At 46.8% G+C, this 69,932-nt stretch overlaps 4 protein-coding genes and 1 pseudogene across 6 annotated transcripts; 2 read left to right on the top strand and 3 right to left on the bottom strand.

The window, feature by feature from the left end:
* Nucleotides 1-226: 226 nt before the first annotated feature.
* Nucleotides 227-603, bottom strand: LOC130603148 (feather keratin 3-like; annotated as a pseudogene).
* Nucleotides 604-3,880: 3,277 nt separating this feature from the next.
* LOC130603146 (feather beta keratin-like) lies at nucleotides 3,881-4,318 on the top strand. Its single transcript, XM_057416657.1, has one exon. The coding sequence runs from the start codon at nucleotides 3,898-3,900 to the stop codon at nucleotides 4,216-4,218; it is 321 nt and encodes a 106-aa protein (XP_057272640.1). The 5' UTR covers nucleotides 3,881-3,897; the 3' UTR covers nucleotides 4,219-4,318.
* A 3,153-nt stretch (nucleotides 4,319-7,471) lies between these two features.
* Nucleotides 7,472-15,062, top strand: GTSF1 (gametocyte specific factor 1). 2 transcript variants are annotated; one of them, XM_057416650.1, is made up of 7 exons: nucleotides 7,472-7,526; nucleotides 9,636-9,733; nucleotides 11,671-11,797; nucleotides 12,046-12,132; nucleotides 12,587-12,647; nucleotides 13,093-13,175; nucleotides 14,667-15,062. In XM_057416650.1, coding segments are annotated over exons 1-7 (480 nt in total). In that variant the 5' UTR covers nucleotides 7,472-7,504; the 3' UTR covers nucleotides 14,669-15,062. The 2 variants fall into 2 exon arrangements, with proteins under 2 accessions (XP_057272633.1, XP_057272632.1); XM_057416649.1 differs by having other exon boundaries at nucleotides 13,087-13,175.
* A 5,240-nt stretch (nucleotides 15,063-20,302) lies between these two features.
* GOSR2 (golgi SNAP receptor complex member 2) lies at nucleotides 20,303-30,532 on the bottom strand. Of its 2 annotated transcripts, XM_057416644.1 has the most exons (6): nucleotides 30,484-30,532; nucleotides 29,460-29,524; nucleotides 26,971-27,079; nucleotides 25,799-25,931; nucleotides 22,889-23,029; nucleotides 20,303-20,973 (listed from the first exon to the last, which is right to left on the bottom strand). In XM_057416644.1, exons 1-6 carry the CDS (start codon nucleotides 30,510-30,512, stop codon nucleotides 20,812-20,814), a joined length of 639 nt encoding a protein of 212 aa, XP_057272627.1. In that variant the 5' UTR covers nucleotides 30,513-30,532; the 3' UTR covers nucleotides 20,303-20,811. The 2 variants fall into 2 exon arrangements, with proteins under 2 accessions (XP_057272627.1, XP_057272628.1); XM_057416645.1 differs by lacking the exon at nucleotides 22,889-23,029.
* A 23,058-nt stretch (nucleotides 30,533-53,590) lies between these two features.
* WNT9B (Wnt family member 9B) lies at nucleotides 53,591-68,578 on the bottom strand. Its single transcript, XM_057416614.1, has 4 exons — nucleotides 68,502-68,578; nucleotides 60,914-61,170; nucleotides 55,345-55,610; nucleotides 53,591-54,802 (listed from the first exon to the last, which is right to left on the bottom strand). Exons 1-4 carry the CDS (start codon nucleotides 68,576-68,578, stop codon nucleotides 54,326-54,328), a joined length of 1,077 nt encoding a protein of 358 aa, XP_057272597.1. The 3' UTR covers nucleotides 53,591-54,325.
* Between the last annotated feature and the right edge of the window lie 1,354 nt (nucleotides 68,579-69,932).

Below are 69,932 nucleotides of genomic sequence, written 5' to 3'. Positions count from 1 at the left end.
GTTGCAGTTTGGTTACCCCATCACGTGGGGCAAAACAAAAGAAGTGATCGAGAAAGGCCAAAGAATAATTCTGATTCTTCTGCAAGGTGTATTTGCCATGAAATCAAGCAAGGTCAAAATTGCACAGGAAATGCGTTTCTTGGGATCTTGGCATCTGCATAAAAAAGGATGACACAAAGTCACAGGCTGGGATGCAGCAGAACTTTAATGAGTCAAAACAGGGAAACAAGGACACTGTGAGTGGATCTCCTGGTGCAGGGAGCACCGAAGGCAGAGAGGAGTCGGCATCCCCAGTGCGGTGCCATCTTCTGGGTCCCTGGGCCCTTCCCCAGGGCCATTGCCAGCAGCTTTAGCAGGGGAGGCACCTCCTGCCGCAGTAGCGGCCACCCAAGCCGGAGAGGCCCAAGCTGGAGAGGCCAAAGCCCCCGGAGTTGATGGGCACTCCCTCGGAGCTGAGGATGCTGCCAACGGCAGCAGAGGTGGAGGAGCCCACGACGGTGTTCTGCGGGAAGGAGGTGAGGATGGGGCCGGGCAGGGTCACCACCACAGGGGAGGGCTGGATGGCAACAATGGAGTCCTGGCACTGCCTGACACAGGGCTCATTGCAGCTGTTGGCCAGCGGGGTCGGGCCGCAGGGCTGGCAGGGCACACACGAGCTGTAGCAGGACATGTCTGGATGCGAGAGCTTCACCTGGAGACAGGGCAATGACACGGGTTAGAAGCAGTCTCTCACACCACTGTGAGGGATCCCAGGCATGATGCTGGTTTGGAGCATTAATGGTGTTCATAGGAGGAAAGAAAGGAAGATAAAGAGCTTCAGACTCACCTGATCCTTTGGATAGAGAGGTGAGAGAAGTGGATGTCCAACTGGGTATTTGCACTGGCTTTTATAGGGCTCCAGCTTTGCCCCAGGCATGTAGTCATGCTCTATACAGGCAGTAATTTTCCAGCAGTCTCTAATTGAAGACATTCAAGTCAAGGATCATCCAAGCCCAGGACCTTTTGCTGTCCAGAGTTCAGTTCTTTCATACTGTGATTTATTCCATGGCCATTTGCCTTTGAGAGTTCTTTCAAGTTCTGAGATGAGAAACCCAAAGATTTTCAGGTCAGGAATGCATCATTATGGGCTGAAGACCTGACCCATTTTCTGGATATAGACACAGTGGAGTTGTTCATCACCCTGTTCAAAATAAGGGGTCTGGCATTTCTCAATGATCACTGGTGAGTGGGCTCCACTGCTCGTTTTGAACCTCCTCCTCCTGATGATCTTGCTTTGATGACAAATCTGCCATCTGTTTTGCCGTTTCCACTCTCTGTCCAATTTCTTGGTGTCCCCAATCAATGCCTTCAGCATATTAGGGTTATTTCTCTGTGCAGTCTATGTACAAACAACATCTGTGTAACTTCACTTATACGTATGCACGCTTGTATGTCTTCTCATTTTTCTGTATTCATTTTTGTATCAAAAGAATTGGCTTTCCCTAAAACCTGTGTATATATGCATTTTTAAGTGTGCACAAGCACAGAGGTGTGCATGAGCACATGCCTGTGTCTCCCTGTGTATGTGTCTTCTTCATGAGGAGATGTCCTGGTCATGCCGGGGGCACTCTTTGTTCTTCTGTACATGCACACCACAGAGCAATAGGTTCCACAGGCCAAAAGGAGGCAAGTGGCAGCTGAAGAGCAATGGCATGGACCTGGTGGAGATCTGGCCTGGGTGCTAGTACTGAAACCCTGTCTCCTGAGCATTCCTTTTCATACCCTCACTCTGCTACTGCAGATCTCAGAGCCTCACAAGGACAGTTTCACACCAACTTGGAAACACAATTTAAATAAGTGTACCAACATTCAAAGTGTCTTAGCATGACTGTCAGTCACCACTCCCTGCTTCTCCAGGTCAGGATACATCTTCTCCTCTCAGTGTTAAGGAGTTCAAAGCAACAGGGTTAGCTTTCTGTACAGGGAAAAAAGCCAGAAAATCCTCCACACTTCATGAAAGCCACTCCTGAGTGAACCTGTTTCTTTTGCAGTATTAACAGTGTTTGAGAAGGGACACAGGCTCCTCATGTTCAAGTCAAAGCCATGGCCACCGCTGCAGCTAATTGACCTGACACTGCGTTGGGCAGAGACATTGAGTCACTACCAAACATAAGGACAGATGACCTGGTGTCCCTATGCTTTAGAGGAAGGACAGTTGGTCCAGGCTGCAAAGGGAGAGGCAAACAGCTGACAACTCATTTGGTCTTCAATCACACAGAGCTTCTGTGTCCCACACTGAAGTCCTATTCTGCCAGGAACTGCCTGGAAGGGAAGGATTGTCTGATTCATCACCACACTCTCCAAACACTGCTGCTACCCCTATGAGGAGTGTCAGGATGAGAACTCCCTCAGAGACTGTTGTCAGTGAAAGAAAAGGCACTGCAGAAGAGGGGAAATGTTCTCTCTATTGAAAACTGCTTTTGCAAGAAACTTTGCATTTCACTTTGGGCTGTTCCTCTCTTACCTTGCTTCCTCTCTTGCAGCCAGGCTTTTCGACCTCTCTAATCACTGTACAGTGGTTCTTCCTAATAGCAATGGAGTGTGCAAAAGCAGAGACAAATTCTCTGCCTGCAACTGCATCCTCTCTTATCCTATCCCATCCTCCATGGCCCCTCAATACCACTAGCGACATTTCTGCACACACCTTGACACAGCTAAGAAGCACTGGCTCTGGGATGCGGAGAGGATCAAAGAGGCAGGTTCTCACTCTGCTGATTCTATTTCCAAGACATTTTAGCCAGTACCCGAGTTACGGAAGTGGGAATTCTGTGACTTCTGGGTGCTACAGCCACCTAGATGCGCAGGCTGGCTTGCACACCTAGAGGAGAGAAGGCCAAGAAAGGGGAAAAATTTCTCCTCAAACTAAGCAACATAAGGAGAAAGAGGGCTGAAACCAGAAGCATGGCCCACCAGCCTGAGGAGTGAGCTGTCAGTCTGAACTGACTGTCAGAGTGAGCTGGGGTAGAGGGATAGAGAACGACAGAGCAAGTCCTTCTGCACGGGAACCTATGTGTAGACAACTGGGGACTGCAACACTTGGAGTACCTGTCACCCTTCCTGAAAAAAGAGTTACAAGAGAGCCCACCAAGGAACCCCAAGCTGGGGTCCCCTGGCTGCATGGGACATCTTCAGCACTTGAGTGCTGTCCCCAGCACTGCTGCATTCCTGCCCTGGAAGTGCTTGACCCTCTCATTCCAGCATTTGGTAGGAGCGTCTCTGGCACAAAGGGCATGCCAGAAATGAGGAAATAAAGAGGAGTCAAAGAAGGAAACCAAATTACAAGCTGTGTGATTAGGAAGAATACTTTCCATTAAAGATGAGTCTGTTGGAAAATTACTGCCTGCGCAGAGGCAGCCTCAGGGCCAGGGCGGTGCAAGAGCAGTATAAAAGTAACCCCAAAGCCTTGTTCTCTCATCCACTTCTCTTGCTCTCCTCTCCTTGGGACCCAGGTGAGTCTACAGCCCTTTCTGCTTCTCCTCCTTCCACAGGCTGAGGCCTCAGACCAACATACACATCAGCAAATGCCTGCTCCATCATGCCACAGCAGGACTTGGAGGTCATTGCCATAGAAGAAAGACAGAGGAAGAAGGTCTAGCACAGAGAAGTCTGGGTCTTGGCTGATGTGCATTCTGAGCTATGGGCTAGGTGGGACCCCTCTGGGCTTGGCCACTCTTGATGGGGCACTTTTGGGCTGAGGGGAAGTTGAAGTCCATGGGTGTACCTACAAAACCTCCAGCTCTTCCCTCAAAATCGACTTGCCTTGAATTCCTCGTGGTGGTGTGAGAGACTGCTCCTGACCCATGTCCCTGCTCTGTTTCCCCCTGCTCTATTTCCCAGGTGGAGCTCTTGCATCCAGACATGTCCTGCTACAGCCCGTGCGTGCCCTGCCAGCCCTGCGGCCCGACCCCGCTGGCCAACAGCTGCAATGAGCCCTGTGTCAGGCAGTGCCAGGACTCCATTGTTGCCATCCAGCCCTCCCCCGTGGTGGTGACCCTGCCTGGCCCCATCCTCACCTCCTTCCCACAGAACACCGTTGTGGGCTCCTCCACCTCCGCTGCCGTTGGCAGCATCCTCAGCTCCGAGGGAGTGCCCATCAACTCCGGGGGCTTTGGCCTCTCCGGCTTGGGCCTCTCCGGCTTGGGTGGCCGCTACTGCGGCAGGAGGTGCCTCCCCTGCTAAAGCTGCTGGCAATGGCCCTGGGGAAGGGCCCAGGGACCCAGAAGATGGGACCTCACTGGGGACAGGGCCTTGGGTTGTTGCTTCCAGAGCAGCTGAGCAACCCCAGCACCACTTGCACAAGGACGGGGCCAGCCTTGTGCTCTCACACAGCATGGCCCATGCTGCTTTTTCCCTCTGCCACTCTTTCTCCCCACAGCCATGGGGGGCAGACTCCTCTCTGCCCCTGATGCTCCCTGCACCAGGATCTCCACTCACAGTGTCCTTGTTTCCCATTTTTGCCTCATTAAAGATCTGCTGCATCCCAACCCAGGCCTCTCTGTCATCCTTTGCCCTACAGACCATCTCCCAAGATGCCCAGTGAGATAGATGTTCTCAGGGCTGGCTCTGGGAGGGAGTTTTTGGGGATGGTTGTGCTATAGTTGTTAACAGAATGACTGTTACCTGCCACTGCATGGTCCTTCCCTCTGTTGACACTCCAGACACCCACAGTAGGAAGTGTGAGTGTTTCTTCAAGGTTATTAGTTGGTGTGGGGGGAGCACATGGAGAGCCTTCACCCTCCCCAAAGGAAGGGAGGGTTGGACACTCTGCAGTGGGCCCTCTTCAGGCACTGTCACTTGCAGGTGAGAGAAGCATCCATGACTCCTCCAGAGTCCCTGGCCATCTGGCCTAGCTTTGTTGAGCCTTTGCCCAAAAATGGCCTCTTGGGCTTGGCGCAAATGCTGCAGAAGGGGTGTGTGGCAACTCCAAAGCTTGGTTGAGGAGCCTGGGCTGTGGAAGGCCTTGGGAGGGCAACAACCCAACAGGGACTTGAGAAGTGGATGTTGCTTTACTGGGTGGGGAGCAAAGGCTCAGGTAGAAAATGCTCCCAGAGAATAGCAGGAGTAAGAATGAGGTGATTCAGCTCACAATGCACGTCAGCATCCTACTGCCATCTCTGCTGTGGATTTCCTGAGGAAAGTCTCTGGAGAGAGGCAGGCAGTTGTGGGCAATCGTTCTTTAAGAGGAGTTCTCTAAAGCAGTGCTGTCACTATTAGGAAAGACTGCACAGAAGGTTGCAGCTGAGGAAGGGGGCTGCTGAACTGCTTCAGGACATTCCTGAGCATGATGCAAGAACCTCCCAGAGCCCTAATCAGCAGCAGAGACACTGGCAGCTTTCTCTACACACATCTGCGAGCCCTTTGCTAGCAAAAGCTCAAATGCAAGTCAGGAAAATTAGTTCTGCTGGAGAACAACAATATAAACGTGTTCTCCACTGGGGAGATCATCCCATTGGAAGATGAGCTTGCTGTTGGGCAGGTGCTAATCAGTCTAAAGAGGGAACAGACACACATGGCTCAGCTTCCTTGCCAAAGAAGATGGCCATGGTCATGATGCCTTTTGAATTCACAACATGTAGCCCTGAATTTGGCACAGTCTTTACCACCATGGTTGGAGAGCAGTACACAGTATTCAGCACTTCAAACACTGCTGACAGACTGTCAGCAAGTGAGGAGCTGCTTTCCTTCTGCTTGATTTTGCTTCAAGAAAAACGAGGTGAAGATCATATGTGGAAACAAGAAAGCAGAAGGCAAGGCAAGATGCACTGCTGCTCAGGGTGAGCTCTGCAGAAGCCATGTGTCATGTGCCCCATGCCCTGTCACCATTGCCCACCCTTGTATCAGCAATGTCCACTTTACATCCTGCAGCCCAACAGACAGCTCAGGACGGGCATCTAAGACACATGTCAATCACTCCCTGGCTGGGGAACACTCTGGAAATGGGGATGAAAAGGGTCATTCCTGTGTATAAACCCTTGGGTTTACATAATGATCAGAGCTGGGTTATGATCTGCATTAGTGCACATGAGAAATACTCCACTACAAGATCATGCATGCAGGGAGACATCTCAGTCCTTTGACAGATTTAGCCCATCTCAGGCTCCTGGAAACAATTCAAGGTTCTACATAGTTTTGCATATAGAAGGACATGCAGAGGCAAGCCTCTGTCTGTGGCTGAGAATGTCTGTCACTAATATCTCCACTCAAGCCTTTACTGCTCCCCTGGTGTCCTGTTACGACTCTATAAACATACTACCACTTGTATCTGAAGATGATTCTCCTGCTGTTACTACCAGAGAACATAGGTAATGTCTTCAGTTACCTCCTGAAATGAAACCAGGCAGGGCAGGATCTCCTGCCAGCAAACCATGCACTTGCCAGCCTGTAGTGGAGACCTCAGAGCAGCTTCCAGTGTCTGAAGGGGGATACCAGGATGCTGGAAAGGGACTCTTCATCAGGGCTTGTAGTGATAGGACAAGGGCTGATGGGTTCAAACTGAAACAGGGGAAGTTCAGTTAGATACAAGGAAGAAGTTCTGTACCCTGAGGGTGCTGAGGCGCTGGCACAGGGTGCCCAGAGAAGCTGTGGCTGCCCCATCCCTGGCAGTGTTCAAGGCCAGGTTGGACACAGGGGCTTGGAGCAAGCTGCTCCAGTGGAAGGGGTCCCTGCCCGTGGCAGGGGTTGGAACTGGATGAGCTTTAAGGTCATTTTCAACCCAAACCATTCCATGCTCTGACTCCAAACTGAAGGGACGTGCACCGTGGTTTGCAGATCCAGATCCCTACATCACCAACCTTCTGCTTCAAAACAAAACCATTTCTGCATTCACTGAACATGTATTTTTTGGCTGCAAAATGAGGCAATCGTGAGGCAGAAGCTTTTAAAGCCGGCAATGTGGGGAGAGGAAGCAGCAGGGATCTCTGCTTTCAATTGACAGAAAAACCTCTGGTTTTTATCACCTGCACCGCCTGTGCCTGTGAGTAGGGTATAAAAACGCGGCCTTCATTTAAAGCTGTCTCTTTGCTTAGAGCCTTTGAGGCACGAGACCTCTGCGAGCAGAAACCATTGCTCCAAAGCAATGGCGCTCAGCGGGCTTGCAGGAGGCACGGCTCCACCCTGCCCTCGGCCACCTTCCAGCTCACCCTCAGCGACACGGACACATTGCCCCTACCCTGGGACGCAGTTTCGAGGTTTCGGGCCCTATTTGGGGCGCCGGTGGCGAGGTTGGGTCGGGAGGAGCCGCCCGTCCCCTCACGGCCCGGCCCGCCGCGGCCCGGGTAAGATGGCGCCGGACACAGACGCAACCCACGGCGTTGCCATGGCAACCGCTGTACGGCGGGAGGGGCCCCGCGCCGTTGCTAGGAAACATGCGCGCAGGCGCGAAGGCGGCGCAAGGCGCGAGGCCGCGGTGCCTGAGGCGCGGCGCCGGCCGGTGTCGTGTGCTCCGCGCTCTCTGCATCGCTTCCCCATGGAGCTGGAGGATGACTTCGGTGAGGCTCGGGATGGGATCTTGCAGGGGGAAAGGGAAGGAGAAGGAAGAGGAAAGAAGGGGAAGGTGGCGGCCGTTCACTGTGTGCAGGCCCCAGCCCAGCCCGGCCCGGCCCGGCCCGGCCCTGTGCGAGTAGCTCAGGGTTTGTCGCTGGGCTTTGTGTGGAGCCAAGTGGGTTGTTGATTATTTTAACTAGGGCAATCTTATATGTGGTTACCACTCTGGTAACCATATAATATTGGTGCTCCGTGCTTCAGGTGTGGACTTCAGGAAGTATCTGGACAAAGTGACTTAATTTCGTTAAAGCGTTGCTCCCGCCTGTACTGTGGTCTCTGCTGACTCCAGACACGTTTTTAGGATTGCTGTGGATTTGGGTGTGCAGGCAGTAGGGTTAGGGACAGGTATCTCCTTCGAGCATGGCGTTGCTGTGGTGCTGGAGAGGCTCTGCTCCTTACAGCAGAGATACAATGTTAATTGTATCTCTTTACCTGATCAGGCCAGCTCCTGTGCTTGTTTTTGTGTCTGTTGTTTTACGTAATATGGTGAGAGCTTTCCTTTTCCTCTTGTCTCTATCTCCTTCCCTTTCCTGGTAGTGCACTTGGTCTGATTTGTGTTGAGCTGCTTCAAGACAGAAACCACTTCTGATTGCTCTTCCAGGGACAGTGGAATCAGTACAAAGCTTGTCAGTCCTTCTGAGTGAAGACTTTAGCTTTCAGCTGTTCTCAATGATCTAAAGTGACTAATAGAGGTGAGAGGTGCTCACAGGTAGCAGAGCTGGCTGCAGCAGCACTGCACAGCTGAGATGGAAAGAAGGATTGGGTCTGTCCCTTCCTTTGTACTGGCTCAGGCTCACAACTTTATCTTGTGGCTCATAACAGAAAGTCTGCTTATTATGACTGGTGAAACTGCATCTTCCTTGTCCATGGGAGAACGTTGGAACTAGATGACTTTTAAGGTCTCTTCCAACACAAACCATTCTGTGATCTTAACCAGTTGTCAGCCTGTAGGCTGATACAGCTCCCTGACCTGGCTGTTGAGACAACTGAGCACCAATGCATGTGTAAGAGAAGGGAATGTGATGGCAGGGAAGAGGCTAAACAGCAGCAGGCCATACCTGGGTCTATTTAAGACACCAGGTGCGCAAATCCTAAGCGTGCTAAAAGCACTGCAAAAAGAGTGTCAGAGTGGCAGGTCTGTTTCCCTGGTGTGTGACCCTCAAGCAGACCCACAGGCAGCACAAGACACCTGCGTTTCCTTCTGGTTGCCCCTCTTCCTCACTAAGAACATGGAAATGTGTTCTTTCCATAGATATATTCATACTTATATTTTAATATAAGTATTCAAGGCCAGGTTGGACAGGGCTTGGAGCAACCTGGTCTAGTGGAAGGTGCCCCTGTGCATGACAGGGGGTTGGAACTCAATGAACTTTAAGGTCTCAAATCATTCTAGGCTTCTGTGAATACATTCTATCTAAAGATAGATAAAAATCTGTATCATGTATGCCTGCACTCAGGCTGCTTCACTGTTCAGTGTCTGTGTTCTTAGGTATTTTAGCTGCTTTAGTAGCATTTCAGCTCCTAAATAATTGCCTGACTTCTGAAAAAGTTCCTTTACAAAGCCCGTGCTCCACATGAGGCACACTGCTTCCTTGGAAATGAAACAAAATTTCCGGGTGTTCTTCATCCAGCAAAACTAGCTGTTGATCCAGAAAGAGTTGTTTCAGGCTGACGGTGCTCCTGGAGGGCATGTCGTCATTCTACTGATTTTCCTCTAAGATAGCTGGAAGAGTAGTGCTGTTTTCATTCACTTTGAGTAAGTGTGGTTACCTGCCTAATATGGTAACTTAGAGGGTTGTTATGCTCAGTGCTCAGTGACAGACTGTTCTCTGTCTGTTTTGACTAACATCCCAGTCACAGAAACTTCAAAATGAATTTGGTTATGCAAAACAGGTGCCTGCCTTAATGAATGATTTCAAACTGAGAACAACCGGTTTAACTCCTTAAGATCACAGCCCTGAGGTGATGGTATGTTTTTTTCCCCACTTCGCTGTGTTAGTGACCCCAAATCTTTTCTTCCTAACCATTTTTTTTTCCCTCTTCCATTCTACTAGATGTTTTGGATCCAGAGAGATTAATACAATGTCCATATAATAAACATCATCGAATCAGAGCCTGTCGGTTTCCCTATCACCTGGTAAAGTGTAGGAAGGTAAGCTGGACTGCCAGACCTATAATTCTGTGCCTGTGAATATGACGTGCATCTTCTTTATTCTTATTGCATTTTCTTGCTGGCTGCTGTAAGTTTCTGACAAATAGCCTTGTTTAGCCTTTATTTCATAACTTTATTATTTGATTAGTAATAGCTTCAAGCACGTGTTAATTTACCCATGACCAGTGTGGCTTTTGTTGAAAGGAGGTAGAGATTCTTCATGGTCGGGTCAAGGAGGAAACTCTACTCTCTTCCAGCAGCTCACATGGAGGTCAGATACGTTTTTCCTCTTTAAGTTGAAGGGAGAACTCAGTCTGAGTTATGTGACCTGCTTCTGGCTCATCAGAGTGGAAGTGTTGTGATGTTGAAATTCACTCTTGAAGTGCTGGAAATGCAGCTGCAAACAGGGTTAGGATTTTTTTTTTTGGTCTTGCTAGTAACTATTTAAGTGCATCTGTCAGAAACTGTACTTCCTGACCTTAGCACATATGGGAGAGGGCTTTTCCCCTCCCCATCTTTTAGCCAGAATTTAAATACAAATCATTTAATAGGAAGCATTCCTTCCTCTCTTCTCCTTTGTTGTCCTCATGGTTTATTTACTTTAAACCTGCAAGTGCTGGCATCTGACTGAGCATGAGGTTTTGCTGATACTTTTAAAACCCAATTGTTCCTCTTTAGGTTTAGCAGTGTAACCTTGACAATGTATTTTTAAAATAGTATAACAGTGCTGTGTCTTGCAGTTAAGGTATAGTTGTTGGGGACGTGTCCTGGTATCGATACTTATAAACAATTCATTTTTGTGAAACTAGAGCCTTAAAAAATGTTAACTAACTAGTGAAAGCAGGGGACAGAACTAAGTGGCAAGTACCTCCATCATTCCAACTTTAAAGAGGGCTGAAATTTTCCTTGTTGACCCCTGAAGATTTTGGCAGAAATGTGCATGTGAGTTAGGTGAACGGTGTTGGCAAGGGAACTTTGAACCACGTTGGGTTTGTCCTTGTGTTGCATAACTGCTGAGCAGACAGTTTTGGCAAGCTTACCTAGTTAGGAGGACAAGGTGAGATAGTGGTCACCAGTCAGACACAGTTGGTGTCTAAGTAATTAGCAGAAGAAGGGCTCAGGGATTATTATCTCATCCATCTGAAGATGCTACTGTTTTCTTTGTAGTGGCAAGCGTCTGGGTGGAGATTGCCTTCTTACTTGGTAGTTGGTTGAATTTCCTTTGCATGCTCCATGCATAAAATCTAATTAGATGTTCCCAACTGCCTCAGCTTTCCATTGCTTGTGCAGAATGTAGCCATCCCACACAAATGGGGACACTCCAAGCAGAGCAGGTTGAATCCTTTCAGCTTGAACTGCATTAGCATTGAAAAGCTTCTGCTGCGTGGCAAGAATAGCTTGCTGAAGCTAATTGAAGCAAATGATGGGCACATGAAGACACGGCAACCCTGGCTGTATAGGCTGGGTAATGACAGACACCTTGGATGTGCCTGCAGCTTGTGCTGCAGTCATGTATCGGTGGTAGTGAGGAGACACTGCCTGGAGCAGCATCAGTACAAGGCACTTCTGCCTCTTCATCTACCTTGGGTGAAAGCCTGTTCCCTGACCAGCAGAGCATCTCTCCCCTACTGTTATTAAAATAGTTTCATCTGTGCTTTAAACTGTGCAGACATATTGCCAGCATTGCAGCAAACTGTAGGAAGTTTAGCTGAGGGTATGTTTCATTTCAGTCAACGCAATGGTGGCTCAGTTTCTCAGTGAATTGTTTTAAAGAACAGTCATGTTAGTTCCCCCTTCCTTGTTTAGTCTTTATTTTTTTATAGCTTTTTAAAGCAACATCACAAATATCCTTGAGGGTGGGTTTTTTTTCTGTGGATTAGCAAGAGATAAATGAACTTGAGAGATATGGCACATGATTTTGGTTTTCCCTTGTTTAGAGCTACCCTAAAGTTGCAAAGGAATTGGCCACGTGCCCCTTCAACGCTCGCCATCTAGTTCCTCGAGCTGACCTCAGCGGTCATATAACGAAGTGCAGTGACAGAGGGTTCATTGAGCAAGATGTAGGTAAGAGAACCGCTCGAGCTTAGAGAAGTTTGGTCATCCTGGGGACATAAAAGTCTCCTGCTTGTAAGGACAGCGCATAGGATGACCAAAAAGTGGAAGTCAAATTATTGTCTATAGTTTTGTGTGGCATAGCAGCTTTGGGAAAACTTAGTCTAAAGCCAGGAGATGTTTTACAACTTGATCCAAAGCATTTAATGCCTCTAAAGCAGGACTGACTGCTAGTCACTGAGTTTTCTCCCTTCCTGAAGTGAATCAGTCCTCTGACTTCAAGAGAGGACAGATGAATGCTGTGAGCACGTGGCAGGCACCTCCATGTGATGAAGACTGGGAAGCAGGTGAGGAACTTCCCCATCTGCCGCACCTCTGCCTTCTCCTTGGTCCTGTCCTTCAGCTCTACTTGTGGCAGTGTGAAACTAGAGATGCTGTTCACTTGGGTCTCGCTTTTAGGACACCTTGCTTATGCTCATTCCTAAAAGCATGCACCTCTTCACCCAGCAGGCTTTTCTTGGTGTAGAGAACTATTCAACATACCTGCCATAACTGGCATGGAGGTATATTTCCAAACCTCTGCTCCTTCTCACGTAAGGTTTGGTATCTTATGTGCAGTGATGATAATGGAAACTTGAGAACTTTTATGTTCCTCAGTTAAATGACAGTGAAGCAGACACATTCATCATTAGATCAACCTTTACTCCCTCTTGAACATGTAGAAATATGACAGATATTCCTGATCTGATGGTGGTTGCTGGAGTTTTAGTTCTGAGCCATGACATCTGTTCCCTTTTGCAGAATTGCTGGAGCAGTCAGAGTCTCCTTTTATTTGGGGCATGTGCAACTCTGGCATAAACAGGTAGGGAATATGAGTTTGATTCCTTACAATAATGTTTTCTATAGAGAGATATTGCAACCTGCCCCCAATCCAGCTTTGATGATATGACTTGGGCTGACTTTGCTAGTATTTGTCTAAGCCACTGTGCAGCAACAGTAATGCACTTGGCAGCTCTGCAGGTCTGTTTGAGCTCAGCCATGATCTGTCTCTCCTTTCATAAAGGGTGACAACAGTTCTACCTGATTTCACTTGTTGCCCTTCTTGGAAAACTTCCTAGTGTTCACAGCATGTGTGTGTGTGTGTGTGTATATATATATATATATATAAAAAATATATTCTTCTAAGCACCACCACCTCCAAGTGACAAAGTACCATCCCCTTATGTCCCTGCTCTTCTCAGTGCTGTTGTAAAATGCATAAATTTGATCACCTGTCAGGAGAAGTAACTGTAGTGTTTCAGTTCCAGGACCACCTTTGAGCAAAAGAATTGCTTGCCTTCAAGAGTACGTGCCCCTGAGTCCTTCCCATATACTGTATCATGGAAAGGCTGTAAGTATTATCCATGTTTTGGCACTGTTAATTCTGTAGATGGTGACAGTTGCTGTAATCTCTGGCTGCAGTAGTGCTCTATGGCCACTGCTGCATGGGCAGGAGGGGTAGTATATAACACTTGCCTTCTTGAGAGCAAATTCTGAGAGAATCTGGTGTGTCGTGGTTTGAGCCCAGCCAGTAACTCAGAGCAGGGTAAAACAAAGACTGCTTAAACCAGGGCTACTTGAGGGGAGGGTGGAAGTGGGAAGGAGCTTCCCCTGTTTTAGTGTCTGATACTGAAGTCACAGATGGTTATTTGCTATTAACTACAAAGCAGAAGCTTAAAGATGCTTTGGGGAATGGCTGTCTTGTTTCCTACTTGGAGCAGCTAACTAAACCTGGTACCTGGGGGGCTTTGCAGGCATGGCTTCTGCACAAGTCAGTGACTCCAGTTGCCATAGTGTCAGGCTGAATCTGCCAAACCAAACTGGAATGTCACTTGTGGATAACTGTCCTTGGTTACCAGATCTTCCTCCAAGCATTTGTTTTGTAAGTTACCCTCATCTTCATTTGGTGACTGTTACTGAGTAGATGGACGATAAATTTACCCATCACCAGTTCAGAGCCCTTCCCTCCTCTGACTGCAGTGAGTAGTTAACAGTAGTTAACTGTGAAGTTGTTCCAGTGATTTGGAAAAGGCAGAACTCTTGTGAAGTGGTGATGGATTTCAGGGGGTAGGAGTTTAAGTAGAGGAGGTAGGGTCTGATTAAGTTCCTAATCAAAGAAGTGACAGTGGGAAACAGAACAGTACAGGGGGATTGCACATACCCCTAAAATCTTGCCCCTTAGCTTAATGCTTTAAAACAAGTGTGTGTTTGAAAAGAGGCTCTTTCAGAGTTGTGTTTTGTGCTAATTGTAAAAGAGAGGCTGGAATTATGCTGGGCCAAAGGGGAGAGAGGAAATGCCCTGCAAAAGTGGCAGATATGTGTGAATTCAGGCCTTGGCACAGCAGGAACTATTGGAGTCCTATGTTAGTGGAAGTCATGAACCACACAACAGAGTGATTTGCAGGAATTTCTACCCTGCACCATAAGCATGTCTTGCATCTGCAAAGCAACGCTCCCTGCTGCTGTTCTCAGGAGAGTATGGTGCTGAGCGTGGTTTCTGTGGGACTTCTACTGGACATATCTGAGAACATTTGGTTGTTTGATGGGGAGGTGCAGAAAGCTTTCTCTGCAGGAGGCTTTCTAATGTCATAACAACTGTAGTCATTTGAGGGCCTGTTGCAACCTGGAGAGCATATAGTTCTGAGAGTTTCTTCAGCCTGCAAGGAGGCTGAGACTTCTTACTGTGTAATGTTAAATTAAAATGATCTGCATCGGCCAAAGCTGGAAGAGTTTTTTCCCTGGGCATGCACTTTTTGCTTGTTATTTTGTTGGCGTTTGAGTTTGTCCACATAGGGTGTGGGAAGTGCGTAGTTTGGGTTTTAAACTACGTTGTCATTTACAGAGACTTCTGCCTTCGTTGAAAACATCCTGATCACGCCTTTGAAGCTTCAAGCCTTGACGTTGTCACATGAGTGAGCCCGTGGTGCTTCAGGTCATATGTTAATGGGGAATCCTCTGTGACTTCTTTACAATATGAGTAATACCAAGCAGGGGAAGTTTAAAGAGTACACCTAAGTGCTCATCTAGTTTCCATTAGAGTTTTTAAGTTTTCTAACACATAAAACATGTTTGAGGTTCTAACATAACCGGTCTCTGTTGGGGAGGGTGGAGGCAGGAATAGTTTAAGTCACTCAGAATACATATTTGGGTCTGTGTAAATGTTTGGCTTAAGCAGTGTATTTCTAAAAGCAGATGCAAAGTTAAAAACAGGATCTAAATATACAAAGAATTAAGAAACCACATCTGGTATTTGTCAAGAAAGAAATGCTTTTCACATTTTGAAAAGTATGTTCCTCAAAGTACTAGATTTTTCCCATTTGTATTCCTATCAGTGTAACACAATACATGTGGAATAGAATGTACAAAATCAGGCTTATTTTAAAGTTCAGTTCTGTTAAGGTTCTCGTTGGTAATTTAGAATAAAAAGGTTATGAATACTCTTGGACTCATTCTAAAATTCACCTGCAGTGATTTGTTAGACTCCTGTTGAATAAGGAAATGCCTCCACAGTAAACCCTCCACTCAGCCTTTATTTGATTTTCCTTTTGCCACTTCAAATGAAAGTGGTGGCAGATGTCAGCTTCTGGATTGGCTGCAGTAGCTTATTTGCAGGATTTGTGGGCCGGAGTGTTGTAATTTTAGATAGATGCCATAATTGGGCCCCATTATCCTAATCTCATTTAATTGCCAGTTGGTGAAAGGCTTAGTGCAGTAACTGCCTGCTTTTGGTTGGGACTGCCCTGCAGAGGAGGTGCAGAGAAGGGCTTGGAAGGTCATGCTTGTGACTGCACAACATCCCCTGGCCATAGTAACTGGGGGGTAGGGACCACAAGAAGTGGGTCTGTCTTGTAAGGTGGGTGCGACCAACACGTGATAGAGCTCTGAGATCTGAAATCCCATATCCTCAGTCTCCTCAAGCATGTCCTGCATGGGCTGCTGCCTTTGAAGAGCAGGAAACCTATCATTTTACTGTTCCCTGCAGTTATCTGGGAGGGTTGGGGAAAGTGATTAACAGGCTGCAAGGGTGTAAAACACAGAGATGACCCTCCTCCAGTATTATGACTAGGTAAAACCCCAATATTATGTGTCATTGGGCTGTCAGCTCCTTCTGATTGTTTTGTATTCACCACAGAACAAGGAATATTTTCAGCAGTATGCCAAACAGCAGCTACTCCAAGGTAGCAGAGTGAGGACTTTCATGTGACTACCACTATGGTCACAGCCACAATATTCCTGTGTTAAACTCCCAGTCTCTAGTGATGGGTAGGCTGGTCGGTGCTGGAACCTTTACCCCCTAGAGGCTAGATGTGGCCCTTGCCAGGAGAAGTTGATGGGATATAGGCAAATACTAGCCCCTTCTGGTCTGCCAGGGAGGGGTTTGGAGCGTGTACTTACTTCAACCTCAGTTTCTTGGAAGCTCAGCAGTGCCTGTGCTTGCTGTGAGCACTCCGATGGGTGCATCCTGCCTGCTGGGCCATTTCTGCCTTGTCTGGGCTACCAGCGTTGTGGCAACAGGACTGGTCCGACCAGAAATGCCTATGGATACCTGGGATAGAAATGGTTGTCAGCAGTTGTCACTTGTGACTCAGAGGAGAGGCACTTTTTCCCTTTAGGCACAGATTCCTGGACACACCGGAATTCCTTGTTGTTGCTCCTGGTGCCCTCTTAGGTTTGTTCAGACTACTGGGTAACCAAATCCTAAATGTGCTAAAAGCCTGTGCAGAAAAAAGGGGCAGAGCAGAAAGGATGGAAGAAGCCAGGTCTTTCTCCATGATGTGTACTCCACAGGCAGCACAGGGCACCCATGTCTTCCTCTGGCTGCCACTCTGAGAATATGGAAATGTGGGCTTTCCATAGAAATATTTTAATATAAATTATATATACATTATATATTATGTATAATATATATAGAATACATTCAAATATATTATAAATAACATTTTAATGTGTTGAAAGTCAGGTTGGACAGGGCTTTGGAGGAACCTGCTCTAGTAGAAAGTGTCCCTGCCTGTGGCAGAGGGTTGGAACTGGATGAGCTTTGACATTCCTTCCAACACAAACCATTCAGTGATTCCATTCTAAAATTCTTATACTTACACAGTATTACTGTGAAGACATGACACCATCACTTTTGCATTATGTCACAGCTCAAAAAGAGGTATTTTTCTTCTACTGTTGAGACATTTGATATTGTTACTACAGTCACGGGTAGTGTTATTACTGGTTTTGCCTCATGCTACAGGAGATGTTGCTTTTTGCATTCTTTGCTGGATGTTTTGTCATTTAATAAGTGGTTTGTAGCTGTGGGGAACTTGAATGACTGCAACGCAAAACATAAATTGCAAGGGAAAGATGATCTTTCACACCTTCCATACTAAAAGATGCAAACTGGGCTACTCCACATGAACCCTCTCCCTGCTGGTGCCTTCTCCTCTGCAGAGGCCCCTCTTCTCTCTGTCCATTCTCAGTGAACTGGGAAGAAAATCCACCCTGCATTTCCCATCTCCATTCTCCTCATTGCACACTTTCTCCCTCCATATGCAGGACATTCCTGGTTTATGCCTCCCTGCATGTTTCCATTTGGCTCCATGCTCCCCCTCCTCATGGTAGCAGAAACAGCCACCTCTCCCTTTGGTGGAGACTTCAGTTCCTTCAGGTGGAGCATCTTCCACTACTCACCTTCCTGGGCAGGCAAATAGTGGGAGAGATCACAGGAGGAAAGACTTGGGTCACTCAGCTGCCTCCTCTCGTGTCCCCACTGGCTGGAGGCTTTCATTCCTTTTGCTGCCAATGCGTTTATACAAGCCCTTCTTATCCCTCACTAGTTTCAATGCTGGCTGAGCTTTGTCCTTCATTATCCATTCCTCCAAGGGGAACTGAGCCCATTCCCACTTCCTGTAAAATTTCCTCTTCACATCTGAGCTCAGGCAGGGGTTCCTCATTTGGCCAAGCCAGCTTGTGCCTACCTGTCTCAATACTGAGAATACCGGAATGTGTCCAGCTTGGTGAGGAACCTGAGCACATTCCATGTTAGCCAAGGTAAAAACCTCCATTTGGTTGAAAAAGATCATCTTTATTCCCATCACATGAATCACATCATGTCCCACCCTTGCCCCTTCATGTATAAAATACTGGTAAAAAGGCTTTTTTTTCCAGAGGCAAGTTAATTTCCAATATCCTCTCATGAGAACAGTTCATCCAACAGCTGGGATACTTGGCCATGCCACACGAGTTCAGAAACAAAACAACTCTGTTGAGGGAAATGTGGTCTTTAGGGCGAAAGAAAACTACAGAGAGCCACAGCAGCAACATCTGTAAAGATACGAGGGTTTCAGCTCTGTCTCATTTCATGTTAGGAGGAATCCTGAGCCTGCCTGTGCTCCTGCTGTACTGACAGAAGCACAGATGCCCTTGTACATCGTTTTGGACTTGACATGTAGTACAGATCTGTTGAAGTCATCAAATCCAGTTACCCAGCCAGTTCCTTCAAGCCCCACACTGCACCTCTAGACAGTGAATAGCAATGACACTGCTTACAAAGGAGAAATCAGCCTACACGAGTACATGGAGACCCTAAAAGGGCAAAATAAACAGAACCATAGTAAAATGCCAACATAGTTTCAAAACCAGGAAACAAAAAAATCCAGTTCCAATTACTTTATGGCTCCTACTACAAGCCAAGTATAGGAAACAAATTGGCTGAAGTCCCACCTTGGTAGAAGACAAATGCTCCTATGCCAGGTCACAACTACAAGAACTTGACACACCATCAGAGGACCATGAAGTTGTAAACTCAAGGTGGAATTGGACCAGTTTATGGGAACAAAAAGTATTTGTCAGGGATCCCTTAGAAGGTGCCCAACTGATCTCAGAGAAGAGGATCTCTCAAGTGCACAGTATCTGAGTCTGTGAGATTTCAGATTTAAAATAAATGTAAGGTTGATTTAGATACAGGATTTAGATTAAAGATACAGCAAGACAGGTGATTTATCACTGCAGATTTCCTCTCCTTTTAATTCTCTCGTCCCTCAAACAACTGTACTTGATCTGCTAACGTGTCTCCCTGGGAAGGCCTGGTGGACTGAGGAGCACAGAGCACAGAACACTTCAGGAGCACCAAGTACACTGAGAAGCAGAAAATGGACAACCAGAAGGCATGCTGCAGACTGGATATGTAACAAGCATCAAGGCTTTCTTCTGCTGAACCATTTGAGAGGATTATCTAGGCACTGACAGCAGCCTGGCCTTCACTTCTGTATCTGCTTGAGCCAGCCAGTGCTCTGAGCCCTGGCTCTTCTCCTGCCCTGTGTTCCAAGTATGAAGCTGACTGGCGTATAACAGCAGATCAAACTGGGTTCTCTCATCTGGGCATAAAGCTGTACCACAGCACATAGGCCAGGCAAGCTATAAAAAAGCTGCATAAACAGCTAAACCCTACTTCACTTGCCCATATTAACCCAAATTCACTTTGTACAGTTATTAATACCATTTCTCCAGACTGCATAATAAAAGCAAAGCTCATTGCATCAGAGACAGAATGCAGAACTTGTATCTGTTACCAAGTAAGAGACTCACAACCATTCCAGGCAGAAAAAAAAACCAAGGAATTGCCATCATTATGCCACATCATCTGAATATGACCTTTCTGTGTTGGACATCTGGAAATGCACCAGATTTGTACACACATCAGAATGGGAATATATCTGAAGGCTGATTGAAATGGATGATGCCCAAAATCTCAGGAAAGCCATTCCAATGGAGCCCCCCCCCAGTCCACAGGGAAAGTGCCATATTTAAACAATGAGGCGTTTCAAAGCTGGCTGTCCTCACCTCTGTGAGATGATGTGTATGGCAGTCTTTCACAGTAATTCTGCAGGTACAAAGGGTAACACAGAGAACACCCTTCACCAAGTGTGAGGGATGTTTTTAGCATCCCAAGGCACGTAACTTCAGGAAATTCTTTTGACACAGCTCATTTTAAGTGAATGGTCTGTTGCCCTGATCCCACTGTTACTCTGAACAGCACAGAGAGCCCATTCCAGCTCTATGAACATAAAAATCAGAAACCTCAATTTGAGCACAGTGAGGACTTGCCTGCTTCACAGACTCAAAAAATACCATCCACAGAGCACAAAACCCCAACCAACAGAAAGTGAATACAACTCACCAAAACATGACGTGCACTAGCATTAAAAATGTCTTAGAGGTTATATTTGGTACTAGGCACAGTGGGATGACACAGGCTTGATGTGCATCTAGCTGAAAGCAGGCAGTACAGCATTCAGCTTCCACTGGGAAGCTGCAGGGCATAAAAAGGTACCAAAACATACCTCAGAGGAGAAGCATTTCAGCCTAAAACAGCAATACTTGTGCTGGTTAATACTGTATGTATAAACAAAAAAATTAGCTGAGGTTATAACCGTGCTTTAAAACCCTTCCCCACAAATCCATCTCCCTGCAAGCAAAATGGTGAGTCTGCAGATGGGAATCCTTTACTTCCCATCTTTCCGCACACTGGCTCCCCAGGAGTGTGCTACAATTGGTGCAAGTTCTCCTCAGGGGCATTCTTTCATGGCAAAATACAGTGATCAGGGTCCCTTCTAGCTAGTACAGGAAAGGCTCATTACATCTTATGCTCTGCCTTTGAATCCTCTTATCCCTACCTATCCCTATCCAAAGGACACTCCTACCTTGCAATACAGCTGGGTAAAGTTTTCACTGCTGCTTCCTACTTAACAGACTCTTAAACTTGCAGACAATGAGGTGAGAGCAGGAGGGGATGGGGTAATTTTTTATAGGACCATTCTCAACTACAGTGTTCCCAGAGAAATTTGTTTCCCTGTGTGCTTCCCGCATGAGTGTGATTTGTGAACACTGGAGTTCACAGGAGGGGCTTATCCAAAGCAGCACTCAAAGGAAAGTACACTTTGGAGGACAGTCCATCTTGCTCCAAAAGACCATTGCCTCTGATAATACAGTTCAGTAGCTCATGTCAGATACTGCACGACGAGAAACATAATGACACAAGTCAGAATCATTCCCCCAATCATGAAGTATTTATCTTGGAAGGCTCGCTTCTCAATCAGCCGCATCACTGTGTTGGATAAGCCCAACATGTTGGCCACATCCAGGATCTTCTTATGAGTACCCTAAGAATAAAAAGACAGCAAAGAGAAACAATTAACCTCATGGTCCAACACTTCTTATTCCACACAGCCCAAGAGTATTTCATCATGCGTGGCAAGTGATGAATTCTGATCAGTGGAACTTGCTCTTAGCCAGCAGTTCCTACAATCTAAGACCAGGACCCTGGAAATAGCTGAATGGTGAGACAGATTAATTCACACACACAAGTAGGAACGTGGTTAAAGATACACAACAATCTGTCCAGATGGAGACATCATGAAGAGTGTCTCAGAGAACATGCACTCCCTACAGAGGCATTAAGAATTTTCCTGGTCCTTTTCCAGACACAGTCCAATAACAGCTTGAAGTTTCTTCATCAGACAACCTTTCTTGTACAACTTCCCTCCTGCTGAAGCACAGTTCATACCAACAGGAGGTTGAAAAGTGGGTCTAGAAACTCGTAAGGCTAATGGTAGAGTGCAATGAAAAGGCATATAAAAGTGTAGTTAATGTGATTTCAAGAAATCTTTCCAGAGAAAAGCACTGAACAAAGGGTGCAGACAGGCCCACACCTCAGTTCTGTTTCACTGCTGAAGCAGTTGGTATTATTCAGAATGGGATGCCACCAGTTTCCACATCGTGAGCAGTAAGCACATGACAGGCAAACAGGACAGGAGGCAGCAAACACCCTTGTCATACCATGGTAATGATAATGGACCTAGTGTCTCAGAATGCCTTCTGGGACCAAGTCTTTAACAGCACACCCTGCTTCAGAAAGCCTTAAGATTAGTTGTGTCTTCTCTGAGCAGGGACAATAGCACAGATTCCCATCACAGCACTCTACTACCTTTAAATAAACCTCTGCCTTCTGTTCTCCCAGTCCACTGAATCTGTGCTTGCAGGAGACTAAAAAGGTGAAATTTGGCAATGGCTTTCAGTATAAACCTGCCTTAAGATCAGAAAAGCTCTTTGTGGACAGAATCCAACTATATTGGACATACATGCACAAACAGTTTCTCAATCCATAAAATACACAAACTTGCAGTACCAAGTGAGATAACCAGTTTCTTCTGTGGAAGGTCCTTTGCTGAAATCAGGTTATGTCTTTGTTAGTTAGACATAATCACTTTTTTCACCTCATTTCATACCCCTCACATCAAACCCTGGATACTCTGCTTTCAAGTTCAGCACTTCTGTCTCTGCAGCAATGTTTCCATGCTAGTTCACAACGAAAGAAAAACTTGCTTGGAGAACAGAAACCAAATAGGAAGCTTTAAAACCAAAGCAAACATAGGAAAGTGAAGACTTTTCAAGTCTTGGAGTCAGTGGAACTGTACAGCCAGAACAGTTAAAGTCTTGCAATAAGTTAGGAATACTTGGTTCATGCACACTTATATCCAATACCCAAGAAGTTACATGGAATAACAAGCTTCCAAATTAACCCATTGATCTTTGTGAGCTGTCTCCAGGCTGACTGCTTCTGCCAGATTTGTAAATGAGCAACAAAGTCTTTGGTACGTAAAAACAGCTAAGCTAAGGGGAAAAGGAATAAGAACAGCTATTTCCTCATCTGTGAGTGAGAAGATAAATACCTCTGAAAACATAAGGACCTGATGCTTCTGAAAGAACAGAATTCACAGCATCCCATTCTTTAACACAAAAAGCAAAAGGGAACAGAACATAACGTTAATCACTCCAGATAGTAAGTACCATGCAGGTGAAGATTGTTAGGCCATCCAGCCCCCAAAAGAGCTTAAAGATGTTCCTGCTAGGATTATAAAATGTAAAGATTTCAGGTTTAGTTTAAATGGAGTTTTAGCCTTCAAGCATTCTCAGCTTGAAGCAGTGTAATGGAAGAAAGTCATGTATTTGTTTTACTTAAGTCATCACAAACACAGGAAAATGTGGGGTCTTTTTGGTAAAACAGGATGCCCCCACCTTTAATGTCACTCTCTGGTCCCTCAGGCCCTGAAGGATGTTGGTCCCACTGCCAATAAGATCATCCATGCCACGATGGGCATTCTGGAGGGATTCATTAAACTGTAATGTTTCGTCGATCGGTATGGTGGTGTCAGAGTCCTGTGGGGGAAATGCAGGGTCTTGGTTACCTTGCCTGCTCACACACACAGTCCACACATAGTTAGATCCACAAAAAGAACATGCAGAGACAACTGTGGCAAGAAAACCTTGACAGGACTTGAAGGATTATGTTTTAAACAGGTTTTCATACAGATACTAAATACATTTATATTTGAGTAGAAAAAGGTAAGAGGAGCCTATGGGAGGCAAGCCAAAAGGCAAAGTTGATCAGATGTGTTCAACTGCAATTAGTTTTCAAAGGCTAAAAAGTCAGATTAAAAGTGGAGAATTTCTTATAGACTGATCTGGGGTAGGAAAGGGTATTACAAGAGAGAACATCAGAAGTAGCAGAAGGTGTTTAACGTGGAGTCATGTGATCCCTGCAAGTGAGAGATTTTGATTTAGTATCACATTTCTAAGTGACAAAAGGCCTGCAGAACACTCTAAGTTTACATCATGGTGCATACTTCTGAGGAGGGCAAAAAGACATTGACCTTGCTCCCTGAAGGTCTGATTTGCTCAGCAGCCAAGGCCTAGGCTTAAAAAAAACCCAGAAACCATTAAAAAGTAACATTTTTTCCAGAAAAGATGCATTAGCTCAAATACGCATCTGGAAATGGAAATAACTGGATAAAACTGTAATCTGGATTGCACAAGAGAATGGAGGATGTGATCGCTTTTGTCTTTCAAAGGCCTCCAGTTTAATCTTCTCTGGACACCTTTCCATCCAGAGAATCAAGATGACAGCTCATCACTCCCACCCTGCTTTATGAACAGGAATCATGATATTGGTAAGAGGTAAGCATGGAACCACTGGCATACCTGCTCCCATGTACTCAGTACAAGAGCTACCAACATGCAGAATTCATATTTAGGCAAAAGATGGTTTATACCCTACATCTGACTGCTGGCTGGAGGTTACAAACACATAACATCATCAAACTTGCTCTGAGGAGACTCTGGTGATTATTATAGATGTTAATCCACTGTCAGATGTTGTACAGCCTCAAGGGGTGTGCTGCTGACTGTAAAAGAGTGAATAAAGGACAAGAGTTGTTAGCAGCCACAGGGTCAAAGTCAGTGGATGAAGGACCTGTGTCAGCACACACGTCTCTGATCAAATGTCAATGAAGCACTGAGGTTGAAACAAGTGTCTTGTCTTACATGAGCCTGCAGAGCAGGAGCACTTGGATTTGCAGCTGAGCAGCTGTTATTTCAGGTATGTATAAGACTTCAGATGAGCAAAGATTCGATTTCCTAAATGAGGAGCTTGTAGGGTTTCATCATACACCCCAAGGCAGCAAGAAAACTACCAAAGATTTGACCCTCCTCACAGGGAGACTCGATGGCATCACCTCTTTCATTTGCTGTTAGAGGTTTTCTCCAGAATGGTATGAGGGAAGACCTTTACATAAAGACTGTATTTCTCTTTGAATTAAGCAAATTGTTCAGAACACTGCTACAGCTTTCCAGAGATGTTCTGCATGTTACAGTGACTTACTCAGGATGCTTACACGCTCAGCTGTCATTTCTATTTAATAGGGTAGTGTATAAATAGAATATGTGTGAACTTGTAACCACAACAGATAGGCCAATAGCTGACAAATCAATCATCAGTTTCCTATTAAAGGGTCATTCTACTTTAAAAGTCACAATTCTATTACGAGTTGAAAGAAATACAAAATAATAATGGTTTGGGGTTTTTTCCTTTCATCTTGAGACACCTTTCAACATCTAAAGGAGAAAAAAAAAAAAAAACAATTTGCCATTTATTTTGTATTTGCAGAGCTACTGCTCTTCAAAACTGTTCCACTTACATGTGTTTTATTTCTGGACAATTTTTTCCTGTAGGAAAATGTCTCCATATTTGCAGAGAAACAACACAGGGTTTTAAAACCAGATCAGGTTTCAGTGTTCCTTTCAAATCTTGTTTATAACTTCAAAATAGCCAACCTAAAGCTCAGGCTCATCTTTATGTCAGGCTTTGAGAAGTGCACTGAACCTCCCAAATCTCAAGAACATAAGACTGCTCTCCCTGATTCTTCCTTGCCCTAACAACACAGATAAGGAATGATAACATAATGACAACACAGATAAGGAATGATGGGTTATATGCAATTAACAAGAAAGAAAAAAGAAAGAAAAGAAAAGAAACCCACAAAAAACAAACCAAAGACTAGCTTTTGAGTCACAGCGAAATGAAAGCTGAAAGCAAACCTACACTATTTAAGCAAAGGAATTTGCACTGGGGAACTTCCCAATGGAGGAACTAAGAATTAACAAGAACAGGTGGAAACACATCCCTGTTATTAGAAACTTTTAAATCATTTACAGATAAAAAGCAAGGGTTTGTTTTTTTTCCAGCTGTGTGATTTGGACAAATTAAAGCTTGCTGACATCTACTGACAGCAGTGTGTATAACAGACAGTTTACAGATGTCAGGATTTGACAAAGGCATTGGCCACAAATCCAAATCAAAAGTGTAAGTACATTTGGTACCTAACTCATTTTCCCCTTTGCAACTACCAGATAAAGTCAGGCACTGGATAAAACAGGAGCAGCAGCTTCTGGAGTCTTTACTACTGCCTCTGAATGGCTCAGGTGTCCCTCATGAGAGCTGTACTTTTTCAGCACATATTGTTATTCTTTTCTATCTTTATTCCACTTACATCTCACAGCAGCATAAGAGTCACCCCTATGTCTTGCCCAAAACTCCTCTGAAAGCCTAGAGCTTCTAGAACCCAGAGAGCTAAAGCAAAGACTATTTACATTCGTAGTGAATGTACGTGCAAGCAACTCCTCTCGCTGTCGCTCCTGCTGCTCCCGGATGTAACGGCGATGCTGGAAGTTCCTCAGAGCTGTCTGCAGGTGCTGAACATCATACTTGAGCTGGTCAACTCGGCTAGAAAAGATCAACAGCAGCGAGACATGCCCAGCGATAAAAATACCATTTTTTTCCAGTGTTCTTAATAGGAATAACGGAGCATTATAAATTAACAGTGACAAATAATAAAGAATAATGGGTTCTACTTATCTAATAGGTAAAAGTCATTCAAGCTTAGGCCTGTATTCCAGGCTTAGATCTTCTGTGCCTCATTTTTCTACTGAACAGGTGATTATTTAACTGGGGGCTAAATGACACACTTGGACATCCTATCTCTTCAGGAGTTATATATATATATATATTCCTCATTTAACACAGATCTGGAAAGACAGCAGGATTTGTAGGGTTTCTATTTCATGACCCCCTTTCCATAAAAGATGAAGCTTTCAGGTTTCATTAATTAGCTTCAAAGTCAGCAGGCAATACAGGAGACCTCTCCATTAGGCTAAAACAAATGACATCCAGAACTCTGTGGTCTCTACTTAAATTTTTGATTATATAAAGAAAGCCTAGATGACTATTTCAGATACTGACCTCTATAATACAGCTGACGTGAAATCCTCCCCTAGTATCAACAAAGACGTATTAGGACCAAACATTAATAGCAGAGTCACAGAATAAAGTAGAACTGAAGGTCCTGAGCTCTTTGGTTCAACCTCCTGCTCAAACCAGTGCTCACTTCAGAAACCTCCTTATTTTAGTCACCAATGGGTAGGAAAGTGGTCCAGAGAAAACTATACCAACTGAAGTAATTCTACTCCTTACCTCCACAAATGCCATTAAAAGCAAATGCCATATAAAGAAGAAATTTAAGCATCCAAGTGATACGTTCTGATCATCTCAGAACAGAGCCATGAATCCAGCTCCATCACCAGTTTATGGTTAAACACAGGAAAGCGATTTTGCCCTCTGTACCTCAACTTTGCTAGCATAGAGCACAGAAATAAGCTACACAAAGTACAAAGTTTTCACTCGAATGAAAAGGCAAAGGGCTTCAATGAATGTAATTAAAATAATACCAAAGACTACACTATCATAGCAAAGGTGGTGAACTTACAGTTTAGCATTCTGTCGCTTATTGGGAGGTTCTTTGCTGGACAGGATTTCCAGACGTTCCAAGTTGCTGAAGATATTGTCTATTCTGGCCTGAATTTCATTTTCTACCACTGCAAGGGAATAAAAAAGCACTCAAACCAGGGTTTAAAACCTGACAGATGCAAATCCTTACTGGATAGGAAAAAATCATCAGTAACCAAGAACTCCAGATACCATGAGAAGCCACTTCTTTACCATGATAATTTGAGACTCTTGCCTTTTCCTCCACCTTCTCCAAGGAAGGAGCTAGGAAACCCCCTGCTCTTTCAAGGTATCCGAGCCTCTTTCCCTGTCAGCTCCATGTATTAGGATTTAAAGATCCCACATTCTGCCCTTCATCCTCTCCCTGTTCCCTTGGATTGAATCGCTCACAGGAGCCAATAGCCAAAATGATTCTCACAACAATGGCAGTTTAATGGCAAACGGCTAACAGAGTGTTAATACACATCATCCATACCTACAGCAGGGGAGATTGACAGAGCATGGGAAGGATTTAGGAACTGGTAGACTAGATAAAGAGCTCAGAAAGACCTGGCCAAAGCCCTTTCAAGGGAGAAAACAAGGCCACCATAATTGCCTCTGTAATCATCTATATTGCAATTGCTTCTGTTAACCTGTGTAGAAATAGCAAAGGGGCAATAGTACACAGTGCAAACTCACGTACTTTAATGAGGTGGGAAATGGATACAAGTGGGGCAAGAGTCATATGCTTTCAGTTACACTGCACAGCAAAACTCAGTACAAGCCACAACCCCCTTCTTACTTGACAACTGCATTTAACCATGTCCCAATCCAGCATTTCACAACCCAAGAGAATTGCACAGAAGGGCAAAAGACAGGAGCGCTATTAATCACCTGCCAGGTGGGTCTGAAGGTGAGTTGTAGGGCTGCAGGTACACACCCTCCAGAGCACGTCCAGGCTATCACGAGGACATAGGCACTGTCATGCCTGTGCAGCCACAGGGAGAGTCCTGCAGGCTCAGACCTGCTGTAAATCACCACCAAATCCTACAGGCACCATTTGTTCTTATTGCATTTAGACTCGAGGTACTCAGAAAAGCATTATTAATTAACTGCCAGCTACTCCACAGTACCACAGGACTCCCCAGAGAATCCCATTCAGCAGAACCCAGAAAAGCAAAGAGCACCTACAATCCCTTTTCTTTGCCCTTTGATCTCACACCAACAGTAACTAGCTTACATATATAGACACAAATCAATCGAAGTGTCCCAATTCATCTCTCCATCATTCAGTACAGCTAAAGTTAACAGAAAAGCAATCAGGAGAGCAGAGAGACTATGATAGCTTTCGTTAGTCCAAACACTTGTATTGTTATCTTGGTCATCTCATGCATTTCTGAGCAAGAAGGGGTTGTTCACCCACAGCTGGAAAAGGAAAGCTGTAACAGAAAGTCTGATTTCCTGGCTTCTATTCCTGCTCTCCAGCCAAAAGATAATCCCTTCTCCTATAAATTCTGAAATGCTAATATCTAGAGCACATATCCATCCTTAAATATATATCTAGAGAAACAGTATGTTCATTTATTGTCTGTATAAAATGGTACACAATCCTAGCAGTGTCCTTCCCCTGCAGAACTTCCTGATGAGGCCCATTAGCAATTACTCATACAGAAACTGGAGTTTCAAACACAGGTCCAAAATACACTTGCCAAAGTCCTGCCAGAAAATATCACAGTGTTTTATTACAGTCATTTTATTAGCACAGGCTTATAGTCCAAATTCACTGAAGCAATTTCAAACCTACTTGTTCTATGTATTTCTCATCAGCAGATGGAATTACAGGTTCTGATTCTGATGGAAAAACAATCATCCTGCTTAAATTCCTGCACTCCAAATCATGGCATCTTCCCCAGAAACTGGACCAAGCATCTTTTGGGAAAGACTGCCAATTAGTGGATGCTTGAGGAATAGTAAAATGACAAAACAGATACACAATCACATTTCTCAGCATTCTGAGCTTCTACCAAACTGAATGTGCAGTTATGTCCACATCCATGTGTTCATTAAACCTCCATAACTGCATCACTGCAGGGTTTTATAACCTGTTTATGTTGAAGGCCTCCACAGCAGACCCTGACAATGAGTTTCAACATCTAACAGCACCAAAAAGTCCCTGGCATTCCCATCTCAAGGCACTGCAGAAGCAGCCATAGTAAGCACTACCTGCCAATGAAGGACTTGGAACAGGAAGATGATCTGAAGTAAAGTCTTGCTCTGTCTTTTCTGCTCTGCCCTTCACATAAAACATCACCTTATTGAAGTGAAACAGCAAAGTCATTCTAATGCATTTCCAGCTGCTGATGTGTCTCACCTGCTGACCGCAACGACTGGAAAGCCCAATTTGTACATCCCATGATAAAGTGCACAGGTTAATGATGCAAGCTAAATCAAACCACTACTGGAATGGAACTTGTCTCACCAACTACTTACAGTGCACTGATTCTTTGTCTGAAGTCTCCAGGCGCCCCATGTAAGACTGGACCTCATGGACTTGCCTTTCAAAAGACAAGGAGTAAATGAACAGAAGTCAGTTGAGAGCTATGAAATCAAATCGTTTGTCAAAGCCTCAATATTCAGCTTCTTTTACTTGAAAGTACTTTTTTCAAACAGAAAAGGAATGAGCTACATTCAGTGCATCACTGAGCATAAAAACCCCAACCCCATTCTTCAGGATGGAGAAAGCTGTGTTCTCAATGTGCACCTACAAAATAAGCTTAAAACCAAAAACAGAGGTGAAAAGGCTTCACGTTCCCACCCCATTTGTAGCTCCCTTTCTGTATTTATAACCTGAACTGGGCCTCCCACACCTGGCACGCTAAAAGCCATCAATTCAACCCAATCCGCAACAACCGCAAAGTCAAGAGTTGAGGCTCGCAGCAGGACCGGTGAGTGCTGAGCCCAGCAGAGGGAAGATCTGACCCCGCTCCTCCCTCCCCAGATCACCTTTATCTGTGACACGGCGTGGATTTTACCGGCACGGGGTCACACGTTTCCCAGAGTGGTTTAATTTGTGTCCATCAGACATCTCCAACCCCTGCTGCCATAAGAATCCTACTAAATCAGCATGCCGTAACGTATGGATAGCTGATAACACTTGTTTCTAGGGAATCACAGCGGGCTGGGTTGGAAGGGACCTTAAAGCTCCTCCAGCTCCAACCCCTGCCACGGACAGGGACCCCTTCCACTGGAGCAGCTTGCTCCAAGCCGCTGTGTCCAACCTGGCCTTGAACACTGCCAGGGATGGGGCAGCCACAGCTTCTCTGGGCACCCTGTGCCAGCGCCTCAGCACCCTCACAGGGAAGAGCTTGGGCCTGAGAGCTCACCAAGAGCCGCAGCGAGCGCCCCGGGCCGCAGGCCCCGCACCCGCCCCGCACCCCGTCCCCTTCCCCACAGCCCCGATGCTCGGCGCTGCGGGCGGGCCGGGCCGGGCCGCGCTGCCCGCGGGCTCACGCACTTGTTGGTGTGCTGGTACAGCCCCTCCATGCCGCCGGGAGCTCCCCGCCTCCGCTCCGCCGCTGCCCACGTCGCCGCCGTCCGCTTCCGGCCCCGCCGCCTCTTCCGCTTCCTCTTTCCCACCTCCCTGCAAGGCGCCTGCGCCGCCGCCGGGGGGCGCTGCAGAACCGCGGTGGCGCCGCCGCCCGCCTGCGGGAGAGGGGTGGGGAGCGCCGGGGGCCGCGGGCGGCGCCGCCCGGGTTCGGGTCCGGGTCCGGGTCCGGGTCCGGGTCCGGGTTCGGGTTCGGGTCCCTGCTCCAGGAACCACCGGGGGACCCCGGGTGTCCCCTGCGGGCAGCCCCCACACCCGTGTCCGCACCCCCTGAGCGCCCCCGCACCGCGCCCAGGCTCCGGGTGCCGGGGGGATCGTCCCGGTGGGGGTGTGAAGTGCACCCAAACAGAGAAGCTGTGGCTGCCCCATCCCTGGCAGTGCTCAAGGCCAGGTTGGACACAGGGGCTTGGAGCAAGCTGCTCCAGTGGAAGGGGTCCCTGTCCATAGCAGGGGTTGGAGCTGGATGGGCTTTGAGGTCCTTTCCAACACAAACCAGGCTGGGATGCTATGAGAAAGAGCACTTTGAGAGGTGGGGGAGCTTAAGGCAGACAGTTCGTGTCACGCTGTTCATCATCTGATGCCTTGAGATGGGAACAGTCTCCAAAGTGTTTTCTTCTGCTGCTGCTCATTTACAGTTAAGGTTGTGTCAGTTAAGCATACAGGCTGATCACGTAAGAGCAAGTCACTGAGCATCACACACATGTAAATGAGTGAAACAAATACGTATCTTTAATCAGTGAGAGAGTCTTGTTCTCATGTTGGTTGATGAGAAACTGAACATGAGCCAGCTTCAGTGTGCGCTTGCAGCCCAGAAACCAACCCTATCCTGGGCTGCATCAAAAGGAGCGTGACCAGCAGGTCGAAGGAGGTGATCCTGCCCCTCTGATCTGCTCTTGTGAGACCTCACCTGGAGCATTGTGTGCAGTTCTGGGGTCCTCAGCATAAAAAGGACATGGAACTGTTGGAACAAGTCCAGAGGAGGCCACGAGGATGATCAGGGGCTGGAGCAGCTCCTGTATGAAGACAGGCTGAGGAAGTTGGGGCTGTTCAGCCTGGAGAAGAGAAGGTGCGTGGAGACCTCAGAGCAGCTTCCAGTGTCTGAAGGGGGGCTGTAAGGATGCTGGGGAGGGACTCTTCATTAGGGACTGGAGTGACAGGACAAAGGGTAATGGGTTAAAACTGAAACAGGGGAAGTTTAGATTGGATATAAGGAAGAAATTCTTTCCTGTGAGGGTGCTGAGGCACTGGAATGGGTTGCCCAGGGAGGTTGTGAATGCTCCATCCCTGGCAGTGTTCAAGGCCAGGTTGGACAGAGCCTTGGGTGCCATGGTTTAGTGTGAGGTGTCCCTGCCCGTGGCAGGGGGGTTGGAACTGGATGATCTTAAGGTCCTTTCCAACCCAAACTATTCTCTGTTCTATGATTCTATGTACCCATCCTTTGATGGATTACACTTCACCTGCCCTGCCCTGCCATGCAGCAAGCCAGGCCTCCGGCAAAAGATCATCCTCTGATGTCTAATAACTCAAGCCACAGAAATCACATCAGCCTAAGAATAAACAGCGCATCAGTAAGAAGCATTGCGTCACTTAGCAGCAGGGACAAATCCGTTCACTCCTTGTTCTTTGCTCTCCCTTATCTGAGCCATTAGACCCCATTTTCAAACACTTTCTGGAAACAGAGATGTTGAATGAAAATAGATGCCAGGATTTCTCTCCTGGCCAAGGCTTGAGGAAGTATCACAACAAGTTTGATGAAGCCGCAAGCACTGAGATACAAGAATGGATTCTGTTCCTTTGTAAAGACATTGGGGTTTGCCAGAAACAAGAGGAGCGGCTGTTGCTGTTAGACTTCAGGTCCTTCCAGGAGGAGTCCTTCAGCAAATTGGCTCATTTAGACACAACAGCCAGGAGCATGGAGGGGAAAAGAAAGGGTTTTGTTCAAGGAAAGCCTCTGTATTGTAAACAGGATAAAAGGGGATGGAGAGAGTCACTTATCAATGTCTGATGTGTCCCCAGGTCATTCCTGTGTAGCACCTACTGGAGAAAAGGATTTCACGTTCACCGCTCGCTTAGAAAGCCCAAGCCAACGGTGGGGATTTTCTCTATCAAACAATCTACAGACACCCTGTGCGTTCAAACCCCCATGGGTGCATTCCCCATCGCTCTCCTCTGGCTTGTAGTTTAAAGCCTTGCAGCGCCAAAGGGAAAGCTGGGTCCTTGTAGGGTCTCCTTTGTTCTGCCTACACCTCCCTGCTTTCCCCTCACAGCCATGGGACTTTGTTCTCCCTCTTTAAAAACAGACCCTGATGCTCTCTTTAAAACCAGACCCTAATAATGGGTCTCTCCCTATTTCCCTAAGCATGATCCCAACAGGTACAGAAACTCTTTCCCCCTCCTCCCTCCCTCCCTCCTTTATTTCGGGCACACAAAGTATTCCCAGCTCTTTGCATGCTTTCTTGGTTCTAATAACTCTGGCTTTAAAAACAAAGGAGTGCCGAACCCGAGGGCATGCCGCGGAGGCAAGACATTTAGATGGATGCTTGATGGAGACTCCTCACTTAGTCCAGCTGCAGGCCATGGCGCTGCGTGTCCCAGCTCTGACAGACTGCCTTTACACAAGCCAGACCTCACAGCACGCCTCTGAGGCTGTGGAAGTGGAGGCAAAGGGAAGGGGAGACATGACAAGAATGTTGAAGCCTCATCGATCACATATTTTGGGCTGCTGGGTGAGGTGCTGGACCAGGTCTTCCTGGGCAGGAAGCTTTTTAAAGACACATTGCACCCTCCTGCTCGCCTTCCCCAGTGTAGAGCATTTCTGCACTGCTATCATGGTTTGGTCAGTTTTGAGACTGATCTCTGGTCAGGAGAGTCACAGATGCTTGGAGCATCATTCCCTTCTTAATAAATGAGGCAGGTGAAGGGATACAGCGAGGGTGGGGAAGGTCAGGCTGATGGAAAAAGAAGTCTGGCAACACTTCACTAACCCCTCCCTCTAGGAAAATGATAGGAATAGGAATAGAAAAGAAACAGAAATCAGCCAAGGAGGAGATGCACTGCAGCATCCCCCAGCCTTAGGGAGCTTTGGGGCACAAATGGCTGGAGGTTTGGAGCATAGCCTGGGCATATTTGCATCATGCTTTTCTTATTCCCTGGGTGACAGCTGCAGATGACTGCTGGAGGTGCAATACTGACCTCAATGGGGTTTTGTTGCATGCAGTACACTGGGTGTGTTTGGTACCTCCATGCCTCCACTGCAGTATAATGTGTTATATTATCATAACAATGATTAAATCTGACTCAGTTCTCCATGCAGGACTGAGTTCCTGATGCCTTTGCCCTGCAAATCATGTCTCAGTTTGACCTTATCAATGACATTCAGAAGCCAGGAACAGAACAGCCTCCTCCAACAAAGCCAAGGATGCAGAAGGGGCAAGAAGTGACTTTGCCTTCCTCTGTCGATGAACAGATGAAATTACACTACCCCTGGTACAATGTACCACCTTGCTTCCAGCATCAGGACACCTTGTTAGGAGCTTTCTACTGAGATGGCATTCCCCTTTAATCCCACATCCCATTTCAATCTCTGCCTCAAAAGCTCTAGCTTTGGAAATCTGAATTTATCTGCTTGGCAGCCCTCTGATACATGAATGAATCAGTAGATGAATTCAGATTCATTTAGCCCTAAAGTGTATGCATAATTTAACACTTACAGAGGCAAATCTTAAAATATCTGGGCAAACCCATGTGCTATTATCCTGGCTTTCCCAGGGTCACTTCCCTGACAGTCTCTCTGCAAGGTGTCGGGTTCAGAATTCCATCAGAATCAGACAAAATCATCCTCAGCTTTGGGCAGTCGGAGGCGTCGCTCTTTGGTGTGCTCCTCGCTTCCACTGAACGAACACCCATTTGCCTGGTCGAGTTTTGGCAAGCCAGCGCAGATGAGGACGTCATGAGTTTCATAGGTCAATCCTGAGGTGCTTTTCCAAGTCACATCCTGACGTCAACCTGCCTCACGCTCACATTTTGACAATATGGGGGACCTTAAAACACAAAAAAAAAACAACAAACCCCCCAAAACGGGTAAAAATCACTGTAATCCGTGTTTCATCAACTGATTAATCCAGGCATAAAGAGATGGACATGCTGGGCTTCTCACACGCTGGACTGCCCGCTCCAGGGGCTGGCTGTGCTGCTTGTTAAAACAGCCTGACACAAAGAGGCCCCAGGAGCTGCATGCATCCACAGGATAGATGTCTTCTTCTGTCAATCCAGCTGGAGACCCCCAAGAGGGAAAACTGGATTGTCCGTATGGGTGAGGGGAGGAATGTCATAGAGGAATGCTTCTAAAACCTTCTCCAGTAATCGGAGCAAAACCTTGCCAAGTCTTTTGCCATTAACAGAGGCCTGAATGCAGACTGAAAAGGTGCAGTTTGCCATTCAGGCCAGCCTGGTGCCGAAAACCAGGGCAGCCAGCTTGCTTGGGCATTGCTCAAAATGAATGTAATTACAACAATGTGGTGCTTTCAGGCCATTTTCCATTCCCCATTTCCATTTTTTTGGGGGGGCAGGGGGGGTCAATTGCCCATCGCCATTTCTATCACCATCACCAGGCAGTGATGCAGGCAGCTGGAGCTGCAGATGTCCCGTTGGAAGTCAGGTCATCCCATTGGTGTGGTGGCATTTACCCACTTGCCAGGATGTCTGCAGGAGAGGGAAGGTGCCCCAGCAGGAGCTGTTGGACTGCTTATCCCATCACTGTGTTGGAGATCCTATCTCCAGTGATTAGCTGGGTCCTGCTGTACTGCTCTGTTCACTATCCCGAGCTTGCTGTCAATTTGCTGCTTCTATTTCACATTCAAAGAAGAGCTTGTTTTCCCTAAAGCTTATCTGCTTCTTTAGACCAGGCTGGATGGTCTCATTGCAAAACAATCTACCTCCAGCAGCCAGCCTTGCGCCTCTGTGTCACGATTCAGTCTTCCAGGTTCAGCTGCATTTGGCCATTGGTGCACTGGCAGCAGGGTTTTGTTTGCCCCAGTACAAAATTACATCAGCCAGTCCCCCCTGTTTTAATGAAATGGGTTCACTTTATCGCTCCTTCAAGTTTCCAAGCACTGTTCTGGTGACCAAAGCATCATTAGATGCAGCGGCTGGGGCTATGAGGGGTGGCACAAGAGCTCCAGGACTTGTTGCACTCAAGTGGTTTTGGATTGCCCACGTTGGGAGGAATCCGCAATCACCTGAGTCCCTGCTAAACCGATGTCTCATGAGTCTAGCCAGGGTGCTCACCTCCCTAGTAGCTCATTATCCTTGTGGATCTGAATTTCCAAAGATGCAGTTTTAACTGGGTGAATCATAAAAGTATCTAATATTATAAAATTATATACTATAATTATAGAATATCATAAATCTGTGTTGATAACAGGCACTCACAGCTTATCTCTACCTGTCCAGTCAGATCTTTCTGCATCACTTCCCTGCAGCCTCCAAACCAGGTGAGTTCTTTGTTCACAGCAAGTGATGCAAAATCACGCACACTGATGGCAAAAGGCTTTCCATCTGCCAAGACTCTTCTCCCCGGTGTCCATACCACAAGCTGCTTGGGAGAATCACTTTTTCATCCCCAAACCTGCTTCACTTTTCTGCTATAGCAGTTGTAAAACAGCCTACCTCCCCTTGGGGCCCCACACTGCCCATTGACAAGGTTCACTGAGGGTCAGCAGGACACCACCATGGCAATACAACTGACTTGGCATCAGGAGGTCACATTTGCCTGCAGAACTACTATGTCTTCCCTCAAGATGGTCACGAGTGTAGCCAGTTACAGCATGACTTCTTCTCTCCATCACCCTCTTGGGAAGTGGGGACGCTCCTCTTGTCACACTGCCCCAGAGGGGGAAGATGCTTGCTGGAGCTAGAATGTGGTCAGCAGCATCCTTACCTGGGTGACACAGTCACCTTCTGCCACTCAGTGAGGTCTCAGCCCTGTGGGTGCTATTGTATGTAAGAGTTGGAGGGAGAAACAGGGCAAGAACAAGGGCGAGAGAAATCCTTTGAGAGTGGAAGCCAGGACCATGAGCTCTGCAAGCAGCTGGAGACCCGTGGTGGCCTTAAGAGACTGAGGGGCTCAGCGCAGGCCTCCAGCTTTTCTTCAGCTCCGTCATGTCCCCAGTGAAAGAGGGGATGGGGTTAGTTTTGAACCACTGGTTAAGGTCTGTCTGTACTGGGTGGGAATAACTCAGCAAAAGGAGGGAGATGGTAACTGCACAAGTTGGCCACAACATGGGAACACAGAGGACATTTCTGCAGCGTGGGAGCCTATTCCTGCCAGTGTCCGTGTATGGTCCTGTATAGCAACACTTCACCTGCTTTTATCCTTATACTACCCACAGATATCAAAGTGCTGTCGGTTTCTTTGTGGGAGAATTTGAGGAAGAAGAAGACCCAGGTTGTCTAATGGTTGACTTCAGCAAAGACCAGAGCACGACTCCTTTTCCGTGCATCTCTGACCGCTGGTCCCCACTGGTATCATCCCCTCTCAGTGTACCTGCAGCCCTGAACTGGGTTGTTTTGCCCACTTGCAGGCTGGGGAGAAGCAGCACTGCAGCTCCTCCCAGAGACCTCAAGGAGCGGCAGTGCCTCGGGGCACTCAGTAAATGAATAGAAACACGGAGTCAGAACTGATTAGGGAGCTCAGGTTTTGGCTCGGACTCTCTAGAGCCTCCAAGGCATTGCAGAGGCTCAGAACCTCATTACTTCTATAAAGTGAATTCAGTAATTAGCTCAGGTCAAAAGTTTACAGCTTGGAGTCTGCAGTTGGGGAAATGGTTCCTCCTGGGGTTAGAAACCAAACTGCAGATGCAAAACAAAGACCAACCTGGCATCAAGGCAAAACGCTCAGTCAGAGATGCTTCTGATGGGACTGCCTTGCTGTGCAGCCTTAGTGGGCAGTGAGTATTGCAATGATGCCCCCTCAGAAGGAAACACATCGTGCTGAGGAAGTAGACAAGACATTGCCATAAGTACTTGTGAAGGGAGGAATTGCCTCACTGGTGGGTCCTGCTCTAGCGAAGCCAAAATCCTGCCGTGACCAGAAGAAGGTTGTTCAAATGAGGGTGCAAGTGTCTGCTCCAGGCTGTATCCCTCCCCTGTTGCCTCCAAACAGTCTAGCTACAAAGCAGCCGAGACCTAAAGCAGTAATTCATCCCAGGGGATAGTGTTGCCACCAGTTTAAACAGCTGACCTCTACTGCAATGTTTCTATGCCCCCATTTCAAAGATAACCCAAAGCAGCAATTTTACGTCCTCGATTCGCCCTGATTCAGTAGCGGAAATGATTTTATTTTCCAGTTTCGTGTAATATCCCCCAGTGATATGTTATGAGACAGCAGAGCCCAGTATCATTTGCTGCTTCATCATTTTAGTTGTGGTTTTAACTATTTAGCTGACTCACGGACAATTAATTTACCTTATAATGATCAGACCTCTGGGTCTCTCCCACTCTGAGAGGCCTCTGCAGTTGTGCTGCATCCCGTGGGATGCAGAGTGCTGCTGAGCTCTGATGTGGCACTGCTTTTCCATTCAAACCTTTACCTGGGGTTATTCACCCTCGCATCCTGCCCGTTTCAAGACCACAGTGCAGAGCCTGTGCTACGCTGCCCAGCGTTGCACCCTGCCTCTTTTCTCGTTGCCTGACTATGCCAGAGAGAAAGTGGGACATGAAGGAGGGGAGGGAGGGGCTGAAGGATTAAACAGGACAGACCAGAAAGCCTCGAATTTTTCCCCTAATACTCAGCCATTTAATGACTAGTTTGATGATAAGCATGAAATTAAATAGACAAAGAAAATTCTCTCATGTCTAAGTCCTCAGTGGGTAATTAGGCTTTGATGGGATATTCTGAGATACTTTCTACTTGTTTGGTGAGTGGGATTTAATGCTGTGGCTGTCTTGGTTGTCCCTGCAGTTGAACTCTGCTGATCTCTCCTGGCCAGACCTTGGAGAGATGCTAGTGCTGGCTGATGCCTCCTTATTCAAGGTGCAAGTCCTTTGGAAGAACCTTCCTCCATAGGGAAAAGCTTTCTGTTCCTCTGTTTCCATTGCCCGTCTTTGTCCTCTTTTAAACTCTTATACTTCACTTCATCTGGCACAATACTAACATAAACCTGAAGAATTTGGTGTGCAAGTCTTCTCCCCTTATAATGGTCAAACTAGTAGGAGCAGTGTGAGGAGCAGTCACTCAGCAGCTTTGAAACTCACATGCATTGTTTCTGTACCTATTCATTGATGTAAGTTCTTTATTTTAAGTCAAAAAGTTTATGGAAGCCAGGAAAAAATGAACCAACTCCAAGACTCAGACCCAAACCCATTCCTCAAGGGTCTGGGGAATATCTAGATAAGAAAATCACTGCACACCAGATAGAGTGTTTATTCGTGCTGCCCTGGTACCTCCCATAATTTGCCATAATTTGAGCACTGGGAAATGCTGGGAAATAGCTGTTTTCTCACATGTAAGCACTCCTAAAGGTACATTACACTCTATTTTCAGGCAAATGCCAGCTCATTATGCCAACACTTAAAACCAGAATCACCAAATGCAAGCTAGCTCCAAGGCAGAAGCCATGAAATCCCACGTGATGCAAGTCTGCTGCAAAGTAAGGCACGTGAATGATGCCACAAGTATCAACAAAACCTTGAGGTAGGAAAGAGGTGCTTAAATGAGGAAGAACTAGAAAACAAGAAAGGGAAAGACTTAAAACATCATCTTTGTGAAGCAAAAGTAGACGCAGGATTTAAACCAATGCAAAGCTGAGTGCAGAGCACATGAATGAGGAGAGATGAATCTGTGGCTGCTGGCTTTTCCACAGGAAACTTTGGACTTGGAGAAAGGGAGGAGGATTGCTTGGCTCTGGCGCACAGCATCGACAGCCAAGTGTCATCTGAGGGCCTGGAAGCTTTGTTAAAGCCACTGTCCCTAAACCAGCCCATATTGAGGTTTGGAAGTGAAGTTCTCATAATTCCATTTCAAATGTTCCCAAAATGAGAATCCTGTTTAACCCCACTGAAAACTGAGGCTGCCAGCTTGCCCTGAGACTGCAGTTTTCACTTTGATCACAATACATGATGGGAAAAATTCCAAATCCTTGAAAACGCCCTGGGAAGGAAAGAAATCCATTTCCTCCTAAGCTCTGATCCCAAAGATGTTTTGCTGTTTATTTTCGCAGGGAGAAGACCAGCAAACTTGACAGTGCCCATAAGGAATGTCCAGCTGCCAGCAGGCTGTTCACAGCTTTCAGCCTCCCGGGGGAGTGATGGGAGGTGGGGAGGGAGAATCCACCTCAGGAATGCTGCTGGGGTGTTTAGGAAGGCTGAGCTGTGTTTGACAGTGTAATAGACCCCCGGAGAAGCACCGAGTCTTATGCATAGCCCGCAGCTATTGAAGAACTCAAAGCTCAAACATCCACACCGAAAGGTTAGCTTTTAATGGATGGTAAATGTTTGGAGAGACCTTTGACCAGCTTTAATACGGCAGCTGACCGGTCAGAAAGTCCCTAATGAATGACCCCGCATTAGGCTCTGCTGCTCACTTTAGTGAACAATCACTGTCAAACCTCGCTGCTTAACCCCCAGCGAGCTCTGCTGCCTGTCAAGTGGTAACTGAGCAGGTAGCGAGGGGGTTAGACCTGGATTTGGATGGCACTTGTTGTGTAAAACCATCAAAGCAGTCCAGAGCATCACTGCTGAGTTGGAGAAGATGCAAAAATAACTTTGGATGCCTCCAAAAGTGTTTGTTTTTTTTTTTTTCCCTGATTTTTCAAAAGACTCAGCTCTATTTCAGCCCTGGGCATTGTCAGTAGCTTTATCTGCTCTAGCAAGGATAGGATAGCCACGAAGTGTCTAGGACTTGGATCGTGTCTTGGTCTTCCTGAGGAAGCCGTGAATGAAGACATTTTGCTTTCCATGTTCTTAGCATATCCCACTGGGCACAAATTCCTCCCAGAATCTCACACTTGAGGATGTTCAGCATAGACACATGTGCAGATTTCCTGAAAATATTCACAATATTCCCTGCAGAAATTTACAGAAGGATTTGTTGGGTTTGGGGTTTGTTTTTCTTTCAAACTTCTGGACCCCCCAAGTAAAATATTACTCAGAGTAGCTGTATTTCAGTGCTTTCTTCACTGCTCTTCCATTTCAGACATTTCGGTTCTTCCCTCTTTAAAGATTTAAGAGACTTTCAGCTTACCAAAAATCATTCCAATAACCTGGGGCAAAGCCATTGCTAGAAAACGAGTGTTCATTCTTACTGCCGTGCACTGTCTAGATGGAGCAATGATGTCTCCATTTATTATGCTCGTGGCTGGTCTGACTTAAGGACTGAGAGGACAGCGGTGTCCATGGCTTTCTGTCCAGTATCTTCTACTCGGAGTATTTTCTTCCAGTGTCTTCTACTAGGAATTTCAGGATATTCTGCAGAAAGGGATGTGTTCATGGCTCATTAGGGATAAGTGAGTAGGAAAGAATACATCATATTCCATAATGATGTATCATGAATGTCCAAGGTGGAAAGAAACACTTAAGGCCCTGAGCTCCATGTGGAGGGTGTGTGATGCATGGAGACAACTGACTTGGGTTGGAAGAGAGTAAGAAAGGACTGATGAAGAGGCCTACAGACAAGCTGAGAGGGGTCCCACAAAACACTACTTCTGTTTGCATACTGATGGTGTATCTGACATGAAATATGCTGGCACAGAGTTAACCAATCAGCCCTATTGGAACAAATCTAAGCTGGCACAAAAAGTTTATTCCAGATCAACACATTGAGTCATGAGGCTGTCGTGTGGCAAAGCTGGAGCGCTCAAAGCCCTCAAGTTAGATTTAGCATATCACTCAACGGCAGCTTTAAATCACAGCTTCCCCATGTACAGCACACAGTACAACGTCAAAGGACCCTCTTAGGAGCTTCCCCTCCTGTTCTTTCCGTCTTATTTTTCAATTTGAAGATGCACATTGTAGGCTAATTTTACCTCCCTTCTCCCAGTTTCTTCCATTTGACTGATGCCTTCAGATACTCTTCCAGTGTCATTGAATATGCAAATACCACTTTGTTTTCTTGCCTTGGGACAACGAAGTCTTTGAAATGTAGATGCGGAATCTTCAATTTGTCTTGCTGTCTAAGAACCTACTTTCTCTTTAACTCTTAATTTTTATACAATTCAGTAGGACTTCTCTGTCTTTCACTTTCATTGCCAGCTTGCTATTCACTCTTACTTAGACCAAGTGGAATAATTTGCATCTGATCCCTGCTTTTGTTTGCTGAACTACATCACAGATTCTGCATTTTTAAATTCCATTCACATTCAATGCCTCAGCAACAAGACAGCTATTCCATAGAATCAAAGAACCCCAGCCTGGTTTGGGTTGGAAGGGACCTTAAAGCTCCTCCAGCTCCAACCCCTGCCACGGGCAGGGACCCCTTCCACTGGAGCAGCTTGCTCCAAGCCCCTGTGTCCAACCTGGCCTTGAACATTGCCAGGGATGGGGCAGCCACAGCTTCTCTGGGCACCCTGTGCCAGTGCCTCAGCACCCTCACAGGGAAGAGCTTCTGCCTAAGAGCTCATCTCAGTCTCCCCTCTGGCAGGTTAAAGCCATTCCCCTTGGCCTGTCCCTACAGGCCCTTGTCATGATTAGCTGCCCCATGCTATCCTGCTTTGTAGGTAATCCAGTCCTCACTAATGCTGTACTCCAGGTTGTGCGTGACCAGATACCTGGAATTGTGCATTGCACAGTTTGGTTGCCACTGCTTGAAGCCCTCTCATGAGCCTTACCAGAAGTTTACAAAAGGACCCAAGAGCAGATTTCCAGCACAAGTCAGGACTGGGGAAACAAAGGCTACAACAGGAAGCAGAAAACAAAATCTCACATGTGGGAAGTGCTTAAAATTAAAATACAACACCATTATTTTCTACGACCATTTTAGGGAATGTTCTTTCGAGGCCCTGTTAGTTTGTTATATCTTTATTTCATGATGGGTTTGTTCATTGTTGTTCCAAGTCCTCCAGAATTTAGGAATGCTTGGAACAGATTTCTTGAAAGAGAAGGAAACGCTCTCTAGTTCACGGTGAAATTACAAAACCTCTTAAATATACTTCCAAGAATAGAAACGGCCTTGTTAAAAGAATGAACTGCCAGAGCAGTGAAGGGTGAAATGCAATAGGAAACTGACTTGATAAAAGGATAATTCCAGTAAATGAATAACAATTCCCTTGTATCACACAAAATACATAATGCTCAGTTTGTAAGAACAGTGACTGCAAGCCGTGTTCTTCCGGCAATGGTGAAGCTGGGTGGGAGCCTGTGGAGAAGAAGCTTTACAACCAGTCTAGCTGAAGAGCATGAAGCCCCATGGTCAAAGGCAAGCCCAGATGATCAGCACAACTGAAAAATGCTTTGATTAATGGCATTAATGCCATTGAAAATGTTACCCACAAGCAGCAAGAGGAGCACGGAGGTGATTGTCCAGGGCTTGAGACTGCACGGAATGGGATTCATCTCCATTGTGGAGCTGGACACTGAGACGTCAAGTACAAACCAGTCACCTTGGGCTCTGCTCATTCTTAGTGAAGAAAAAAGGCTCAGTGCAATTCATCTGGCCCTTAGCATCAGTCGTTTAAAGCCTTGATTCTGGTCGTAAGGGAGCACAGAGTAACTAGTTGAGGTTGGGACATTGAGTTATTAGCAGAGGAAGCTCTGACAGCCCTCACCATGTCAAGATGCCTTAGGAAGGATCGGTGACGAGTGTTGAAAATGAGTGTCCTCGAAGCGAAGAGTTTTAATGCTTCCCAGGAGGAATGGGGAGTCCCACCTTTGCCTCATGGCTGTAACTCTGGCTTAGCACGTTACTCTGCATTAGTAAGAGTCCTCTGCTTATCTCTGGTGAATCACACAATGATGGCTGTGAATCTGAGGGGCTGCAGGATGGCACAGCTCCAGAGAGCATCGCTATGTGCCGCACATACCATTTTCCTGCCTCCAGAGATTTACAGTCATCCTCAAGAGTCACAGCTACTGGGGACATCTCATAGGCACTCAAGCAGATATGAACGCAGTCCCATGACCACAGGAGCCAGAAAAGACATGTTAACACTAGATATTAACACACGTCCCTGCAAAGGACGAAGGTGTGTGAACTGCCTGCCTAAGTCATCTCCAAGGCTGACACTGATATATGCAGATCTATGGGATGAGCCCCTGTGTCACTATAAGCACACCTCAAATAGAAGGTGCTTTCCTAATCTCATGAAAATATTCTTATTTCAGTAGGGATGGGAGTTGCACTCTACTGATTTTAGAGGTTGGAAGCATTAGGAATGGCAAGGCAAGGCAATTGTCTGGTCTTCCTGCCTTAGAAGAGGTGTCAAGGTCTTCCAGTATCTTCCAGTATCTGAAGGGAGCCTTTAAGGTGGCTCAGAAGGACTCTTCATTAGGGACTGTAGTGATAGGACAAGGGGTAAGGGGTTAAAACTGAAACAGCAGAAGTTTAGACTGGATATAAGGAAGAAGTTCTTTACTGTGAGGGTGGTGAGGCACTGGAATGGGTTGCCCAGGGCAGGATGTGAATGCTCCATCCCTGATGGTGTTCAAGGCCAGGTTGGACGGAGCCTTGTGTGAGGTGTCCCTGCCCATGGCAGGGGGTTTGGAACTGGATGATCTTAAGGTCCTTTCCAACCTGAACCATTCTATGATTCTATGATTCCAGTAAATCTCCATGGCATGATGCTGGCAAGTGACAGACACTCACCTGAGAACAGCCAACACTCAGGCCACCCTGTGGTTGCACTTACGCTGAAAGGGGTGAGTGAGGAAGAGGACGGCTCTGTCCTGCGGGCTCTCTGAAGACGTGTGGTTCTCTTTCAGCATGGCCAACCTCTTTGAAACTCTTCTTCTAGCTGCTATGTTGGTGGCAGAAACAGCTGGAGCCCTTCTGAGGTCAGATAGTGGAATTTTAGCTAGAGGCAGTTTTTTGTCTCAACAGAGATGCCGCCGGTTTGTTCGGCTGAAAGATCTAAAGTAGGGGCCGCTGCAGCAAAAATCCACTTGCTTGGGCCAAGCACTGCCCACCCACCCTGGAATTACTCCAACACACTCACTAGACCCCCCACCTCTTGTTTAATCTTTAATGCGCCTCCAATTGCCCTAGGCTGGACACCGCAGCCTGGCAGGTGAGATAGGAGTGATGATTAGCTCCCTGACCCTGCGTGCTATGTTGGGCATTGGGAAATGTGTGTCTAACGGCTGACCCTCCATCGATCCCGACTGTGTCCTCCAGGCAGAAGGAATCATTAGCAGCAGCTTACGATGGAGGGGCATGCAATGCCTCGTTCTGCTGGCTGTAGGCACATGAAAAAGCCACAGGCACAGCAGACCTGTCCTACCTGTTCTTGCTCCCCTGACCCTCAGTTTGGCTATTCTTAGATCACAGAATCATAGAAAGTTAGGGTTGGAAAGGACCTTAAGATCATCCAGTTCCAACCCCCTTGCCATGGGCAGGGACACCTCACACTAAACCATCTCACCCAAGGCTTCGTCCAACCTGGCCTTGAACACTGGCCAGGGATGGAGCATTCACAACCTCCCTGGGCAACCCATTCCAGTGCCTCAACACCCTGAGATACCTAATGTAATAATGAGTGGGGGAGGGATGAACAAGTGTACCCTGTCCATAGCTCCTTTGGTGCTTGCCTTGGTCTTTTTCTTCCTGTGATACCCGTCCTGTGCCATAAAAAAAACAGCTCTTCACTAACAAGACAACTTTCCTATCTACAGCCTGTCTACAACCCCTGGTGTCTTCCCAGGCACTACCACAAAACCCCAGAAATTCAAGTTGCAAAGCTGGAGACAACTGCATTTCACTGCACCCACCTCCAACAGCTATGCTCAATTTTGATGAAAGACACTACTAGAATGGAAATGCAGACAGGAAGGGAAAAGGATTGGGAGATCTGGCCCCTACCATAGAGGAACTTGTCCAAAGCTGGAGCAACCCAAGATCTAAGGTCAAGCATCCTCATATACGACAGAAAGGTGGCGTTGCCGACAACAGTGGTGGAACTCAGACCAGAAAAGGCAATAGACAATAGCAAAAGAAACAGAATTTAAGGACAACACATGAAATAAGGGAACTTCACTCTGACTAATGAATAAAAGGAGCATTTGGGGACAATGAAAACCTAACTGTGGAAGAAGAAAGCAGAAAGAAAATCAAGAGATAAGGGAGCTTAGAAGATAGCTGGATAGCTCCTCCTGTATCTGATTGTCTCTTCCAAACATGAATCCAGTAAGTCCTAAGGAATCGTTTAGAAACTTCTGCAGGAATATGTCACAGCACATTCCTTTTCCATCATCATCTGCACTTTGAGCAAAGCTCTTCTCTTGTATATCTCTTCTGACAGAATACGAAACCACAAGTATTTTAAGCTGAGACAAAGAAAGTAGAGGGCTGTAATCCAAACTGACAGCAGCATTAATAATGAGTGAAGAAGAGGCTGTGCAGAGCAGATTGTTCAGAGATCTAAGAGATGGCATCGTGTTGGAAGTGGGCTCCCAGGTAGTTCTGGGCACTGTGGATGGGTTGCAGAGCCTCTGGCCTAGAGGAAAACACATCAGTCCCCTCATTGCACCAGCCACTAGGAAGAAAATTAACTCTCTCCCAGCGCAACGGAGGACATTTTCCAATAGAAATCTTTTCGGTCACTGGAGGCCTAGTATCAGCCTGGGCATCTTTATAATGTGCTGCCCAAATAGACTAGTTGAGGGCATGGGGGAGCTGCCCACAGTCGCAGACACATCAACAACAGAGCTAGGAAGATGATGCTGGAGTCATGCATCAGAAGATGGCCATGCTGCTCTGTTCCCCTTAGAACCTTTCTTGGATGCTGGGGGCAAGGGAAGCCTAATACGACACGCTGCTGTCTTGCAGAAATCTCATTTGACCTTGGGCTATGAGCCCCAGACTAAGGCTCCTGTTCAGACCTGACCCAGCTCTTTCTACAGCCCGAGCTGGGGGAAACGTGAGACGGAATGCTGGCAGCTCTGGCTCCTGATGTGTGTCACCCTCCCCCTTCAGCAATTCCCCCATCATTCCCAAAGCCAGGGTAGGAGAGGAGCCCTCCATCCTCCACAGCACCTGCATGGCTGTGGCTCCCAGAGCCTCTGGGCACACAGGGTAAGCAGAGAGCGGCTCAGCAGGGGGGGAAAAACACGTTTAAGGAGATTTTAGGTTTTTGATATAAGTAGGTGGCTTCAGGTGACCTCGGGGGGGTTGGTGTGGTGTGGATAGCAGGGAGGGCATCGTTCTTCCCCTCTGCCAAGTCAGCAACACAACAATCACAACCTGGATCAGTGCAAGATCTCTGGCTTACATGGTGCTGGGCTTGTCAGGCAAACAGGCAAGCATCTGCTGGCCAACATGGTTGGGAAAGGGTTTCCCACTTCATCTACACTTGTCTCCTGGCTTCTGCTCTCCCTGAGGGTCACTTGTGCTCAAGCTGGGTGATGCTGCAGGTCTTAGTCATGTTCTTAGAATCACAGAGCGGTTTATGTTGGAAAAGACCTTAAAGCCCATCCAGCTCCAACCCCTGCCACGGGCAGGGACCCCTTCCACTAGAGCAGCTTGCTCCAAGCCCCTGGGTCCAACCTGGCCTTGAACACTGCCAGGGATGGGGCAGCCACAGCTTCTCTGGGCACCCTGTGCCAGCGCCTCAGCACCCTCACAGGGAAGAGCTTGTTGCTGCTCTTTTTCCCTTTCCTCCATTACTAGACCTGCATATGTCAGGAAGGGGTGAAATGATCAACCACCAGAAGAAATTACCCCAGAATTAAAAGAGAGGAAAATCAAAACAACCCCTGATTTTGGGCTGTAACTGGGATACACTCAAGGGAACAAGGACCTGTTGGCATCTCCCAGTTCTTACAGACCAGGTGACTTTCTGATGGGAATTGGAGTGATTGTATGAGAACTCCCACTCACACCCTGTTGACAGCTCTTCTCAGGACAAACACTAGTCCCAAAAGCTGGGACTATGCCCTACAGGTGGGTATGAACCACAGCTGTAGCCACACAGGGAGCTGGAGGACCAACAACTGTGCTCCCTTTCCACATATAATGTACTTTACCAGCATGGTTGTGCAGCCTCTTTGGCTGGATTTGGCCCTGCTTACCCTGCTAACCCCAGCCATGCCCCCATGCTCCCAAGGTATTTTTGCACTGGAGCTTGCCTGGGGCAGTGCAATGCCATGAATAACTTTCCTCCTAAAAATGAGAGGGGATGGAGAAATGGAAGAGCCACGTAGGGTTTGGCAAGAGCAGCACGGAGGGAAGGAGAAAGAATCTGGGCTGTATCAAGGATGGGAGAGGGAAAAGCAAGTGAATCAAAAGTGAAGTGAGGTAAGGGACATTGGAGGAAAGCCAGCACATTGGGTCAGGCAGCAGGCAAGAAGGTGGTGTCGAAGCAACTAGAAAGTATGGATTTGTACCTATAACAGGATCAGGCAAGCTTAAATTCACAGCAGAGCCCTTCCAAGGGCCAGCAGGTGACTCAGAAGGTCACTGATTTAATAAGTAGGACCTGAATCCAGGAAGACCTCCTCCTGGGGTTGTTTCAGCAGCCCAAAGTCTTATCTTAGTCAGCTTCTTCATCCTGCCCGTACACGGAGTTGGGTCATCAGCCTGATAACTGATAACTCGACACTGATCAGCGTCAGAGAGGAGACCCGCAGAACTCCCAGGAGCAAACACCTGGAGCAGTGTTATAGCTGGGATCTGGGGAGGTGTTTTGGGGAGTGGGGGGGAGAGGAGGATGCAACAAAGCTGTTGAGCAGGGTTTTGCACAGACATCTACAATTGCTCTACATAAGCAGGGGTCTATTAAGGTGCGAAGCAGCTGAAATGTGAGAACACGCATGCCTCTACAGATGATACTGCACCTGGCACTAAAGCAAATGTCTTATAGTTCAACGCATGATCTGACATCTAAATATCAATTCCCAGCTGCCTGCAATGATACAGGAAAGCAGCTGGCAGCAGATAGAGCAAAGGTGACAAAATCTAAGTGCCCTGTTGTTCATTCTGTTAAAATCATCCCTGTAGGTACTATATCTTGGTTCTGCAAGGCTGCTAAAACAGAGCTAGCAGCCGAGCAGTTTTAACATGCCTTTTGTAAGGGACCTTTCCCATGTAGTCTTGGGACTTATTTCTGCATCCAAAATGTTTTCCCACCAGATACTGACAATATCATCAACATCTGATAGATCCAAGGCATCAATGGTGGCGGACCTCCTATTCCACTAACCAGGAGAAGAAGAATCTCCAAAATGCTCTGGGAATCATTTGTGACACTGGGTTAAACAACAGCAGAGAAATGTAAGTTCAGGGGGAAAATACACACCTTGATTGGAAATGAGGAGTATCAGTAAGTACAGACAACTATGGGATATCTCAATACACAAACAAAAGGGATACAGAAGTTTCCTAAATTTCTATTTTGATGAGCAGTTTCTACCTGCTATAGTTGCCAAAATATCTTAGCTGTAGACATTAATATTTAAAATGTACTGTTTAACATGGGATGCCAATAGGAATGGGTAGCTTTGCTTGGAGCTGACAGAGATGATACCATCCAACACTGCCAACTCAGGTTCCTAATCAAAGCCTTGGGGCAATGTGCTGGAAGTAAGAGTCATGCAGGTCTTGTTCAACATCTTCATCACTGACATGGACAGTGGGATTGAGCACGCCCTCAGCAAGTCTGCTGATGACACCGAGCTGTGTGGTTCAGTTGATACCCTGGAGGGAAGGAATGCCATCCAGAGGGACCTCGACACACTTGTGAGGTGGGCTGATGCCAACCTCATGAAGTTTAACCATGCCAAGTGCAGGGTCCTACACCTGGGTGGGAGCAATCCCAGGCGCAGCCACAGGCTGGGTGTCCCTGCCCATAGCAGAGGGTTGGAACTGGATATCTTAAGGTCCTTTCCAACCCTGACTATTCTATGATTCTATGAGATTTGGCTCCCTTAGTGTCACATCTCCTTAACACAGACATACCTGAGCTCAACCCCTATTGCTGAGTGGGCAAAAACGGACATTTCTCCTTGTCTTCTGGAGAGGGTGCAGGTAAGGCAGAACTAGAGGAATAATGTCAATGTGGCAATGGAGGAGTGGAGTTATTCCAAGCTATTTCCAGGGGGTGTTCCTTGAAAGGCAGAAATTACATTCTTAGAAGACAACTTTTTATGTATTTATTGACTGACAAGAACACCAGCAGTGCAGACACTAGTGCAATACTGGACAACACAGCCAGCTACACAGATACACGTTATAATCAAGAGGATTATATAAAAATGAGGAGAACATACAAGCAGGACTGTAATGCAACTTAAACCCCATAGCACCATTTTCTCTCTAGAGGGTATATAAAAATATATAAATAACATCCATATTTCTTGTCACAAAAGTTGTACATCTTGAGGTAGACAAATGTTTTGTTTCCCTTAAAGCCCAGCCTTATTTTGATTTCAAGTGACATATTCTGTTGTCACAAACCATCTTTCCAGTCTTACACAAGGTGTCGAAGTGGGGTTTGTTACTCTGCTCATTAGCGTTTCTTGGCTTCCATGGCCATACCTGTTGATCTAATAAAACACTCCTGACACCAGCATTGCACTGCCCTTCCATCACAGCAAATAAGTGCTGTGTGGATCCCTGCTTACACCACAAGGAATACTGGTGTAGAACCATTTCACCCAGCAGTCTTCAGATATGTGATTCCTTCCCAAGCAGGTTCAGCTCTTTATTTGGGGATGATGGGGCCCCTCCATACCAGCACTTCATACACTTCTCTAAAGCTTTCCTGATGGATTGCTATTTCCCTCTTGCAATAAGCATCCTGGAGCCACTGCTACCAAGCCCAGCACCACAACACACCAGGAGAGGCAATAAAAAGTAGCCTAGGAAGTACACACAAGGCCAGGGGCTAACCCGTGTCTGCAGAGTAGCCTTGGTGTGGATAGTGAGGGTCCCAGCCAGTTTAGGAGTATTAGAGCTATCACTGTTCTCAGATAACTTGGATCTTAGGTACGTCATAGGACTGGTTTCATTCTGAATCAGAAAACTATACAGGAAAGCATATGCAGCTCAGATTTTTACCATTGTTGGGCACATTGAGATACATTTGCACTTGGGAAAGGATTCTTTTATAGCCAGGGCAGAAGCTTTCACCTTTGCTGCTGGAAAGATTCCCATGTAAAGGCTTAAGTGGGATCCCTTTATATCTCCAGCCTCTCATTCCAGTAACTTCTTTGCACCAAGAGGCAGCACATCTACTGGATTTGTAAGTATGCAGCTCACACACAGACCAAATGGAGGTCCAGGTCCTCACATCCCATATTTCCAGGAGGTGGCAGAAGAGCTTTGCTCAAGAGGATGCTTGGTCTTGATTCCTCAAGGAAACATTAACTAGAGGTGATCCCTTCACATTTCACAGACACCAGTGGTAAGGGACCTGGGGACACTGCCTCAAAGTCCATATGACATGGGCTACACACAAAATAACCCAAGATCGTTTTCAAGTGCTGCAAAGCAGTACCTAATCCTGCTTTAAATGTGCCTTCTTTGCCTGAAAGAGGGCCAAAGGATCAGTTTAGTCCAAATTAACCACAGTGGAAGGGCTTCATTGAGCTGCCTAAATAAAGATGTCTGGTCCCCTTGCCACAAACCTGTCCTTCAGTTCCCACTGGCATCACTGTTTCAGCTGCAAAAGACACAACCAAAGCTGCAAGTTCCACTAGTGTGACCATATTCCTCACTGCCTAAATAATCATCTCACCATCCTTCTGGTCTTGGTTTTGAGTCTGTTGTACAAAACATGCCTCTGACATGCATTTACCTACTGCTCTAAACACTGCAGCATTTGGAGCCAGATAAAGGGTATTATTAGAATAATACTTCTTGCCATGTGGATTGGAGAACTAGCCTACAGATTTGAAATGCTTTTCCTAGGAAATGAAAGCTGTTAGCAACATATATTTCCTTCCATGCTCAGTGCAGGACCAGGTCATTGGAGAAGACTAAAAGACTTCCCTGACGTGCCTGTTCTTGTGTGCTTTTCTCCTCTGCTTTTTACAGGACTAGTGCAGAAGAGTGAGTCTGAGCAAGCCAAAAAGCTTCACTTTGAAATGTGAGACCATCAAGAGAAATTTCCACCATCTAGGAGCATTCATTGTAGTTGCCCTCAGATTGTAACATCTGGGTGTGGAGAACGGGTTGTGCATGCCCAGGAATTACTGGCCAGTGGACAACTGACGCATGCAGCTTTGAGAAAAGCAAGAGGACAAAGAGGTGTCTCCTCCACTGGAGGATCCACCGTGCTTCCCCCCTCCTTCCACTGAGTCCCAGTCCCTCATTAAAAGAGAATGCCCTGTGCGATGGCATGGGATTCCCAGATATCCCTCCCATGGTGTGCTATTTCCATCCTCTCTGATGGAACAAGGCAGTAGCCGTATGGCTTGGGATCAAAAGCGTAGAGCAGAGCTAGTTCCTTTGTCACGTCACCAATGATGCCAATTTTAACTTACTTGGATGCTTTTTCATTGAGTGCTCAACATTGAGACTCATGGGAAGATTTCAACTCTAAAAGGATTAAAGCCAACATGTAAATAATGGTCTGTTCAATATTAAGTTCTTAGGTATTTAGGAGGTAGAACAAAAATCAGGCCAATTAGCCCTATTTGCAGTACTATGCCTGTCATAAGCACTTTAATCCAGTTCAAGTTAACTTGAGCCAGAAACGGGATAAAAAGGAATAAGCCCATTAAAAGACCTGTAGGTAGCCAAAGGGAAGGCTGTAGTGGCCTCTAAAGAGCCAGTTAATGGCTAGATCTGCTCTGAGACAGTTCTTCTCCATCCTTTTATGAAGCAGAAATCAAAAATAGTTGTAAAAAAAACCCAAAAGGACAACAAGGTGAAGACAAAGAGAGTATAAGTTCACACTCCTCACTGCAATGTCATTGTCCAAAGCACAGTAAATGAATGGAGATCCACACTCAAGAGCTGGAGTCGAGATCTGACCTCTCGTTAGGAGAACTTGATCACCTTGAAAACTTGTCCAATTCAGCCTATGGATGAGTCCATCTAAGCAACCCACACCAGCATCTTCATCCATGACATTGCCAATGAATTTTGGTCTGAGTTTAAGGATCTAAGTATTCTTTCCAGCACCAGCCCATCTCCACACAGGCATCCTGCTCGCTGGTTTATAGCCATTACCAGCATCAAGTAAATACAGCAGCTTTCTTATCTCAGAGGCACTCCAGAGCTATTTACAATAAAAGCACTCTGACTGCTGCTATAGGATTAACCAGGACAAGCTCTGGAGCAGGCAAATACATTGCCAAGCACTGTAATAGAGTTCAACACCCAGTTTGTGCTGCACATATCTGTGTGTACCTGGTGGCTGGGCAATGAATGCCATTCACAAGACACAGCCAAAAGAAACAAAACAGGTTGCTTATGTTGTGTTCAGTTGAAAGTGAACTAGGTAAATACAGCCCAAAGCCAGGGCATCACATCTGTGTAATGGACTGTGTTCTTTTCCCCCAGGTCACCTTCTCTCCTGCCAGGTGCCTGCATTATCTCGATATATCTAACTCCCCTGTGCAGAGATTCTCACTCGTGACTTGCAATTTATAAGCTGTCCCAGTTCCTGTGGTTCCTTATTCCCTTTCAGAAATGTTCCCTGTCATTAGCACAGGGCAGAACTGCGGGATGGGATGCACCTTGAGCACCAGGCAGAGTGGTACCCACGAGACAAAAAGGTGATGAGACAAAAAGGTTTGGCTGGGACAAGCCAAGGGAGGGAGGGGGAAAGATGCAGAATTGGCACCGTCACCCTGGATCCACCACCATAAATAACTCCCTGCGGGGCAGCATGCGTCAGAGGGGTCACTTCCCAGACCTCGTCTGAGTTCCTGCAGTACATACACTGTAACAGAGGCAATTCCAGGTCTCCTGTGTACAGCAAGATTAAAACGTGGTTAACACGCAATTGGAGTCTCACATCCAAACTTCGACCTGGGAGATGATGGACATGAGCTCCGTTTGTTTGTAAACTGGCATTTCTGAGGCATAATTCTTGCATCAAGATGAGATTACTCAACAGCAAGTCTTTGAGTTCAAAGCAGAAAGGGTTCAACCAGCAGCCAGAGAACAGCACTGCAGATCTCTGCTGCCAGAGTCATTTTGCCTTGGTGCAGGAACACAGCTGGCTCTGCTACATCAGGATCCAGTCTCTGGTTAGTTCCTTCCGTGGCCCCTTAATTCAAGCTCTCAGAATTTCAGTTTCACCACCCCAATGCATTTACATAAGCACAAGTTAGAGATGGAGGAGGGGATGTTCCTGCAGACCAGAGTACAAGTTTTAGCTCAAGAGAGGTATTTTTGACTGCGTCAGTGTTTCTGCTGTCCCCACGTTACCCCCACTCTCTGACCCTGCTTCCTGATCTGATAGCTCACAAAACCTCTGGTTTTCACCCCTCATATAGGAGTCCTCCCCAGACTGGAGGATCTCAACATTGAGATAACAGGAGCACTGGACATTTTTGGTGCTTGCCTTTGCCCTCACCCCACAGCAGAGAATCACATCTCTCCCTCCCTACTGCTTCCTTGTGCTCTAGGACTTGCCTTGACCCTCTAGCACTGTCTTTACTGCTTGCAGCTGTAGACAACCTCTTCCTGCATGCACTGCTGGCATTCAACATAGCAACACCACTGCACTTGACAGTGGCAAGAGAAGGTAACCAGCCGGCTCTGGGTGTTATAGCCTCGTCCACAGCACATGCTGTCACAGTTGCCTTCCCGAGAGCAGGTCCTCCCAGCAGTTCCCAAGGAGTATTTGCTGGGACGACAGAAACTAGGGGAATCTTCCACATACACCAGGTCAGTAGAGCGGGGTGAAGCAGGGTGCTTGGGCGAATGGCTGTGTCTCTGGGGGCCAGCCAGCTCCGAGTGTCCCACAGCATCGTTGGTGGTGCTGAAGACCTTGACGGCATCATCGTAGCGCAGCTTCAGCAGTCGCCCAATCTCATGGAAAGGAGAAAGCTGCTTCCAGCATGTCCGGACAGCACATGAGCCAGAGACACCGTGGCACTTGCATGTGGTTTTGAGACCATTTTTCACAGCCTGATGAGGAATGGAAAGGGTAGTCATTATCTGCCAGGACCATAAGCCTAGTTCTGGGTAGAGGCAACACCTCCGATTGCAGACAGACTGGAAGTACCTCAGTTTTATTGGTATTATTCAGTATTTATTATTATTCCCATTTTATGGAGGAAAAACTAAACTCAGACCTGATCTCAAGAGTGTCAACTTCACCATCTCCGAAGCTTTAGCTCTTCCCAAAACTCCCTATGTCCATGAATTAACTCAGCCATTGAGTTTTACAGCTGTTACCGTGCTGTGCATTGCTGTCACTCAGCCCCTGATACCACTAGAGGGTACAGGATGCTACTCTACCACTCAACATGCAACTCCTCACCCCAGAGTACAGAAGTCTTTCCAGGAAGCTCTCAGTGTTGAAAGGTCCATGACACAGAGGTAGACAGGTCCGATTTGTGAGTAGGGGCCATGAACAGCCCTCTCACAAACAGCCTTAGCTGATGATGGCTTAGAAGACTTGCACCGAGTCCTAACTTCATTCTAGCCCTGCTAGTGCGGCTCCTCACCTTGATGCCGACGTTGGTGTTGTGGATGTCCACCTTGGCCCGCAGGTCTTTGCCAATCCTCTTCTGCCCCAAGAACTTCTTCAGGAACTTGGTGCTGTATTTGAGGTTGTCTCCACAGACTCCCCATTGCCAGGCCTTGCGATTCTCCAGGTCTGGGGAGTCATCGCAGGTGCAGCGCTCCATGCGCCCAGCACTGCACGCTCTGGCCAAGGAGTGGGTGAGAGCAGCAGAGGATACGGCGTAGAGGAAGGCAGTCTCCTTAAAACCTGCACAGGAGAAGCATTAGGAGAAGGTAGGAGCAGAAAAGGCAAAATAAAGTGTTCATCCACCCCAGCGGCCCTCCTTAGTCCATGAGCTAAAATCAAGCACAAGACTTAGAAACACAAAGGGACAAAACTCTTCCGTTAACTGCACACCATGCCTAGCAGAGAAACTGAACATCATGTTTGAAGTAGCTGATGTAGCCTCACCTGGTGGCTGTGACTGATTCAGTATGATGACAGGAGACCACTCATGAATGAAGGGATGGGTGGCAACAGCCACATAGTCTTGGGAGAACATTCAACTGCAAAAAGCAGCAGTCATGAAACTCCATTTGTCCTCATGCTCACCACAGAGCTGATAGGTGGGAAGACAGACACTGAAACCATGCTGGGGCTTAAAATCAGGAAATATTTAGAAGATACTGAAAAATATGTTAAAAATCTGACCTGTTATTTAAAATATTTGTAATTGAGACTGTGCTAGCACAGTAACATTTTGTATGGAAAAAGCACTTGTAGTTTGACTGGAAAGGTTCCATGTTGAAGGATATCATGGGCAAGAAGGACAACTTTCCTGCATGTATGTTGCAGGGAAGAAAACACATTGAAGCGAAAGAACATTCCACATTGGAAAATTCCACATGGGAAACCACAGAGATCTGATCTAGTCTTGAGTTAGCCCTCTGAGCAGAGGTTGGAAGGCACGTCTAGAATTCATCCAGTCCAACATCAAATCTTTCCATCATTCTGTTCCCTCAAAGAATTCCCATCCAGCTGTAATAATAGATGAGACCACTGACTGCTGAGATCTGAGTGAGGTCACCATAAATCTGAGCAGAGAACAGGACAAAGAGTTCTGATAGCTATCAGTAAGAAGAATGAAAAATTGACTAATCATGAACACGATGGAGAGGCTGCATTAGGAACTTCAAAATAGACTTCACAGGAGCTCTTTGGAATTGCAGAGTTTTAGAGGAAAGATCTAGCAACAGTATGGATGTGGATGAGAGTCAAGAAAAGGTGGCGGTCAAGGAGATCAATATAACTGCTTCCTGCCTCACCATTTTAGTTGCTGTGTCACTGGGGCAAGTAACTTGCAACTAAGCTCTCTGACTAATGATTCCCTATAAGATCTCCTGGGGTACTGGAGGAATAATGAAAAAATGTCACTAAATCATACCAAAAGAGAGGAGAGCATTTTGGAAACTCTTTCCCATACCATATAAAGCTAGCAGTACCAGTCAGCTCCACATACCCTGCTAAATCTGACTTTGTGGAATACCACACTGCTTCTGCTATTTCTGAGCAGTGATGGTTTGGTTTCTCCTGTGGCACTCCATGTAATTGCTGGTCAGGTTTCAACCCACTTGAAATCAGAGACCACTGCTTGTGGTCAGGCCACTGCAGACAGCAGTAACTGAAGATAACAAGCATACTTCCAAATCGTCTCCTTCTTCTCCTCCCACCAAACCTCCTTTTATGGCAAAGGGTCAATGTCACCAGGCTGCCAAATGCTTGTCTGAAAAGTCTAAGATGATTCCTTCTACTTTTTCATAAGGGATTGGTCACCATTTAATTGTTTAATTCACAAACCACATGAGTAAAGGAAACACTGAACGGTCCTTGTGGAGTAACAGTGAGCAGCAGAGCAGCTATTGAAGCTGGATTTTCAGTGGGACATAGCACAAATGAGCAGCAATCAGCTTCAACAAGCATGGTTTGAGAGGATCTAAATAGAGGTTTCTCCATGAGTCCTGCGTATCTATCCACCCACTATGTCAGTGGGGATCTTGCCACCACAGCCAGTGGAGCCTGGAGTGGATTCCCAGGCTCTCAGGGTCTGTTTTAGGGATGAGTCACTCTCCTGACCCCATTGACTGTGTTGATAGTGACCAAATGAAATCCTAAACACTCAGTGCAAGGGGAGAGCATCCAAATGCAGATGACTTTCCTGGGCACTTTGGTCGCAAACGTCCATCAGAGTTGAATTTCAAGATGCTGAAGCAAACCAGCTCCCTCTGGTAGGACCTTGCACATGTCCAACTCTTCCCCTGAGCTCTCTGGAATTATTTCTTAGCTCAGCTGCCTATAAATACAGAAGGATGTTTGCTGCAATGGCAAGACACTGTTCTGTGGTGTGGTGTGATCTAGACCACAAGGAAAACTAGAATAGAAGGAGCTTAGCCATATGGTGGTTCTGCCAAAGGAAAGATGCTCAAGGGCAAAGATTTTACAATGCTACACTAAAGACTGTGTGAGCATTTCAGACCAAGTGGAAGAGACATCTCTGGGGAAGAAAAAAAAAGAAGAAAAAAAAGAAGAGAAATAGGAACAAAAATCCAAACCCAACCAAGCAAAACAGGGGAGCCCAGAGGCCTTCTCAAGGTCTTTGGTACCACCTCCTGCTCAAAGCAGGGCTAACTCCAATGCCAAAGTTGCTCAGGGCTGTGTCCAGCTGAGTTCTCAAAATCTCCATGATTGGAAGCTCTCCATCTCTGTGTCAGTGACCCTGCTTTGTACCACTCCTGGATTCTTCATCACATCAAAGAAATCACTGCTTGAAGGTCAAAGAATAACCAACGTGAAGGGAAGAAATGGATTAATGCATGGAAAGATTGCTCATCTCTCCAGAAAGACTTTTTCTGAGTGGCTGGATTTGAGCTGTCTTTATTATAGGTATTTATTTCCCCCAAATGTCCATGTTGTTTGAGATGAAATACTTCTTACCTGACTCTAGCAGCAATCGACTGCCTTTCTGATACACCTTGGAAACAAAAATTCACCATTTCTTTTTATAAAGACACCAGCCACCATTGTGCAACAAGATGAAATGTGTCTCCAGAATACATTTAAATCTAACTATTTCCATGGATTTTTAAAGCAGTGGAGAAGGAGCACGGGGCAATTTTGCATGAATCAGTGAAGAGTAATATCCTTCGGTCACAGAAGGATTGTAGGTTATGGAAAAGGAGTTTCCAATTGTATCTAGAGGAGTGTCAGTATAAAACAAGAAATGTGAAAATAACAAAGCTGGCATTTCAAAACCCAGAAAGTCTGGCTTTTTTTCTTTGTTTCTTACTAGAAATATGTAAATAGGAGAAAAAAAGATGGTGGCATCTCTAGAAGCAGGAAAAGCATTTGTGATCCGAATCAGATATGCTAGTGCTTCAGCTGTGACTGCAAGTTAAGTTTTCACCTACTACAAAAATGAACCATCTCACTGAGCATGATTTTTTTCCCCTCTTGCCCTCATAGAACCAAAGACACTTAAAAAGTGTGTGGTTTTCCTCACGCTTTCTCCAACACCATGGCAATATAGCATGATTTAATCATTTTTAAAACTCCCCATCACTCTTTGTGTGAAAGGAGCATAGCCCATTGTCCGACCAACAATTTCCAAGGCAGCAGCAAGACAGCAGTAGGAATACGTGAGGACCAGATCAAAAGTGTTAGCTGAAAGCGTTCATGTTCTTTGTGAAACCAGCCTGTTTGCAAGGTAATGGAAAACGAGAGCTAATAATTGCTTCCAGCCAACTGCCCTCTCATATAGGAAATGCACACAGCATACTTTTCTGTATTAAATCATCATTTGATCCTTAAGATTGTGTAATAAAAGTTTTCAAACCCTTCTCCTCATCTGCCAAAACAGGTTTTAAATTACAGGTGATATTTTATTTTTGTCAGTCAGGAGTCCCTGGAAATGTTAAGGCATGCCACCAGGAGATAATGAAATGTTTTCCAGCTATTTGAAGATGAGGATTATTCAATTGTCATTTTCAAGTTCTTTGAGGTTGATGAAGGTACAGATGTCAGAAAGACACTCAACATGATCGCGAACTGCTTCTTCCACAGTGCATAAAAAAGCCACAATAGAGCCCTGCAATGAGGTAAATTTGATGTTGTATGTGCTGGTTTACTAAAATATAAATGTAGAATTTAAGAAAATCTGATAATTTTAAATGGAAATGTTAAAAAGTTGCGATCCCACTGCTAATTAAAATTAACGTTTTCATTTCATCAAAGTTAATAGTGGCTTATTCAGCCCCTTTTTGAAAAACCTAAGCTGCTAAACATTATCAAAGGTCTGAAACTCCATTAGTACTGAAGACTGTAACAGTAAATGCTACTAAGCGTTAATGAAGAGCAGAAACGGTAAGAGGCAGCCAGGCGCTGCTTGGCTGCAGACAGGTTTAACAAAGTGCATCTGCATGCTCTGAGAGCTTGTATCAGGAAATTTCGGGGTCTGTCTTCATTCCATTTTTCTCAAGTTCTCGCAATTTGAAGGATTTATTATGCTCCCTCCTACCTCAAATAGAGAATTTATAGGACATTTTCATCCTCTAAAGCATTTGGTGAAGAGAAGCCAGTGTATTTTCTGCCCAGTCTGGCTGAACTTCTGCACAAACTCCAAATCAGTGTGAAAGAGTCTTAGGAGATATTTGTCAACATGCACTGAAATGCCTCAATGCTGATAAACAGCTTTTTCTAACAGAAAATTAGCATTAAATTCTGTATCTGAGAACAGCAAAGATTTACACACAGTGATATCCTAAGAGCTAAAAAGAGTCTTCTCTTAAAATGACCCTTGACGTAAAGCATGAACCCTTATTTTTTCAGTTTCATCCACATTTGACAACCCAGGAAGATGGCAAGTCTAGGAAACTCTGCCCTCGGAACAAAATCCACAAGCCAAGGCTGTGAATTTCCTTTTACTTTTCAATCTGTGATAAACTGTGCAGGAAAGATGAGGATAAGACCTATTTTGTTACCAAAGGGCCCAAACTGTACAGCTGCCATTCTTAGGAAAAACAGATGCTCTGCACTCCCCAGTTTCTGCCCCACTTTGCTTAATTTGAGATCACAGGATCCCAGCCTCCTTTGGGTTGGAGGGACCTCAAAGCTCCTCCAGCTCCAACCCCTGCCACGGGCAGGGACCCCTTCCACTGGAGCAGCTTGCTGCAAGCCCCTGTGTCCAACCTGGCCTTGAACACTGCCAGGGATGGGGCAGCCACAGCTTCTCTGGGCACCCTGTGCCAGCGCCTCAGCACCCTCACAGGGAAGAGCTTCTGCCTAAGAGCTCATCTCAGTCTCCCCTCTGGCAGGTTAAAGCCATTCCCCTTGACCTGTCCCTACAGGCCCTTGTCCCAAGCCTCTCTCCAGGTTTCCTGCAGCCCCTTGAGGCACTGGAGCTGCTCTGAGGTCTCCCCTTAAGGAGCCTTCTCTTCTCCAGGCTCAGCAATATGTATATTCCAGGGGCTACAGAACCAAGTGGGATTTTATACTGCAAACAAAAGACTACCTTGTACCTCGCTTCAGCAGGCTGGTCCGTCCCTCCAGGCTGCAGTTCCAGCGCTCACTGCGGAACTGGTACTGGCACTCCATGACTCCGAGCCGGATGGCATCCCGCAAGGTCTCTGCCAAGCCAGGCTCCCTCCGGCACAGCCTCTTCTGCTTGCGGGACAGCTTCAGCAAGTCACACTGCTTCATGTGCACCTTCCCCTGGGCAGCGTTTGTGGAGGGTCCCAGGGATGGGAAGTGGGTCAGAGCTTCTTTCCCGGTCAAGCTGAAAGGAAGCAGAAAAGGCAGTGAGTGATGGAGGACGGCAATCCTAGAAGGAAAAAGGTGATGGGAGGGAAGGACATTCAGAAAGCTGATGTTCAGGGTTCTTTACCAGAAGATTAACCAATACAGATTGACTAGATCTACTATCCCGTCTCCACCACACACCAAGCCAAAGATTAACACTGTGGGGAGAAAGAGAAAATGCACTTGTGTTGTCACCAGCAACCTCTGGTGGGAAGTTTCCTTGACTCCATGAAGAGGACACGTTCACACCCTGCAGCTTTGCTCCCTTCTCAGTACATTCACTGTCTCATACAGAGATTTGGTTTATTCAGTAGTGCTACACCTCTGTGCTAACTCCTTAAAGCATGAACCACGTCCTTCCAGGGTTTGGTGGGCACCGGTACCATGCTACTAGACACAGCTACAGAAGACTTCAGTAGGGACTGTAGTGATAGGACAAGGGGTAATGGGTTCAAACTTAAACAGGGGAAGTTTAGGTTAGATATAAGGAAGAAGTTACTCTGAGAGTGCTGAGGCACTGGAATGGGTTGCCCAGGGAGGTTGTGAATGCTCCATCCCTGGTGGTGTTCAAGGCCAGGTTGGACAGAGCCTTGGGTGCCATGGTTTAGTGTGAGGTGTCCCTGTCCTTTCCAACCCGAACTGTTCTATGATTCTAAGACCAAGAAGGAGACATGATCAATGACCACCTTTCTAGGGAAAACACATCTTTTGCTGGAAAACATTTTAGTACTGAAGAAAATAAAGGAAAGCTCAACTAAAAATGTGTTTCCAAATGCCACAGCAAAGCACGTGTATGTATTTATATGTAATTCAGCTGAAAAATGTCACAAACTTGAGACAAATGGTTTCACTCTTCACAGCAAGAGTGAAGAGTCCGTCCCTTGCAAAATTTATCTTCCTTAATATCTTTGGGCTGCTTGAAAACACAGAGAAATTAATTTACTCTGATGCAAACAACCTGGGAACAGTCCTGCATTTGCACAAACTGATCAGGAGTGCCTCTCCTTATTACCAAACAGGTAAGAATTGGAGAGTGCCTCAACCCCCACCCAGAAAATAAACAGAGAAATGGAAACATCCTAAAAAATCTACTTTTGGACACATCTCACCCCCAATATGAGCATTTTCAGACTACGCCTTCCCTCCTCCAAGCCCTGCTGTTTTCTTTGCAAGTCCACAAGCACTTCAACGTAGACAAACGGATGAGCCAGTTCCTTCTTGTTCCTCTCTCTCAGTCAGGCAAACTGGGCTATGCTGCTCCTCAAAGTGACTGTGGGAGTCAGAGCAGGAAGGGTGGATATGGAGGGATGCAAGCAGGAGCAATCTCTGAAGCACATCCACAAAGACCACCTGGCTGTGGCATCCCCACCAGCGGTGCAGCAACTCCCCATCACCTTCAGTGCTTGAGCAAACCCAGCCAGCTGGAGATGGACATGAGGTAGCAAGCTGGTACGATGCCAAACAAGCAGTTCCCAAAGGCAGTGTAGGAAGTGAGATTCCTCACCTCTGCACCATTATCGGGCTCCTTGTAAAAGCATGGCTCTTTCATGGTGCAAGCAATTTTAGTCCTCCACATACTTGATATTTTAAACATCTATTTCCGAGTTAGATGTCTAGATCTCTCTGTAGTCCGTCCAGTCTACCCAGGCATGGGGATTATAGCACAATTCAGCTGATCTAACCTCACAACACTTCTGCCTTCACTCTCGCAGTAGCCTACAACCCCCAGATGCACTCACACCTCCATAATTAGGAACAAGTTCCTACAGAGATCGGGATTCATTCCATCAGATCAGCGCACAGACACTGCTCTCAAAACCAGTGGCTCAGGTAACTTTCAATTTAGGTCAGGAGGCAGAGAAATAAAAGGAGTTGCCCAAGGTTGCTTAAACAGGGGAAGTTTGGATTGGACATAAGGAGGAAGTTCCTTACTGTGAGGGTGCTGAGGCACTGGAATAGGTTGCCCAGGGAAGTTGTGAATGCTCCATCCCTGACAGTGTTCAAGGCCAGGTTGTATCGAGCCTTGGGTGACATGGCTTAGGGTGAGGTGTCCCTGCCCATGGCAGGGGGGTTGGAACTGGATGATTTTAAGGTCCTTTCCAACCCAAACTATTCAATGATTGTAAGGTCCAGTGGCAAAGCTGGGAGCAGAAGCCACTCTCAAAGTCCCAACAAGCACAGCTAAGATTACCCATAAAAGCAAACCCTTGCAAACTCTGACTGTAACTGTGTTTTGTTATGGTAAAACTACCATGGGATCAGATCAGCATCACAGTATGAGAACATTCTTACGAGATTAAATAGAAAATATGCAGATATTTGCAGTTAGGCAAACTGCGCATTGATTTTAGATGATTTAGGGTTTATTATCTACAGATCGTATGGCAAAAAAAAGAAAATAAACTCTTTGAATTAATGCACACCTGCTAGCAATCTGAAAGAACAATAAGGATCTCCAACTTTTATTTCTCCCTCCTTTTCTGCCTAAGCACTTTGCTAAATTCATCTATTTCCTTTAATCTCCTTCCAGCCACATTCCAGCTGCTTAAGAAACTTTTAATGAGAGCCTGTTCCTGTGCAATGCCCAGTGTCCTCTGGATCTGAAAGATCTTAAAAATCCCTAAAAATATGCCTTTTCTACCTCTCCCAAGTCAGGAGAAAAATCAAAGGGAGCCACAACAGTCCTCCATATCTGATTTCATGGGCCTTTCATGTTCCACAGAAATATCTACACCCCACAGATAACTGCAACAAGCATTCAGGAGAGGTGAAAGAGAATATGGGACAATGACAGATCAAATCAAGGCCACTGCAGTGCACAATAGGTCCTCGGCTCTCCTTTCTCCCTGGCAACTCAGTGGAATAGAGTTTTAATCCTTTCAGAAGCAACATTATTTCATCCTCAATATTCATCCCTGGACAAATGGATGGCCAGCAGCAGTGTTGTAGTGCCTTGACTGTAGGGAATGATCTTCCATGCTTTGTACCACCTGCTGTCTGCAGAGAAGGTGGAAGAAATCCCCAAAGAAGCATCTTGGGATAAACTATTGCTCTCAAAGGTGTTTTACCTTTCTCCATCAGAGTTGTCATTCCAGACCCTCTTTATACCTGCGACCCTCCAAGTTTGCTGTCAAGCTTTCTGCTCCTCACAAAGAAAAAAGGCTTGAATTAAAATCTCAGGTGAGGTTTATGCGAGGTTACGAGTTGGAATCCTTTGCAAGGAGCTTTTCTGCTTGCTGTGAACCCTTTTTGGGAACAGCAGCAGATGATGTATCCAGATATAGCCTCCTTTTAAAAAACCAATTCTCCTTAAACTCCACAGGGAACAGCATATAAAATTCTTCCATTGGAAGAGATGGCTGGTTCGGGACGAGAGGTATGGCACGAGGATTTAGCTGGGAACTATTGCAATCAGTGCCTATGCACCCGTTCACTCTAACTGCACTGGGTTCTTCACCCATACCTGCTCTGTGCCCCCACAGACTGGACATCCTTGGTTTATATCCTTCCCCCTCTTGCCTCAGTCACTGAACCATCTCCATGTAGCTCCTGATTTCAGGGCAGTGCCTTGCCTGCTGCTGCACAGCCAGAGCAGGACAGCAGTCTGGTTGATCATTACATGGGAGATCTAACTCAGTCTAACTCTGGGGCTGGCCACGCTCCTTACATGAAACACTCCACATTCAATGGGATGATTTTATAGGAAGCCTGATACCCTGACACAGTGACTAATGAGGATCTGGGAATGGAAGATAAGCAAAAAGCATCTGTGAAAAGCCTTTACCTATTCAATGCATCTGTAGCCACACATTGGCTCTGCTGTGACAATCACTACAGACTCTGTCTTTTCAAGTCTCATCTGAAAGCTGCCTTCCTTCTCCATTTCTGCTCTCTTTCTGCTAATACACTCTTTAAACATCCCAGCATTGCGTGTCTCTGAGAATGCAAAGGAAGATGCTGTAACAAACCCTCCTGATATACTGTACTTGGAGGAAGGATTATTCAGCCTGGAAGTAATACAAGTACTTGTTTTATCAGAAACACCTTCAGAAATCTTTCCAGGGTCAGAACTGGACAGCAGAGACCCTGTTGGTAGCAGGTTCATCAGGGACATGCTTCAATAACAGCTACCAAAGCAAACATAGGAATGTAGGTAACTGGGCTAACGATGAAACCCAAAGCTTACTCAACATCTCTAGAAGGATACAGGGGTATCCCTCTAGGGGATACAGGGGGTGGACAGAAGGATGCAAGGATATCCTTCTATCTTGTATACCAGGGGCATACAGGTGAGGACAGCATTTTTGAAGGTACCCTTATTTACATTAAGATGTCATTTAACATATTAAGCTCTTTTCAGAACTAAGCTTCAATAGACCTGCAAACCATGTGTTGTTTTTACTCTCTAAGGGCCCCTTCCATCATGAAATGAGCAACAGTTGTGTCACTGAATTTCACGGAGCAGAACTAGCTCCAGAGGACACAGGTAGGCTGAATTAAGAGGAGCTGTGAAGGCAGACAGCACATGGAAGCCTGGTGCCTCTGTACCTACCACAGGTACTCAATGACGAGTTACAAAGGAAGGCTCCAGCAGACCTGGCTGCCTACATTGCACAGGCCAGACTGGCCCATGAATGAGACATGTTGCAGCCTGCTCCATGGAGGTCTCTCCAGGAGAAGGCTTTAACCAAGTCTGTGACTCCCGCCCATCCAACAACATCCCACCTGAGCTGGGTCTCTTCTGTATTCTGCCCTAACTCTGGGAAGAGATCCTCTTACACCCTCTGAGGAGCTCTTTGCCCTCCAGCACAACCTAAACTACTTTCCACTTCGTGAAACCCAGCCCCTAAGAGGGCAACAGGAGGCTGAGAGCTTTCAGTGAGGTGTAGAGAGATTCCCACCCAAGGATCCTGAAAGCAAAAGCACTGCTAGGATGAGGAGGGAATACCTTAGAGGGGCTGCAGCATGGGGGAGACTGAAGCAAAGGTGGAAACAAAGCAAGCACGAAGGAAGTCAAGAGGGGTACACTGCCTGTGTACCAGGGAGACAGCCACCCCTGGGGTCCTGCATCTAACGAGCCAGGCAAGCCCAACACCACCTGAACAACAGCCGGACCACACTTCATGCAAAGCTTATTTTCTCCCCCTCTCCTGTAGGCTCCAATGTACCCCTCTGTGGAGCCAGCATTGGCAGTTCAAGGTCTGCTCAAGCATAGCCAGTGCACTGACATCAGATAGCTAACAACCCCAGGTGATGGGAATGTGCTCTTCCAAGGTCTGCCCACAGCTGCCACCAGTGTAAGGCTGTGTTAAGTATGGCAAGGCTTAATTCTGTATATTTATAGATCATCTTCATCCTTGCTCGGCCCTTGGACCGTTTCTGCTGGACTACCCTGGGCACTCCTTGCCTTACCTTGGTCCTGATGGAATCGAACTTGGCATTTTCACTACTTTCAAACAGCAGTATCTTACCTTTGCCAAAGCCACTGTATGCAACAGAAAGGGCTCAGGTCCTCTCTTTGCAGATTGGCACCCAAAAGCCTCCTGCACCTTTTATTAGATCTTCAGAGGTTTCCTCAGTTAAGTGTTTGGAAAGCAAAGATCTGGCTCCTGTGCATAAGTCTCTCCTATTCGGCAGAACTTAGAGGTGAACTGCTGCACCAGGGCCTAAGGTCCCCTCTAATTCAGTAGTAATTTAGATGCGAGATACTTCCAAACTAAGCTGTATCAGGCATTCACATCAGGACTTCTGGATACTGGAGTTCCTCTATGTCTATGGGCTCAAAGTAAGCACCCATGGATCACATTATTCATCACCACCAAGCACCCAATGAGTTCTTAGACTTTGGTTTCCTTGTGATTTTTCAGTGGAGAGGTGAGAATACGCAGGGCAGCCCTGTGACAAACCCCTCAAGGAAAACACCTTTCAGAAGTGGAACTGCAGCCTCAGATCCTGAGCTAGGCACCATCAAGAGGCAGCACAGCCAGATTTCATGCCCAGGAAGCAGCTCCTATCAAATACATCCTTGTCACAAGATGAAGAATCAGTCAGGTTGCTTTAAGAGCTTGAGCAATAGTCAGGGACCACTTTGTGTTAGTTATCTGAGAGGAGGGCACAGAGACATTCACTTCCACTAACTACAACCCTGCGCACGTGTCCCTGTAGCTGGAAAGCCAAACACTCACCACAAGCCAGCTCCTTTGTAGAGCATGTGTACATACACACCATGAATGACCAAGAAAGGTAGGGTCCTCCCCTGGCAGCAGGTGCTTAGATACGAGTTAGGCTAAACAATACAATTAATTAACTTAAAATCCATCTGGTTTAAGGAAGCTTTGCAGCAGAAATGAAATACCAATCATTGCCCTATGTAAGCCTACAGATACTTGCCAGCAAATGTAAGAGGTGTCTGGCACCTGATGGGAGGATCAGTAGGGAGGGACCAAGACCCTTCAGATCTGTCTTGGGTGTTACCATCACTCACAGCAGTGTCTGAATGCATGGGTATTTGCAGCTCCCCTACACTCCCTGGGAGATGAGCACTAACAGCCCTACTTAGCACAAGAGAGTCTGAAAAACCTCCCTGAGAAGCAGCTGACTGAGAAAACAAACCAAAACCCGTCTCCACGGGAAGTTCTGCATTGACCCAACCTATTAAAACCCCACCTTTGCCTTTAACCCAAACAACCTGAAATGTGAGGGGAGGACACGCACCCAGGAGCGGTCGTGCCCAGGTTTATCCTGCACCCTATCCAGGCTGAAGCATCAGTTCTGCCTCCCTGCGCCCCAGCGCACCCTCTGGCCCTGGGCTGGCTTTGAGCCCCGCAGCACCCACATGTCACCCAGACCTCTCTGCTGAGCCCGGCCTCCCTCCTCCCACCTTCTTCCCTCCAGGGAAGCAGCCTGGAGCGGGGTGTCACAGCCTGCAACCAGCCGGGGCTAATTCGCATCCTGAACAGAAACGGAGCGCGCTTCAAGCAAGCAAGTTTTGATCCCGGTTGCTCCCAGCATCTTCCAGCCCGTCCCTGCGTTCCGCTGCCCACACGTTGGCCTTTCCTTGTCCCGTTTCTCCGCGGCGCTCACACCCAGCACCCTTTCTCCCAGCCCTTTCAAACTCCACAGCTCCCCGCCGGACCCCGCTCACAGGCACCCCGCGCAAGGGCGCAGCAGCCGCGGAGCAGCACAGCATCCCCCGACCCTCCGCGCTCCCCCCCCATCCCTGCACTGTCCCGCGGACCCTCCGCGCTCTCTCCCCGGGTCCCTGCGCGGAGGCGGCGCCAGGGGCCGATCCCCGCGGGCGGTGCTGACCCGAAGTAGGCGGCGGTGGGTGGCGGAAGGAGGAGGATGATGCTGATGATGAGGATGCGGCCGAAGGCGCAGGGCATGGTGCCGGGCGGTGCCGTTCCGCAGCTCACTGCGCGGCCGCCCGGCGCCGCGGCTCTTTAAGCGGGAGGCGGGGCGGCCCCCTCCTCCCGTCCCGTCTCGTCCCACAGCCGCCGGGCACCCCCGGGGCTCCCTGAGGACCCGCTGGCCCCCAGAGCCCTCAGGGTCTCCGTGCTGGGTCGCGCCCCACCAGGTCCCTCCATCCTTGCGGGGCGCGGGGGACAAGCATTGGCAGTCCCCGTGGCAGCTTCGGGATGCTCGACGGTGCCATATGGAACAGTATATAGGGAATATCCTGCTGCCAAAGTTTACTGCCGCCTTTGACAGCTGCGGGCACCCGGTTATACAGCTAAACCGGTGGGTTAAGGAAAAAACTAAGGAGGCACCTGCGGTGCCTGGGCACCCAGCACACACCTGACCTATTTCTGCTTCTGCCTAGGCTCACTGCTCTAATGTTCATGGACATACCAGGGAGATCCCATGCACAGAGCATGCTCTCACAGACATATATAACCAAACATGCATTGCACAAGCAGACATCTCATAGAAAAGTCGGTGGGAAGGACCCTCTGGAGGTCTCTAGACCATCCTCCTGTCCCTAGGCAGTTGCTGTCAAACCTAGATAAGGATGGTTGTGTCTTTGTCCTATAAGACCTCCAAGGATGCAGATGTCCACACCTTTCTGGGCATTTGTCTTACGGATGCACGACCCTGCAGGGTAGGCACTATTTAATGCCGAGCCTGATCCTCTCAAATGCAATTACGCACTTTCACAGAGGAACTCGGCAACAAATAACCAGAACCCAGTGTCCATTGAGACAAATGTTAGGGAGGTTTAATCCCCGTGTTCTGAAAACACTCCCATAAAATCAGAGGACTATGGAGACACGTACGTGGTAGGGCTCCAGATAGGCAGGTAGCCAATGAAGCCAATCCGCCCAAGCAGTAAGTGAGAACGGCAGTTTTGCTGAGCTGGTGGTGCACTGCTGCCTTTCACACCCTCCTTCATAAGGTTTGCCTTGCAAACAGTGTAGAGGTGTGTGCAAGGTTGTGAAACGCAGCACTTCCCAGTCACACTTAGGGAACTCCAACTGGACCTGTAAGGGCTCCCATCCCTGCAGCTGCATCCTCAAATGTCTCATGATGGGGAGGGAACACTGAGACCTGTTCTCTGTTACCGACACCAGTGTTGGTCTCCAGGGTGTGCTTGGGCTGCTGCTTCTTATTTGCCTACACATGGCACTTTCCCAGGGTAGGGCATCTCTATAACCTGCCTGGATGGTGGAGCTGAGCTGTCCCACCTCCTGCCTGCACAACCCTGCTACAAGGGCATTAAGCCTTCAGCACAGGGGACAA

The sequence above is a fragment of the Pezoporus wallicus genome, unplaced genomic scaffold (genome assembly GCF_028554395.1).
Source record: "Pezoporus wallicus isolate ANWC-B61680 ecotype Strahan unplaced genomic scaffold, APGP_CSIRO_Pwel_v1 scaffold_7850, whole genome shotgun sequence".
Taxonomy (NCBI): domain Eukaryota; kingdom Metazoa; phylum Chordata; class Aves; order Psittaciformes; family Psittacidae; genus Pezoporus; species Pezoporus wallicus.
Note: the sequence above shows the minus strand (reverse complement) of the source record. Positions and strands in the feature narration are given on the sequence as shown.

What these genes read in the sequence shown, in the direction of transcription:
- LOC130603146 (XM_057416657.1), top strand. Translation starts at nt 3,898, where the DNA reads ATGTCCTGCTACAGCCCGTGCGTGCCCTGCCAGCCCTGCGGCCCGACC.
- GTSF1 (XM_057416649.1), top strand. Translation starts at nt 7,505, where the DNA reads ATGGAGCTGGAGGATGACTTCG. An exon ending in ACCTGGTAAAGTGTAGGAAG is followed by an intron (nt 9,734 to 11,670) that starts GTAAGCTGGACT and finishes TCCCTTGTTTAG; the next exon opens with AGCTACCCTAAAGTTGCAAA. An exon ending in GTTCATTGAGCAAGATGTAG is followed by an intron (nt 11,798 to 12,045) that starts GTAAGAGAACCG and finishes CCCTTCCTGAAG; the next exon opens with TGAATCAGTCCTCTGACTTC.
- GOSR2 (XM_057416644.1), bottom strand. Translation starts at nt 30,512, where the DNA reads ATGGAGGGGCTGTACCAGCACACCAACAA. An exon ending in AGACAAAGAATCAGTGCACT is followed by an intron (nt 27,080 to 29,459) that starts GTAAGTAGTTGG and finishes ATTCCCTTGCAG; the next exon opens with TGGTAGAAAATGAAATTCAG. An exon ending in AAGCGACAGAATGCTAAACT is followed by an intron (nt 25,932 to 26,970) that starts GTAAGTTCACCA and finishes GATCTTTTCTAG; the next exon opens with CCGAGTTGACCAGCTCAAGT.
- WNT9B (XM_057416614.1), bottom strand. Translation starts at nt 68,578, where the DNA reads ATGCCCTGCGCCTTCGGCCGCATCCTCATCATCAGCATCATCCTCCTC. An exon ending in CCCACCGCCGCCTACTTCGG is followed by an intron (nt 61,171 to 68,501) that starts GTCAGCACCGCC and finishes GCTTCCTTTCAG; the next exon opens with CTTGACCGGGAAAGAAGCTC. An exon ending in ACACCAACGTCGGCATCAAG is followed by an intron (nt 54,803 to 55,344) that starts GTGAGGAGCCGC and finishes ATTCCTCATCAG; the next exon opens with GCTGTGAAAAATGGTCTCAA.